The sequence below is a fragment of the Coregonus clupeaformis genome, chromosome 25 (assembly GCF_020615455.1).
Source record: "Coregonus clupeaformis isolate EN_2021a chromosome 25, ASM2061545v1, whole genome shotgun sequence".
NCBI classification, from domain to species: Eukaryota; Metazoa; Chordata; class Actinopteri; order Salmoniformes; family Salmonidae; genus Coregonus; species Coregonus clupeaformis.
Genome location: NC_059216.1, coordinates 9,323,508 through 9,395,596, shown reverse-complemented (window position 1 = coordinate 9,395,596; position 72,089 = coordinate 9,323,508). Strand labels below are relative to the sequence as shown.

Sequence of the window (72,089 nt, the reverse complement as noted above, 5' to 3'; positions counted from 1 at the left end):
CGGATGTGATCTGCAAATTTTGGCCATACCTGACCAAAGTTGCCCTTCATTGTCCAGAGCTCGCCACTCTTCTAGACATGAAGCCACTTCTTTCCGTCATGCATGCAAAGGCACATTGTTTGAAATGTGAGGTAAGTTTTTCTTTATTAAACTGTTGAAAGAGAATTTCCAGCGTCAGTCCTTTACAAGGCTTCCCATTTAGATGTTTTTATGCAGATAATTGCAATATTAAGTCAATATTATTTTTGATGTAAATTAAGATTAAGTGGGGAGGACGGAATCAGGAAGGAGCTGGCACAACTCTGGGGGAGGAAGTGGAACAAGGAAACAGCTTCTTGTCAAGGGCTGCAATCTGTTCTAAGCAAATGTCCAAAGGAGATAAAGAATTTGTTTCAGGTTGTTCTATTCAGCTATGTTAGCACTTATCTTTTTGTCATTATTCTCAGATAACAGGAAAAATCTGTGGGACATACAGTGGGGAGAACAAGTATTTGATACACTGCCGATTTTGCAGGTTTTCCTACTTACAAAGCATGTAGAGGTCTGTAATTGTTATCATAGGTACACTTCAACTGTGAGAGACGTAATCTAAAACAAAAATCCAGAAAATCACATTGTATGATTTTTAAGTAATACATTTGCATTTTATTGCATGACATAAGTATTTGATCACCTACCAACCACTAAGAATTCCGTCTCTCACAGACCTGTTAGTTTTTCTTTAAGAAGCCCTCCTGTTCTGCACTTATTACCTGTATTAACTGCACCTGTTTGAACTCATTACCTGTATAAAAGACACCTGTCCACACACTCAATCAAACAGACTCCAACCTCTCCACAATGGCCAAGACCAGAGAGCTGTGTAAGGACATCAGGGATAAAATTGTAGACCTGCACAAGGCTGGGATGGGCTACAGGACAATAGGCAAGCAGCTTGGTGAGAAGGCAACAACTGTTGGCGCAATTATTAGAAAATGGAAGAAGTTCAAGATGACGGTCAATCACCCTCGGTCTGGGGCTCCATGCAAGATCTCACCTCGTGGGGCATCAATGATCATGAGGAAGGTGAGGGATCAGCCCAGAACTACACGGCAGGACCTGGTCAATGACCTGAAGAGAGCTGGGACCACAGTCTCAAAGATAACCATTAGTAACACACTACGCCGTCATGGATTAAAATCCTGCAGCGCACGCAAGGTCCCCCTGCTCAAGCCAGCGCATGTCCAGGCCCGTCTGAAGTTTGCCAATGACTATCTGGATGATCCAGAGAAGGAATGGGAGAAGGTCATGTGGTCTGACGAGACAAAAATTGAGCTTTCGTGTCTAAACTCCACTCGCCGTGTTTGGAGGAAGAAGAAGGATGAGTACAACCCCAAGAACACCATCCCAACCGTGAAGCATGGAGGTGGAAACATCATTCTTTGGGGATGCTTTTCTGCAAAGGGGGCAGGACGACTGCACCGTATTGAGGGGAGGATGGATGGGGCCATGTATCGCGAGATCTTGGCCAACAACCTCCTTCCCTCAGTAAGAGCATTGAAGATGGGTCGTGGCTGGGTCTTCCAGCATGACAACGACCCGAAACACACAGCCAGGGCAACTAAGGAGTGGCTCCGTAAGAAGCATCTCAAGGCCATGGAGTGGCCTTGCCAGTCTCCAGACCTAAACCCAATAGAAAATCTTTGGAGGGAGCTGAAAGTCCGTATTGCCCCGAAACCTGAAGGATCTGGAGAATGTCTGTATGGAGGAGTGGGCCAAAATCCCTGCTGCAGTGTGTGCAAACCTGGTCAAGACCTACAGGAAACGTATGATCTCTGTAATTGCAAACAAAGGTTTCTGTACCAAATATTAAGTTCTGCTTTTCTGATGTATCAAATACTTATGTCATGCAATAAAATGCAAATTAATTACTTAAAAATCATACAATGTGATTTTCTGGATTTTTGTTTTAGATTCCGTCTCTCACAGTTGAAGTGTACCTATGATAAAAATTACAGACCTCTACATGCTTTGTAAGTAGGAAAACCTGCAAAATCGGCAGTGTATCAAATACTTGTTCTCCCCACTGTATATTGTTAAATGTATAGATTTATTGTATTTCAGAGGAAACAGCTGAGAACATGGATGGTCCCCAGGTACTATAGAGAACAATTGAAGTCCTGTTTCTCAGCATCAAACAAAGGAAATAGAACCTCTACCGCCAGACAGGGTTGTTAAATTTCATGAATATTGAATTGCACACACTTAATTTCTCTTTCATTTCAAAGCCATGCAATTTAACAAATAATTCAATTCTCCTTTTGTTTTGATGACAGATGGATGCAAGAGACGACACCCTCTGCGCAGAAAGATATTGGAAGAAAAGCTCAAATTGACAGCTGCCATAGAGTACAACACCCTTGTACCAGATTCAGCAATACCCTCTGCAGATGAGATCCTTTCCACAGACCTTCATGCATGGCCTTGGGAGCTGCATGGACAAAGTAAGTAGTATGTTTGTGTATCACAATAACTATGTTTCTGTTTTGCTATATGTGTTTGTTCAGTTGTGCAAACACAGACAGCACTACCATTAAAGTTACAAATCAACATTGCATTCTTATAAATTTACAGCTGACCTACTCACAAAGACAATAGTCTTTGACCGGGTGATGCTCCTGAGACGGCTGAAGGAGGAAAAGTTAATTGTCCTAAAGGAAGTCAAGCAGCACTGGGAAAGCCTAAGGAGGGAATTGGAGAATGACCTTGCTTCACATGTGGCACTTGACCTAAGCAGGCAAAGTAGGGGAACTTTCATTAATATGTACAATTGATGTTGGCACCCTGTAATTGCTCTTGTATTTAAGGAATACTTAACTGTATTTACCCTACACATTACGATTGTTTGTGTTAGGCTGGCAATTGAATCAGTCGGAAGCTGCGAGCAGAGGTCTCTTCTCCATGCTTCAGAGGAGAGTCAGCAGCCTCAGAAGACACCAGGACTCTGTCAAACTGATATACAACAAAGCTATGAGCCAAGACACCTCCCTCCTAGAAGATAACTTCATAGATGACCTCCTGGAAGAGGACCTAGATGACATCTATGACAGCATTCACTACAGCTCTGATGAGGAGGAATCTATCACAGACTGAAGGTGTTCGTTTGGGTGGGTGCAGTTTGCACTGGGCATGTGAACGTTCTGTAATGTTGTCCCACCCTGAACAGGCCAGTTGCAGACAAGTGACATACAGAGCATGTTCGCGTTTGTTTGTATTATTAAAATCTGATGAAAAAAATGGCACTTATGCAGACAGGTCTGACATAATGGGAGAATTGTGAACAGACACGTATATCTGTATTGTCACAGCGTTTGGCCACGTCTTCGGTTTGGCTGTTCGGTCAGCATTTGTATTGGTTATGTGCGTCGCACTGCCCGTGACGTACTAGACTATGTTTCTGAATTTTCTGATTACATTTTTAAACTATTCATAAATTATTCTTGCTCAATGTTACTTTCATTAGAATTTCGTATACATTGTCGGATTCTATTAAATAATTGATGTAACAGATCAATTCTTATGTTACAGAAACCGGAAAAGTTGTGAACTACAAATGTGGTGACGTTTTGCAGTTTTTTCCTAACCCTAACCGGTTTGTTCTTTATCAATATCTTCGCCAATATCATTCTAATTGATGTGTAGAATATGTACATTCATTCATCTGAAGTGGTGCACTTTTTTTACATTTGTTTTTCCGTCATAACTATTTAAGATTGAAATGTGTGATTCTTAAGATTTAATAAGGTCCCCTTACTAAACCTTCATGTTAAATAACGTTTGGATATGTTCATCTATTCTTGATAAAAAAATCATCAAAGTTTTGGAAAAAGTTGACTGTGGGTGGCGCTACTGAGCACCCAATGGCCACCAGAGGTATGGGATTGCATAATTGTGTCTGATTCATGCAAAATATTATTTGTGCCAAGTCATAAACCTGAGCTACAGAAAACAACAAACATATCTTTTTGGGGATTCCATGACCAGACCTGACCTCTTACAAAGGTTTCCTGGTGGTGTATAAAGGTTCATGGCAGAAAACAAGTGTATGTATAGAAATGCTTATATAGACGTTGTTACATCGATATTGAAGCTTCTAAAAGCTCAAAAATAGACAATTTAAACATTCAACAGCCTATACAGTGGCTTGCGAAAGTATTCACCCCTTGGCATTTTTCCTATTTTGTTGCCTTATAACCTGGAATTAAAATTGATTTTTTGGGGGTTTGTTTCATTTGATTTACACAACATGCCTACCACTTTGAAGATGCTAAATATATTTTTTTGTGAAACAAACAAGAAATAAGACAAAAAAACAGAAACCTTGAGCGTGAATAACTATTCACCCACTCGGAATTTTGCCCATTCTTCAAGGCAAAACTGCTCCAGCTCCTTCAAGTTGGATGGGTTCCATTGGTGTACAGCAATCTTTAAGTCATACCACAGATTCTCAATTGGATTGAGGTCTGGGCTTTGACTAGACCATTCCAAGACATTTAAATGTTTCCCCTTAAACCACTTGAGTGTTGCTTTATCAGTATGCTTAGGGTCATTGTCCTGTTGGAAGGTGAACCTCTGTCCCAGTCTCAAATCTCTGGAAGACTGAAACAGGTTTCCCTCAAGAATTTCCCTGTATTTAGCGCCATCCATCATTCCTTCAATTCTGACCAGTTTCCCAGTCCCTGCCGATGAGAGGTGTTGGGTTTCAGACAGACATAGCGTTTTCCTTGATGGCCAAAAAGCTTAATTTTAGTCTCATCTGACCAGAGTACCTTCTTCCATATGTTTGGGGAGTCTCCCACATGCCTTTTGGCAAACACCAAATGTGTTTGCTTATTTTTTTCTTTAAGCAATGGCTTTTTCTGGCCACTCTTCTGTAAAGCCCAGCTCTGTGGAGTGTACGGCTTAAAGTGGTCCTACGGATAGATACTCCAATCGCTGCTGTGGAGCTTTGCAGCTCCTTCAGGGTTTTCTTTGGTCTCTTTGTTGCCTCTCTGATTAATGCCCTCCTTGCCTGGTCTGTGAGTTTTGGTGGGCGGCCCTCTCTTGGCAGGTTTGCTGTGGTGCCATATTCTTTCCATTTTTTAATAATGGATTTAATGGTGCTCCGTGGGATGTTCAAAGTTTCTGATTTTTGTATAACCCAACCCTGATCTGTGCTTCTCTTTGTCCCTGACCTGTTTGGTGAGCTCCTTGGTCTTCATGGTGTCGCTTGCTTAGTGGAGTTGCAGACTCTGGGGCCTTTCAGAACAGGTGTATATATACTGAGATCATGTGACAGATCGTGTGACACTTAGATTGCACACAGGTGGACTTTATTTAACTAATTATGTGACTTCTGAAGGTAATTGGTTGCACCAGATCTTATTTAGGGGCTTCATAGCAAAGTGGGTGAAAACATATGCACGACCACTTTTCCATTATTTATTTTTTAGAATATTTTGAAACAAGTAATTTTTTTCACTTCACCAATTTGGCTATTTTGTGTATGTCCATTACATGAAATCCAAATAAAAATCCATTTAAATTACAGGTTGTAATGCAACAAAATAGGAAGAACGCCAAGGGGGATGAATACTTTTGCAAGGCACTGTATGTGGCCTTTCAACCCCTATACTGTCACGGTTTCGGCCGAGGCTGCTCCTCCTCCTGGTTCAGGCAGGCTTCGGCGTTCGCCGTCCCCGGAATATTAGCTGCCACCGCTCTATGTTTCTGTGTTTGATTGCTTTTGTCTGTCTGTCACACCTGTGTCTGTTTGAGTGTTGATTACGTGTCTTATAAGTTCCTTGTTTTGCTCTATGGTAATTGTGTGTTGTTATTTTCTGTTGCCTATTTTGTATATGATACGTGTTTGTTTTCCGTATCATTTTTCTATGTTTAGTGTTTTACGCGTGTGCGTAATTTTCCCTCGCCTCTTCGTGTTATCGAGGTCGGGGTTTATACCATTGCATTTGAGACTATTAAAAGTCTTGTTGGACTAAACCTCTGCTTCCTGCGCTTGACTCCTCCACCACATCCACAATGGTTTATCACAGAACAACACACCATCATGGAGTCAGCAGGATCAGCGGCGGCACCCGAATCCCTGCTGGACCGGATCGATTTCCAGGACGCCATGATCCAGCGACTCGGGACCGCCATGGACGAGGTGTCCAACGCCCTGCGCCGATTGGTGAACTCTGAGGTGGCCAAGGACCCTTACAACATCACCTCACCAACGGCCAGTCCTCCTCTCTCAGTACCGGAACCCAGTGGCATTCGGCTCTCACTCCCGAGGGCATATGGCGGTTCTGCAGCCGGGTGTCAGGGATTCCTCCTGCAGGTAGAACTGTACCTTGCCACTATACACCCGGCGCCCTCGGGATACGAGAGCGTCTCCGCCCTCATCTCCTGTCTCTCCGGCAAGGCGTTGGAATGGGCCAACGCCGAATGGAGGGGAATAGACGCCGCTACCATCACCTACGCGGAGTTCTCCCGCCGCTTCAGGGCTGTCTTCGATCATCCCCCTGAGGAGAGCGGCGGGAGAGCGTCTATTCCACCTCCGACAGGGGGAAGAGGAGCGCACAGGAGTTCGCACTGGAGTTCCGGACACTAGCGGCGGATGCGGGGTGGAATGAGAGGGCCCTCATCGACCAGTACCGATGTAGTCTACGAGAGGACGTTCGTAGGGAGCTGGCCTGCAGGGACACCAACCTGTCGTTTGACCAGTTGGTGGACATTTCCATCCGTCTGGATACACTGCTGGCTACCCACGGACGTCCCGAGTGGGGGTCGTCCAGTCCACCCTCCAGCACCCCCGAGCCGATTCCCATGGAGCTGGGGGGTGCTGGCGCTAGAGAGAGGAGGAGAGGGAACCCGAGGGGGGCCATCCCCTGCACCACCTGCGGTCATGGAGGACACACTGCGGCCAGGTGCTGGGGAGGGTCCCCTGGGGGAGGTGACAGCAGGCCACGCACTGGGGAGTCATTTCAGGTGAGTAGGCGCCCACTCACCCAGAGCTCTCTGTTGGTCACATGAGTATTCCTGTAAGGTTTCCACAGGTGGCACCTCATTCCCAGCATAAGGCGCTAGTAGATTCAGGCGCAGCTGGGAACTTTATTGATCGGGCATTTTGTAGTAGGTTAAGGATTCCCCTTCGGCCGGTAGACAATCCATTTCCTGTCCACGCATTAGACAGCCGGCCGTTGGGGTCGGGCCTTATCAGGGAGGTCACAGCGCCACTGACTATGACGACGCAGGGGGGTCATGAGGAAATCATTCAGTTCTATCTGATTGACTCTCCTGCGTACCCAGTGGTGTTGGGTCTTCCTGGTTAAGCACCCATGATCCTACCATAGCGTGGCAACAGAGGGCTCTTATGGAGTGGTCTGCCCAGTGTGTAGGGAGATGTCTAGGTGTTTCCATAGGGGCGACCTCGGTAGAGAGTCCGAACCAAGTGCCCGCACTGCGCATTCCCCCCGAATATGAGGATTTAGCACTCGTGTTTAGCAAATCGAGGGCAGCACGGCTACCTCCTCATAGACAGGGGGACTGTGCGATAAATCTCCAGACCGGAGCGGCTTTTCCCCGGAGTCATGTGTATCCCCTGTCTCAAGAGGAAACTGTGGCTATGGAGACATACATAGCCGAGTCCTTGGCACAGGGATACATACGGTTCTCTACTTCCCCAGTCTCCTCGAGTTTCTTCTTTGTGAAGAAGAAGGACGGGGGATTGCGCCCGTGTATTGATTATCGTAGTCTCAATCAGATCACAGTTAAATACAGCTACCCACTTCCACTGATTGCGACGATGACGGAGTCATTACGCGGAGCGCGGTTCTTCACAAAGTTGGATCTCAGGAGCGCGTACAATCTGGTACGCATTAGGGAGGGGGATGAATGGAAGACAGCATTTAGCACCACCTCGGGTCATTACGAGTATCTCGTCATGCCATACGGTTTAATGAATGCTCCTTCAGTCTTCCAATCCTTTGTTGACGAGATTTTCCGGGACATGCATGGGCAGGGAGTAGTAGTTTACATTGACGACATCCTAGTGTACTCTGCTACTCGAGCTGAGCATGTAGCCCTGGTACGCCGAGTGTTGAGACGACTGTTGGAGCATGACTTGTATGTCAAGGCAGAGAAATGCCTGTTTTTCCAGGAGTCCGTCTCCTTTTTGGGTTATCGGTTGTCCGCGTCTGGTGTGGAGATAGAGGTAGACCGGGTATCGGCCGTGCGTAATTGGCAAACTCCAACCACTGTAAAAGAGGTGCAGCAGTTCTTGGGTTTTGCTAATTACTACCGGAGGTTTATTCGGGGTTTTGGACAGGTTGCAGCTCCCATTACGTCCCCTGCTAAAGGGGGGTCCGGTTCGCTTGCAGTGGTCGGCTGAGGCGGACAGGGCATTTGTCAAACTTAAGAACCTGTTCACCTCGGCTCCTGTGCTGGCGCATCCGGATCCCTCTTTACCATTCCAGGTTGAGGTAGACGCGTCCGAGACTGGTATTGGGGCAGTTCTATCACAACGGTCCAGCACGCCACCTAAACTCCGCCCCTGTGCGTTCTACTCTAAGAAGCTCAGCTCGGCGGAGAGTAACTATGATGTCGGGGACAGGGAGCTGTTAGCCGTAGTCCAGGCCCTAAAGGTGTGGAGGCATTGGCTTGAGGGGGCTCAACACCCTTTCCTCATTCTGACGGATCACCGTAACCTGGAGTACATCCGGGCAGCTAGGAGATTGAACCCTCGTCAGGCTAGGTGGAACATGTTCCTAACCCGGTTCGTTTTTAAGATCACATACATCCCTGGGTCCCAGAATGGTAAGGCAGACGCCCTGTCCCGGCGGTATGACACAGAGGAGAGGTCCAACGAGCCTACTTCCATACTGCCGGAGTCCTGTTTGGTGGCTCCGGTGGTGTGGGAGGTCGATTCAGAAATCGAGCGGGCACTGCGTACCGACCTTACTCCCCCCGAGTGTCCTGTGGGGCGGACGTACGTTCCGCTCGAGATTCGGGATCGACTTATTTATTGGGCTCATACATCACCCTCCTCTGGACATCCAGGTATTGGCCGGACATTGCACTGTCTTAGCATGAAATACTGGTGGCCAACGTTAGCCAGGGATGTGAGGGTTTATGTCTCCTCCTGCTCGGTATGTGCCCAGTGTAAGGCGCCTAGACATTTGCCCAGGGGTAAGCTACATCCCCTGCCCGTTCCACAACGACCATGGTCCCACCTATCGGTGGATTTCGTAACAGACCTTCCCCCTCCCAGGGGAATACCACCATTTTGGTCGTTGTGGATCGGTTTTCTAAGGCCTGTCGTCTCCTTCCCATGCCGGGTCTCCCTACTGCCCTACAAACCGCTGAGGCCCTATTCACCCATGTTTTCCGGCACTATGGGGGTCCCCGAGGATATTGTGTCTGACCGAGGTCCCAAGTTCACTTCCAGAGTTTGGGGAGCGTTCATGGAACGGTTGGGGGTCTCGGTAAGCCTTACCTCGGGGTACCACCCAGAGAGTAATGGGCAGGTGGAACGTGTCAACCAGGATGTGGGTAGGTTTTGAGGTCCTATTGCCGGGACCGGCCGGAGGAGTGGTCGAGGTTCATCCCCTGGGCAGAGATGGCCCAGAACTCTCTCCGCCACTCCTCCACCAACTTAACACCTTTCCAGTGTGTTTTAGGTTATCAGCCGGTCCTGGCACCGTGGCACGAGAGCCAGATCGAGGCCCTGCGGTGGACGAGTGGATTCGGCGCTCGGAGGAGACGTGGGACGCTGCCCATGTCCATCTGCAGCGTGCCATCCGTCAACAAAAAGGCGAGCGCCGATCGCCACCGCAGTGAGGGACCGGTGTACGCACCGGGAGATCGAGTCTGGCTCTCGACTCGAAACCTGCCCCTCCGCCTGCCCTGCCGGAAGCTGGGTCGGCGGTTTGTGGGGCCCTTCAAAGTCCTGAGAAGATTGAACGAGGTGTGTTACAGGTTACAACTGCCAATTGAGTATAAAAATATTAACCCCTCGTTCCATGTGTCTCTTCTCAGGCCGGTGGTAGCTGGCACACTCCAAGAAGATGAGATAGGAGAGACCCCTCCGCCCCCTTTGGACATCGAGGGGGTCCCGGCGTACAGGGTCCGGACCATCCTGGACTCGAGGCGCCGGAGGAGTGGTCTCCAGTATCTCGTGGAGTGGGAGGGGTACGGTCCGGAGGAACGGTGCTGGGTGCCCAGGGGGACATACTCGATCCATCCCTCCTGACTGAGTTTCACCATGGGCATCCCACGCGCCCGGGTCCGCGTCCTCCTGGCCGTCCCCGAGCCGGGTCGGGCGGCGAGGTCAAGGGGGGTACTGTCACGGTTTCGGCCGAGGCTGCTCCTCCTCCTGGTTCGGGCAGGCTTCGGTGTTCGCCGTCCCCGGAATATTAGCTGCCACCGCTCTATGTTTCTGTGTTTGATTGCTTTTGTCTGTCTGTCACACCTGTGTCTGTTTGAGTGTTGATTACGTGTCTTATAAGTTCCTTGTTTTGCTCTATGGTAATTGTGTGTTGTTATTTTCCGTTGCCTATTTTGTATATGATACGTGTTTGTTTTCCGTATCATTTTTCTATGTTTAGTGTTTTACGCGTGTGCGTAATTTTCCCTCGCCTCTTCGTGTTATCGAGGTCGGGGTTTATACCATTGCATTTGAGACTATTAAAAGTCTTGTTGGACTAAACCTCTGCTTCCTGCGCTTGACTCCTCCACCACATCCACAACGGTTTATCACATATACCATTACCTGCATGGCCTTATAACCGCACCTCTATTACCATGGTCCTCGGCACATCATATTCCTGATAAGCAACAATGATGAAAATGTATTCTCACTGCCTATTAAAAAAAAAAGCAGTTGTGGCATGATTTGACTTTCCGCGGACAACTAGCCTAGTGCCCAAGCAGATAGACTGTCTGTCTCATTGCGCTAAACATGCTGCATGTCAATATGACTCAGGGATAGGCCTATATCCAACAGTAAAAATGCAGGTAAAGTAATATACGTAATAGCATTATATATATATATATATATACTGTATATATAATCCATATATAATTTATATAAGCTATGTTGATATACACGTAGGCCTATATATTTTAATATATACAGTTGAAGTCGGAGGTTTACATACACTTAGGTTGGAGTCATTAAAACTCATTTTTCAACCACTCCACAAATTTCCTGTTAGCAAACTATAGTTTTGGCAAGTCGGTTAGGACATCTACTTTGTGCATGACACAAGTCGTTTTTTCAACAATTGTTTACAGACAGATTATTTCACTTATAATTCACTGTATCACAATTCCAGTGGGTCAGAAGTTTACATGCACTAAGTTGACTGTGCCTTTAAACAGCTTGGAAAATTCCAGAAAATGATGTCATGCCTTTAGAAGCTTCTGATAGGCTAATTTACATCATTTGAGTCAATTGGAGGTCTACCGCTCGATGTATTTCAAGGCCTACCTTCAAACTCAGTGCCTCTTTGCTTGACATCATGGGAAAATCAAAAGAAATCAGCCAAGACCTCAGAAGAAATATTGTAGACCTCCACAAGTCTGGTTCATCCTTGGGAGCAATTTCCAAACACCTGAAGGTACCACGTTTATCTGCACAAACAATAGTACGCAAGTATAAACACCATGGGACCACGCAGCCGTCATACCGCTCAGGAAGGAGACGTGTTCTGTCTCCTAGAGATTATGGTAGAATGAAACACCTATATACCTTAAATGTTTATGGATTGAGAACCAGATGAAGGGTTAATACAGAGCAGAGACATTTGTGTTTTTCATAAACTCCCTGCAGCTGGTTTGGGTATGTCAATGACGTGATGAAGATACAACTCCTCGTGGTGGCTGTGTGGAGATTGGAGTAACAATGGAACTAGTGTTATCATTTGTTTGTGCTTATGACCTGACACATAGCCACATGCACATAATATCAAGGGCCAGGGAGGATGGTAAATGATAAATGCTTAAATGTATGTGGTTGAGAATGGGTTATGGATGACATATTTAAACCATGTTTTATAATGTGTTATGAAATGATAAAGGTAAAACAGAATGAGCATGATTGATACTTTGTACTTCAGATATATGTCTGGATAGTGAATATAGTCAATACAGAGTGTGATTGTTCTTTAATGTACGTATGTACATAATTTTTTGAGTCACGCCACTAATAAGATACAGAGGCCCCATTTAGAGAAGTGCAAGTAGCCCCCGTGAGTAGCCAGCATGTGATAATGAAAATATGTTATTCATTCACATAGAGAGGAGTAACTATGTATGTTGACTATGCATTTGTGTCTGTATAAAAGGAGAGCTCCGGTTCAGGGCAAGTAGTTGCTCCATGGAGCAAGCTCGGCTTTGTTATGCAAATAATAAAAGTCTAATTTTTGGATTCACAAGCTCCAGTCTCTTGAGAAATATATTTAAGTTGACTACTTTTGAGTCAAATATTTATACGACAAGATGAACGTACTTGGGTGCGAAAAGTGTGAATCAATCCCAGAACAACAGCAAAGGACCTTGTGAAGATGCTGGAGGAAAAAGTTACAAAAGTATCTATATCCACAGTCAAATGAATCCTATATCAACATAACCTGAAAGGCCGCTCAGCAAGGAAGAAGCCACTGCTCCAAAACCTCCATATAAAAGCCAGACTATGGTTTGCAACTGCACATGGGGACAAAGATTGTACTTTTTGGAGAAATGTCCTCTGTTCTGATGAAACAAAAATAGAACTGTTTGGCCATAATGACCCTTGTTATGTTTGGAGGAAAAAGGGGGTCTCTTGCAAGCCGAAGAACACCATCCCAACCGTGAAGCACAGGGGTGGCAGCATCATGCTGTGGGTGTGCTTTGCTGCAGGAGGGACTGATGCACTTCACAAAATAGATGGCATCATGAGGAAAGAAAATTATGTGGATATATTGAAGCAACATCTCAAGACATCAGTCAGCAAGTTAAAGCATGGTCGCAAATAGGCCTTCCAAATGGACAATGACCCCAAGCATACTTCCAAAGTTGTGGCAAAATGGCTTAAGGACAACAAAGTCAAGGTGTTGGAGTGGCCATCACAAAGCCCTGACCTCAATGCTATAGAAAATGTGTGGGCAGAACTGAAAAAGCGTGTGCGAGCAAGGAGGCCTACAAACCTGACTCAGTTACACCAGCTCTGTCAGGAGGAATGGGCCAAATTTCACCCTACTTATTGTGGGAAGCTTGTGGAAGGCTACCCGAAACGTTTGACCCAAGTTAAACAATGTAAAGGCAATGCTACCAAATACTAATTGAGTGTATGTAAACTTCTGACCCACTGGGAATGTGATGAAATAAATAAAAGCTGAAATAAATAATTCTCTCTACTATTATTCTGACATTTCACATTCTTAAAATAAAGTGGTGATCCTAACTGACCTAAGACAGGGAATTTTTACTAGGATTGAATGTCAGGAATTGTGAAAAACTGAGTTTAAATGTATTTGGCTAAGGTGTATGTCAACTTCTGACTTCAACTGTAGTCTAGGTACGCCTAGCCTATAGGCCTATAATGAACTCGGATATGAATTGCGAAGATCAGTCGGCCAAAATGCTTTCCAAAATGCAACATTCTCATCACTTTTTATGATTATTTTCTCATTACTCATAAGACATTCACTAAAGTTGATCAGCCCATTCCACTGCTCATAACTAATATCAATATTGTACTATGTGCCTAGATCTCTGGTCAAAAGTAGTGCACTTTCAAGGGAATAGGGTGGCATTTGGAAATAAATGATCCAGTACCTTTATCCATTGAACTAACATTGTTCCAGTAGAAAGACAAAGGTCACTCTTGTTTCCTGCTATGTCTCAGATTTGCATTAATTTGTTCTAAACAGAATGTTGAAACTTAACTATATTGGAAAAGGCACAGGTCAAATGAAGAACTGTGTATGTTAACCTGTGCGCCTTTTCTAATAGTGCGCAGACGTTTTATTTCAAGACCACGGACAGCTACTTCTAGCTAGTGCGGGAGAAATGCAAGACATGCCGTGGCGAGTTCAGAACCACGGCAGTGGAGACTGGAGAAGGTCACTAACAACAAATAGGAAGACCACAAGATGATTTTTACCTACTGTAAACATTGCAATTTCAAATCACGATATGAACCTGTGATTTTCAACCATCTGACCTACTACTGTCTGATTCATATAGCCTGATTTTTTTTATATGTGTTCTTTATTATATCAACTGATTGCTTCTATATGGGGTGCTTTGGCTGAAAGACCAACACGTTTGATCTGGAGCCCATAGACTATGTAACTTGCAAATTAACAGTCTATACAGTAAATATTATTGTATCTACTCCATAAGATAATTAGCTATGTTCATCGTGTTATAGGCATAGGCTAAAGGTCAAGAATGGACAGAGTGAAATTAAACATACATATTTAATAACATAGTAAATTGAATCAATTCAAACATAAAAGACAAAAATACTCAACTTCTGACTACTTTAATACACAAGTGAATTTATCAAAATACCTTTGGTCCCCTTAAATGGGGGGACTATGCACAAAAAGTGCTGTAATTTCTAAACGGTTCACCAGATATGGATGAAAATACCCTCAAATTAAAGATGACAGGCTGCACTTTAACCTCATAGTCATTGTATCATTTCAAATCCAAAGTGCTGGAGTAGAGCCAAAACAACAAAATGCCAAAACAGCAATACTTTTGTAGCTCACTGTATATCAAGAAGATCTAAATGCATATTCTCATGAAACTGATTGAGATCAAATGGTTGGCATGCTGATGCTCCATGAACGTTTCAATGGTAAATCATGCAGAATTTGGCCAACCATTTATGATTGACAGTGATAAATGTGAAGGGAGAGTGAGGAATACATTTGTGCATAAAGTAGAGGTTAAACTGGAGAAACCCGGACCTCGGCCTTGATCAGTTATCGGCCCATTTCTTGCCACTGTAAGACAAGAAAGAAAACATAAAAAGGAATGTCATGTTTTTAAGCAGAAATAGAAAATAAATAATTAAATATTTAAATCGTGAGCAAGGGTTGCACCTATTCCTTTCAAAGGGTTTTATGATTTTTGGTTGCACCTTGTCTCATGTTGGTCGAGCGCCTTCTCCTCTCAAATATATTATTTCAACTACATAAAGTGCCTTGCAAAAGTATTCATACCCCTTGGATTTCTTCACATTTTATTGTGTTAAAGTTTAATTGAAATGGCTTTAATTTAGATATTTTGTCAACAATCAACTCAAAATGGTGTACTCTAATGTCAAAGTGGAAGAACATTTTGATTTTTTATAAAGATTAATAAAACATTAGAGAACTAAAATGTAGTCGTTGCATAAGTATTCAGCCCCTTTGTTTAGGCATGCCTAAATTAGTTCACAAGTTAAATTTGGCTTAACAAATCACAATTTTATATGGACTCAATAGGGGTTGACATGATTTTTGAATGACTATCCATACCTCTGTCCCCCATACATCCAACATCTGTAAGGTCCCTCAGTCAAGTATTGAATTTCAAGCACAGATTCAACTACAAAGACCAGGGAGCTTTTCAAAAGCCTCATAAAGAAGGGCAGTGATTGGTAGATGGTTAACAATAACAAATCAGGCATTGCATATCTCTTTAAGCATGATCAAATTAATAATTATGCTGTGGATTATGTATTAAACCACCCAGACACATCAAAGATACAGTTGTCCTTCTGAACTGAGCTGCAGGACATGAATGAAACTGCTCAGGGGTGTTACCATGAGGCCATTGGTGATTTTAAAACAGTTGCAGGCTGTCATGGAAGAAAAACTGAGGATGGATCAACATCATGGTATGGGTATGCTTGACATCGTTAAAAACTTTTTTCAGAATGAAAAGAAACGGGATGGACCTAAGCACAGGCATAACCCTAGAGGAAAACCTGCTTCAGTCTGCTTTACACCAGACACTGGGAGAGGAACTCACCAATCAGCAGGACAATAACCTACAACACAATGACAAATCTACACTGGAGTTGCTTACTAAGAAGACATTGAATGTTCCTGAGTTGCCAAGTTAAAGTTTGGACTTAAATCTGATTGGAAATCTATTGCAAGACTTTAAAATTGCTGTCTAGCCATGATCCCCAACATATTGACAGAGCTTGAAGAACTATGAAAAGAATAATGGGATAATATTGCACAATCCTGGTGTGTAAAGCTCTAAAAGACTTACCCAAGAAGACTCACAGCTGTAATCGCTGTCAAAGGCGTTTCCAAGGGGTATGACTACTTTTGCAAGGCACTGTAAAGTTACATCCAATACCAAGGTACAGCCAAAACCATATGTATTTGGACAGTGAAGCTAAAATGTGACATTTGGATCTATACTCCAGAATTCCGTATTTTAAATAAGTTGTTTCATGTACTATAACTGTAATACACTTTAGGTGAATTTGTCCAAATACTTATGGCTTCTTCAAATTGGGGGGACTATATACATAAAGTGCTTTCATTTCTAAATTGTAAAAAGGTGACCTTCTGTACTATTGCCTCATCTGAAACATTTGATCTCAAATCCTAAATGCTGGAGTTTAGAGTCAAACTGTACATTTTAGCTTCACTGTCCAAATACATATGGTGTTGAGTGAACAGTATATCCTCAATTCATTCTAGGAGATTACTTCAAGTAAACATACCATCCAAAGCATGGCTTCTACCTCACTTTCTGCTCCTGACCCTTTATTATGCAAGAAATATAAATTTATTTTTTATTTTAAAGCTGCACTATGCAGAAATCGCTAGGTCATGTCAAAGTTGCTCATGTCAGCTGTTTGAAGCTGGTATACAAAACCAAAGTAAAAGACTCAAAAACAAAACTTAAGAACGGGAAGCATAGAAATAATGCATACTGTAGAACACATCTACTGCTTCTTAGACCTGCTTTCAAGTAGAATGAAAGATCTGTAACTCACATTTCTATGTGAATTTGGTCGGGCCACCCAAAAAGTTACATATTGCCACTTTAACTACAAGGTCTATGCACTGCAAGTTACAATTGGTGTTGCACTAGGATTAGCCTGTAAATACAGTCAATTTCAATGTACTGCAGATTATTTACCTCCTTTGAAGTTCTATTGGCAAGAATTTCGAGAATAGGGAAAATCGTTTGTCCAGGATGCACTGGACACTGAAACAATAAATACATGTATTTACTTAATCACCTCCCATCAGAACATTAATAAAGTTAGTGTGCCAGTCATTTACATTATTCATTTTACATCTATGCCTAGCCTTACACTACACTCTTAGAAATGGTTATTTGACTGTCCCCATAGGAGAATCCTTTTGGTTCCATGTAGAACCCTTAAGACAAAGGGTTCTACATGGAACCAAAAAGGGTTCTACCTAGAACCAAAAAGGGTTCTCCTATGGGGAAAGCTGAAGAACCCTTTTGGAACCCTTTTTTCTAAGAGTGTACAGTATGCCTCTAGTAGGGGGACCATCAATCACTGGAATTAGTTTATTGAAAACATCATTGAAGATTTATGAATAAACAATATAAGTTAGATACTGATTTTTTTGCATGTAGTCATATTTCCTCTTCCTTGGTCGGGGTTGAACTGGGTTGACTGTCATGCTCAGCGGGTTGGAGGGTTTTTTGAGGGTGACAGGGCTACAGGACTTTCTCCCTGTCTTCTTTGGTTCGGTTTGGGTGTAGCTGGTCTCCTGGGCGGTGGGGGTTATTGGGGGTTCAACCTGGTTGAGGATAGTGTAGCTGGTCTCCTGGGCAGTGGGGGTTATCGGGGGTTCAACCTGGTTGGGGATCCGGGTGTAGCTGGTCTCCTGGGTGGTGGGGGATATCGGGGGTTCAACCTGGGTGAGGATGGGGGTGTAGCTGGTCTGCCGGGTGGTGGGGGATATCGGGGGTTAAACCTGGGTGAGGATGAGGGTGTAGCTGGTCTCCTGGGCAGCAACAGGAGGAGGGTTGTAGTGTGGGGGCATGGGTGTTGATTGCCACTGCGAAATTTGAACATATTAAGGAAATGGGACAGACAAGTGGACAACAGTTTCCAATTGGCAGAGGTGAGCATGTACAGTGGGGAAAAAAAGTATTTAGTCAGCCACCAATTGTGCAAGTTCTCCCACTTAAAAAGATGAGAGAGGCCTGAAATTTTCATCATAGGTACACGTCAACTATGACAGACAAATTGAGAAAAAAAATTCCAGAAAATCACATTGTAGGATTTTTAATGAATTTATTTGCTAATTATGGTGGAAAATAAGTATTTGGTCACCTACAAACAAGCAAGATTTCTGGCTCTCACAGACCTGATCCAGAAGAGGATTGGGAGAATGTCATATGGTCAGATGAAACCAAAATATAACTTTGGTAAAAACTCAACTCGTCGTGTTTGGAGGACAAAGAATGCTGAGTTGCATCCAAAGAACACCATACCTACTGTGAAGCATGGGGGTGAAAACATCATGCTTTGGGGCTGTTTTTCTGCAAAGGGACCAGGACGACTGATCCGTGTAAAGGAAAGAATGAATGGGGCCATGTATCGTGAGATTTTCAGTGAAAACCTCCTTCCATCAGCAAGGGCATTGAAGATGAAACGTGGCTGGGTCTTTCAGCATGACAATGATCCCAAACACACCGCCCGGGCAATGAAGGAGTGGCTTCGTAAGAAGCATTTCAAGGTCCTGGAGTGGCCTAGCCAGTCTCCAGATCTCAACCCCATAGAAAATCTTTGGAGGGAGTTGAAAGTCCGTGTTGCCCAGCGACAGCCCCAAAACATCACTGCTCTAGAGGAGATCTGCATGGAGGATGGGCCAAAATACCAGCAACAGTGTGTGAAAACCTTGTGAAGACTTACAGAAAACGTTTGACCTGTGTCATTGCCAACAAAGGGTATATAACAAAGTATTGAGAAACTTTTGTTATTGACCAAATACTTATTTTCCACCATAATTTGCAAATAAATTCATAAAAAATCCTACAATGTGATTTTCAGGAATTTTTTTTCTCATTTTGTCTGTCATAGTTGACGTGTACCTATGATGAAAATTACAGGCCTCTCTCATCTTTTTAAGTGGGAGAACTTGCACAATTGGTGGCTGACTAAATACTTTTTTCCCCCACTGTATATTTAAGAAATAAGGCCCGAGGAGGTGTGGTATATGGCCAATATACTAGTGTACATGGCCAATATAACACGGCTAAGGGCTGTTCTTATGCATGATGATGCCGAGGTGCCTTATTGCTATTATAAACTGGTTATCAACATAATTAGAGCAGTAAAAATAGCAGTACAAATAAATGTCTGATATACCAAGGCTTTCAGACAATCAGCATTCAGGGCTGGAACAACCCAGTTTATAAATAAACTTCTACACAGGATATGTGAAAATAATGTGTTGAAATGTTGCTCGCCTGAACTAAGTCCTCTACTTTATTAATAAGAATACATGAAACATACAGTCGTGGTCAAAAGTTTTGAGAATGCCACAAGTATTGGTCTTCACAAAGTTCGCTGCTTCATTGTTATGAGATATTTTTGTCAGATGTTACTATGGTATACTGAAGTATAATTACAAGCATTCCATAAGTGTCAAAGGCTTTAATTGACAATTACATTAAGTTTATGCAAAGAGTCAATATTTGCAGTGTTGACCCTTCTTTTTCAAGACCTCTGCAATCCGCCCTGGCATGCTGTCAATTAACTTCTGGGCCACATCCTGACTGATGGCAGCCCATTCTTGCATAATCAATGCTTGGAGTTTGTCAGAATTTATGGATTTTTGTTTGTCCACCCGCCTCTTGAGGATCAACCACAAGTTCTCAATGGGATTAAGGTCACTTAGTTATCACTTTTGCCTTATGGCAAGTTGCTCCATCGTGCTGGAAAAGGCATTGGTCGTCACCAAACTGTTCTTGGATGGTTGGGAGAAGTTGCTCTCGGAGGATGTGTTGGTACCATTCTTTAATCATGGCTGTGTTCTTAGTCAAAATTGTGAGTGAGCCCACTCCCTTGGCTGAGAAGCAACCCCACACATGAATGGTCTCAGGATGCTTTACTGTTGACATGACACAGGACTGATGGTAGCGCTCACCATGTCTTCTCCGGACAAGGTGTTTTCCGGATGCCCCAAACAATCGGAAAGGGGATTCATCAGAGAAAATGACTTTACCCCAGTCCTCAGCAGCAGGGGCGGTGTGTTCATTAGGGCGATATGGGCGACGCACTGCCAAACGGGAAAAGGAAGGGATTTTTTTTCTAATCAATTATATCACGGCAACAGTAGTTATCAGTGTTCTAATCTAGACGTCTGATCTGCCACTAAATGTCCAATCAGGCTAAAGTCGTGCTTCAAATGGCCCCGCCCCTTTTGGGGCGATTTCAGTCAGGTTGAAAATCGCCCCAGAAGTCTCTCATAGACTCTCATGTAAAATCTTTTTTTTTCAAATATCAGAGCTTTCAATACAATCTCTATGGGTTCCGGGGAGGGCTTGCACTTACGCGCTTTCGTCATACGAACATAACCATGAACGAACTCAAGAAAAGAGCGGGTAGCAGCGTCAATCAATTCACGTACTACTGTCAAGATGGCTAGCGTTCAGTGCAACTCGATTGTCTCTTTGAAAGAAGTTCCTTTTTGTCGGCGAACAAATCAAGATAAATTGGCAACGAAACAATTAGGACCTCCCAGACCAAATGTAATAATTCAACAGGTTTCTACTAAAGGGGGAAAGTCCTACACCCGAGGATTTTCCAAAAATTGGTACGAACGAAAAACCTGGCTAGCAGGCTGCGATGTACAGTGGGGAAAAAAAGTATTTAGTCAGCCACCAATTGTGCAAGTTCTCCCACTTAAAAAGATGAGAGAGGCCTGTAATTTTCATCATAGGTACACGTCAACTATGACAGACAAAATTAGAAAAAAAATTCCAGAAAATCACATTGTAGGATTTTTAATGAATTTATTGGCATATGATGGTGGAAAATAAGTATTTGGTCAATAACAAAAGTTTCTCAATACTTTGTTATATACCCTTTGTTGGCAATGACACAGGTCAAACGTTTTCTGTAAGTCTTCACAAGGTTTTTCACACACTGTTGCTGGTATTTTGGCCCATTCCTCCATGCAGATCTCCTCTAGAGCAGTGATGTTTTGGGGCTGTCGCTGGGCAACACAGACTTTCAACTCCTCCAAAGATTTTCTATGGGGTTGAGATCTGGAGACTGGCTAGGCCACTCCAGGACCTTGAAATGCTTCTTACGGAAGCCACTCCTTCGTTGCCGGGCGGTGTGTTTGGGATCATTGTCATGCTGAAAGACCCAGCCACGTTTCATCTTCAATGCCCTTGCTGATGGAAGGAGGGTTTCACTCAAAATCTCACGATACATGGCCCCATTCATTCTTTCCTTTACACGGATCAGTCAGTCCTGGTCCCTTTGCAGAAAAAACAGCCCCAAAGCATGATGTTTCCAACCCCATGCTTCACAGTAGGTATGGTGTTCTTTGGATGCAACTCAGCATTCTTTGTCCTCCAAACATGACGAGTTGAGTTTTTACCAAAAAGTTATATTTTGGTTTCATCTGACCATATGACATTCTCCCAATCCTCTTCTGGATCATCCAAATGCACTTCAGACGGGCCTGGACATGTACTGGCTTAAGCAGGGGGACACGTCTCGCTACTGCAGGATTTGAGTCCTGGCGGCGTAGTGTGTTACTGATGGTTGGCTTTGTTACTTTGGTCCCAGCTCTCAGCAGGTCATTCACTAGGTCCCCCCCGTGTGGTTCTGGGATTTTTGCTCACCGTTCTTGTGATCATTTTGACCCCACGGGGTGAGATCTTGCATGGAGCCCCAGATCGAGGGAGATTATCAGTGGTCTTGTATGTCTTCCATTTCCTAATAATTGCTCCCACAGTTGATTTCTTCAAACCAAGCTGCTTACCTGTTGCAGATTCAGTCTTCCCAGCCTGGTGCAGGTCTACAATTTTGTTTCTGGTGTCCTTTGACAGCTCTTTGGTCTTGGCCATTGTGAAGTTTGGAGTGTGACTGTTTGAGGTTGTGGACAGGTGTCTTTTATACTGATAACAAGTTCAAACAGGTGCCATTAATACAGGTAACGAGTGGAGGACAGAGGAGCCTCTTAAAGAAGAAGTTACAGGTCTGTGAGAGCCAGAAATCTTGCTTGTTTGTAGGTGACCAAATACTTATTTTCCACATAATTGCAAATAAATTCATTAAAAATCCTACAATGGGATTTTCTGGAATTTTTTTTCTCAATTTGTCTGTCATAGTTGACGTGTACCTATGATGAAAATTACAGGCCTCTCTCATCTTTTTAAGTGGGAGAACTTGCACAATTGGTGGCTGACTAAATACTTTTTTGCCCCACTGTAGCTAGTGCAGTCTTCTGCTACCCCTGCTTACTCTTTTACCCTGAAGGCGGCACGGCAGACAGCACCGCTTGGACAGCGACTGGTGTAACGGACATGCACCATCTTTCAGAAAAGATTAAGAAACATGAGCCGTCAAAGACCCACATGGATAGCTGTTTGAGATTGTCTGCTTTGGGGAGAGTGAACATTGCCACTCAACTGGATGAGGGATACAGGCTAGCTGTCCGCCGCCACAACGATGAGGTTAGCAAGAACCGCCACATCCTCAGCCGGCTAATCCAGTGTGTGAAGTTTTATGGAGTGTTTGAGTTAGCTTTGCGAGGCAAAGATGAAAACTGAGGGCTCCACCAACCCTGGTATTTTTCTTGGACTTGTCAACTTTGTGGCACAATTAGATGAGGTGTTTTATGGAAATGCATATTGTTTATGCAGTGTTGAGGAATGTGAAAGAACACCCTTGATTATTTTTACTGTGATAACTTATTTTGCTTTTGTAAGCCAACACTTTTGAGATCAGTCAATAAATGCTTCTGGTATTGACTTATATGCTGCCCCTGTCTTCATGTTGTTGCTGGACATATCTTTTTTTAAATGTGTGTAGGTCACCTAAATCATCAGAAAAATTGACCCCCCTGAGAATTTTTTCAGGAGCCGCCACTGCTCAGCAGTACAATCCCTGTACCTTTTGCAGAATATCAGTCTGTCCCTGATGTTTTTCCTGGAGAGAAGTGGCTTCTTTGCTGCCCTTCTTGACACCAGGCCATCCTCCAAAAGCCTTCGCCTCACTGTGCATGCAGATGCACCCACACCTGCCTGCTGCCATTCCTGAGCAAGCTCTGCACTGGTGGTGCCCCGATCCCACAGCTGAATCAACTTTAGGAGACGGTCCTGGCGCTTGCTGGACTTTCTTGGGCGCCCTGACGCATTCTTCACAACAATTGAACCTCTCTCCTTGAAGTTCTTGATGATCTGAAAAATTATTGATTTAGGTGCAATCTTACTAGCAGCAATATCTTTGCCTGTGAAGCCGTTTTTGTCCAAAGCAATGATGACGGCATGTGTTTCCTTGCAGGTAACCAATATTAACAGAGGAAGAACAATAATTTCAAGCACCACCCTCCTTTTAAAGCTTCCAGTCTGTTATTCTAACTCAATCAGCATGACAGAGTGATCTCCAGCCTTGTCCTCGTCAACACTCTCACCTGTGTTAACGAGAGAATCACTGACATGATGGCAGCTGGTCCTTTTGTGGCAGGGCTGAAATGCAGTGGAAATGTTTTTGGGGGATTAAGTTCATTTCCATGGCAAAGAGGGACTTTGCAATTAATTGCAATTCATCTGACCACTCTTCATGACATTCTGGAGTATATGCAAATTGCCATCATCAAAACTGAGGTAGCAGACTTTGTGAAAATTAGTATTTCTGTCATTCTCCTGTAGCTCAGTTGGTAGAGCATGGTGCTTGCAACGTCAGGGTTGTGGGTTCGATTCCCATGGGGGGCCAGTATGAAAAATGTATGCACTCACTAACTGCAAGTCGCTCTGGATAAGAGCGTCTGCTAAATGATTGAAATGTAATTCTCAAAACCTTTGACCACGACTGTACATAGCTTTACAATTGTAGAAACAAACAATCAACAATCTAACTAAACACCAGACTAAACAAAAGGAAGAAAAACATTAAACGAAATACTTGTTTATACGTGGCACTAACATGCATCCTTTGTCCTGATCTTGTCCACATTCTGATTGTGCCCACATTTTTTTTAAATGCGTCTACACATGGTCTTATCCGTCCACTGTGTCCGCATTGTGAACAGATTTCCTGGTCCCGCCTTGTATGCTAATTATTTGACAGATATTCTTTCAAAATAATACTTATTTATTTTAAGACACATATATATTCCATAAGTCAATGGTGCCACCTTTCAATGATTTTAGAAGGAAGGATGATTTCAATGGTTTCACTGTCACCTCCAGACGTGGTCAGGAAGATCTGATTAAAATCTGATCACAATGTTTCTTTTAATCGTCTACACCTGTCTGAAAATGTGGGCACAATCAGACTGTGGACAAGATCAGGACATATAATGCATGTTAGAACTAGATATAAATGGGGCTAAATAGAGGTAAGAAGGGCTCAAGGAAAGGATGTGATGTGTGAGTGAGCGAGCAGGTGTTGCGCGTATGTGTGAGTGCGAAACAGAAGAGGTGTGTGTGAGAATGGTGGAGGGGAAGGTAAGGGTAGGCCATGGTGAAGAGGTGGGTTTTTAGACGGGACTGAAAGATGATGGACTCTGAGTCATGGATGGCTAGAGGGAAGGAGTTCCAAAGCATAGGAGCAACCCTGGAGAAGGCCCTGTCACTGAAACTCTGGAGCTTGGACCTGGGGATGACAAGGTGGCCAACTGTGGTTGAGCGGAGAGAGCATGAGGCTTGGTAGGAGAGAAGAAGGTCAAAGAGGTAAGGGGTAGCAAGGTGGGGGAGAGCTTTTTAGGTCAGGAGGATCTTGTAATTAATGCGGTGGGAGACAGGGAGCAAGTGGAGTTCACAGAGAATGGGGGTGATATGCTGCCAGGATTTAGTGTTGGTTAGAAGATGAGCTGCTGAGTTTTGAACCATTTGGAGTTCATCGAGGGAGCTTGTGTTGATGCCGGGGAGTAGTGAGTTGCAATAGTCTATTCGGGAGAAGATGAAAGCATGGATGAGAGTTTTGACCAGCAGGACAGGAGAGGGAGGGGCTGACTTTGGCGAATTTGCGTAAGTGGAATAATTTATTTTTTACAGTCTGACGGATGTGGTGGTTGAAGGATAGGGTCTTAAGGTAGACAAACATACGTATTTCTGTCCAAATACCTTTCACAATTGCCTCATACAACCTTTGGATTGCTGCCATTGAGGTCTGATTCATCATACCACTGTGAGTCCTCAGTGCAGTTGACGACAAAATGTTGTCCTTCTTCCTCTTGCTGAGGAGTAGCAGGGGGTACACTCCTACCTTGTGGAACCTATGTACCTGGAATCATTAATGACAAAATAACTTCCAGAAACAACAAATATCAGTCAAATAATGACATTTAGATTTACAGTCTTAAATGACACAATGAGACAACAACAAATAAGTGCATAGGGCCTATCATTTCCCTCCGCTAGAAATGCAAAACTATTTTTAGAGGAGAACATAAAGCTTACGAGCTTGTTTGCTGCATTAACCAAGGTTGCATATCTTCCATGTTTCATTGTTTTATTTTCCCATTCATCTGTTGCCTTCATTTTCTGGGCCTCTAACTTTACCTTTAGCTGTATTTTTGCACCACAGAACTTGCACTTCTTTGATGCTACACCTATTGATGTTTTATAACTAGGACACAGCTTACGGCTGGAGCCAGGAGCCATTCTGCATGAAAGGTGGATACAAAAGTGTCAGAAAGAATAGCCCTATACACATAACTTTGACTGATGGAATGCACCAGGGAGGTCCACTCTGGCATGGGGCTTGAATTGACAAGGAGAACTAGAGATTGTGAGATAAAAACTACTCTAACAATAGCAATTAATAGAGTTTGGCCAACTAAGGAGCTGACGTTGAGTTCACATTAAAGGTCAAGCCCTGACCCTTCTCAAACCCATTAAATAACTGCTATGTGTGTGTTTGAAGGTGACATGGGTTTCAATGACTCAAACATATGGGTCAGATCTGATAATGGACCTTGCCTGGTACTAAAACTAAGCCTAAGTCTTTAACATTATCCCACATGCCACACTGTAACATAAAAATGTGTCATACTAACTGTTGGCTACTTTTGTAGCCTAGATATAGGCTACCTGCTACAACCTCAGGTGCATAGTGCAATGAGCGTCGTTAGTTGACAGATGAAACAGTACCTGGGCCAGTGGAATTTGGTTACTTATTTTAAGCTACACTTTTTGGATAATCTCCTCCAGTTGGTTTGCATTTTAAAACTACAACCTGGTTTGGTTTGTGAAAACACAACAAATGGGAAGAAATCTGAATTAAATTGAAAAAGTCTCCACTTACTTTTTAAATGCAGCCAGAGGATGGATCAAGAGATCTGTATCAAGAGGATGGATAGAAATAAAGAGAGAGAGATAAAGAGAGTGACTAAAGGTGTCGGCCGTTGGTTTGAGTGGTCTGAATAGAAGGGTGGTAGGTGTGAAGGGTCTTTATTTGGAGCTGCAAAGTAAACAGAACAAGTTTAGAATTGTATTTCACTGCTGTATAGGTAGGATACTTATTTTAATAAACATTTTTAACTGAGCGTTAAGATGTACTTCATTTGTAAGTGGATTACATCACAAAAACTACAAGTGGTGTACCAAAATGTAAAGAATGTGGATGATGGATAACAAGATGACCATTGGATGGATACACATTTACTGTTGCTGTCTTGTTGTCCCTATTCATCCATTGTTTGCAATTGTTTGCTCCACAAGATCTAAAACTGTCTTTAGAAAGGCTTTGCAAAGACATGTTGAACTAGCTCTATTAGACCTACCAATAATAGGGGGAGTACAGAAAATGTCAGTTTGAGATAAATATATTTCAATGTAAGTTATTTTGTGCAAAAATATAATTCAAATACAGTAGTTGCAGGATTTTGTTCTAAACAAGCAGTAACAGTAGGCTAACAGTAACAGACTAAATTTAGCAGGGTTGTCAAACTCATTCCACAGAGGGCCAAGTGTCGGCAGGTTTTTGGTTTTTCCTGTCAATTAACACCTAGACAACCTAACCAGGTGAGGGGAGTTCCTTAGTAATTCGTGACCTTAATTGATCAATCAAGGGTGGAGCAAAAACCTGCAGTCACTCGGACCTCCCGTGTTAGGAGTTTGACACATGTGGATTAAAGTAATTAACCACTCAAATTAGTTGAATCAGGTGTGTAGATGTTGGCCAGAACAAAACCCTGCGCCCACCGTCAACCTCCATAGACTGTAGCCTAGCTAGCTAGCTGAAAATGTTGAGTAGGCCTATAGCTAAGATTTTCATTGAAAACCTTGACAGGTCAATGAAAAATGTCAAAGTTGCGTCAATTCAAATCTGGCATTAGGAACAAAAGAGGTCAACACGACTTCTAAGATATACTAGTTATTTTAATTAATGCAAAAACCTTCAATGGTAAATATGATGTTTCGCATATACGGGCTCTTTGAAATACCTCGCAGGGCACTTCAGAGAACTAAATCCATTGTTTCAGATTGTTCCTCAAATACTCTGACAGAGAGAGAGAGTTTCCCACCTCTCTGCTGGCCAATCAGAGTAGAGACTTGAGCGTGGTTTAGACTTACTTAGCCAATCCGTTGACGCACAGGCTAGTCCCCCGCCTCTTAGCGCATCCCTGTTTCCAGGCATACGTTTATCATAACAACCTGTCATAGTGAGAAGAGCCAGCTCCCCTAGACACCATTCCTACGTCCAAGGATGGTTCACAGATCACAAAGAACCAGTATTGTCTAGTATTTGGAGACAGAAATTCTTATCTCATTTTACCCCCTAAAACAGCTCTTCACATCAATCACAGCTTGCCAGGTGACACAACCTACATTAGCCCAGTCAAGAATGCATTCTTTCTAAGTTAGTCATGCCATTAATTATAAAAATAATAAATCTCTCACAATCCCCCTTTTCACACCCACTAGGGTGTGATTCAAAAAATAAGAAAACACAGGGTGTCATTCATTATAATACAATACAAACAAAAAGAATCCCAATTTTATTAATAGGCCATAATGATACTAAAAAATAAAAACCCTCAGTCCATCTACACCCAACTTGCAAATTGTTACCAGTCACCAAGGAACTTCAAACCATAAAACACAGGATTAATAAAACACAAAACATAAGACTATTAAAACATAAAACACAAACAGAGAAGTATATTTTGGCCCCCTTTAGACACCCTCTAGTGTCACTCCACCAAGCCTGGTAGGTCATATCCTTCATTCCTTAGGTCGGAGTCAGGATTGGGCCATATCTTTTGGGAAACCACCTTCATTTTTCACCAAATCAGACAAGGAAAAAGACAACACACAAAGAACAAGTATACCCATAGAAGTATAATTCACCCAGAATAGTTACAACAAAGTATTTACAAATATGTTATCAAACCAACCGTTTATGGAGCTATCAAACCAGAGTTCTCAGCCAGTTCGTCAGCGAGATCTGAAGCTCTTTTGCTGACCGTGGTGGAGGATGAAAGTACAGCACATATATCCAAACAGAACACAAACTCTGCCCCGCTCAGCCAAAAGCATATCTAAAGCTATTCTATCCTGCCATGTCATTAAGCTAGTTGCCGCTGTCTGCTCAGCTAATCCCTTTATTGCATCACGAGTGTGGTTTATAAATCTTTGCTGGTTATAGTAAATATAATTTATCCAATCTACGTTTTTATTAATTGTTGACCGCCAAAAAAGACTTGATTCAAACTCAGCTACGATCTGATTCCTAGCTTTGAATTCTTCTGGTACCCCTCGAGGTACTCCTATCCCATCAAAGGATCCTTTCATCAAAGGATCCCGGGAGGAGGTCCTACTTTCTACGTGACAACTCACCAGTCTCTGACACGTTTGATTATTTGCGTATGTAGGTGAGTTCACAATCAGTTATCACCACACAACCATCAGATGTCAGCACGGGCCTGGTTTTGGTTCCTAAAATCCTCTGGCTGCAACAAAGAGGAGAGATTAGTCATGGTCTCTTTTAGTTGTGATATTCTCTGTGTGGGAGCAGGAGCTAAGATGCTCTACTCTGTATCCTATCTTACTAGTCCTAGAAAAACAATTAGAATCCCCTGAGACTTCAAACGTAGGCAACCTAGGTCGGAATGACTTTGTTTTCGGGGGATACAGATAGTTCAAGTTACTACAAGACTCTTTCACCACATTCCCAGGTGGCTTGCATGGAGGATAAACCTGTTTTTGCGTACTTCAGACTTTCAGACAGTACCTACCCTTCTATGGGTCGCACTGCCATTTCTGGTAATTCCCTACTTTCACAATACTACACCTGTCCCTAAACTGTGTATGGAGATTGACATATCCCCCCCCGCTTGGTATGAGCAACTACATAGTCCCGGGATGTACATGGTGACATACATATGGTGATGTCCTTCCCTAAAGTCCCTAGTACTTCCCCTTTCCCTACATCTAGCTGTCTCCTATGCCTTTGTAGACTGTGCTCAGGTATTATTTTATCAACTTGTGTTAGGTTAACTACTACTTCTGGCTGATCAGGAGGGTTTGAGTGTGTTAGGAATATGGCCCCCACAATCAGACAGCTACCTACCGTCAGGAGACCTGTGAATCCCCACCCTCGCCCTGAGAACATGTCAGACGCCAACCCATTGCTTCACCTTCTACCGAACTCACACAGGGATGATCAGACAGGGTAAGGGAATCTTCGTTAAGGAGCCAACCCCCGAGCCCTAGTGGTGATCGGTTCTTTCTCCTAACTCTGTGTTTGTTCGTCAGGTGTAACTGGGTTTACCTTTTTGCAGTGTGTGACATGCACCCAGGTGGATCTAATAGGACTTGATAGGGCCCTTCCCAACAGGCCTGCTTCCAGTTTTTCTTCTTTTAGGGACTGGATCCACACCCAGTCTCCTGGTGAGATAGAGTGGGTCACCTTCTCCTTTAGTTCACCTGTGGGGCACAAAACCTCTGACATACGGGTGTGGTTAATAAACTATCTTCACACATACATGTTGAGCTCTCAATTTCTATTTTTTTTTTTTTTTTAGTATTTTGTCCTCTCCTTCGTATATATTTATTATTTAATCCTATCACTTTCCTAAACCATCCCTTAGGTAATTTCTCATCCAATTGCCATGCCTTTCATTTTCGAGATTGTCTTTTGCTTCTTTATTGCTCCTCCCACTTCCTTTGTCTTTTATGGCAGCTAAATTCGACTTTCATCCAGTTCAGAATCAATTAGTAATCCAATCATCAATCTCTTATCTTGTAAAAACACTCATGTTTAGTTCAAACTCTGTTCTACCCAGGCTCTCCCGGGCTTGACCTGAAGACTGATTGTTGGACATGACAAGTCTATATTTAGGTCACCTAAGTCTTCTGTCTAGCAACAAAGAATAAAAACGTATATGTTCATGATTAACCCAGTTATATCTAATAGCCCACCAAAAAAACTCATCATCATTAAATCACGACCAATGTCATATCCCTCTTTACTCTCTACCATTTGGATAACATCCCTGATGTATGTATGCCTCCTTAGAGTTCCAAATGATTTGACCATGGGCTGCCATTGCCTTCCCATAGATAAGATCACTTAATTTATCCGTATGCAGTACATAATGGAGTACCCAAGCTTTACAGCAGTTTATCATGACCAAAAAGCTCATCATTTGTTTTTTGTTTAACGGTTTTGGCGCTTCAAGTATAGCAGTTTTCCTGGATGAGTTTAACATTCGCCCCTCCTGAGTTATAGTGTGTCCTAGGTAAATGACCTCGCTCTGCCAAAGTTGAAGTTTATTTTTGCTCACTTTGTGTCCCTGTTCTGCCAGGAAGGTTAACAATTGGATTGTATCCCTCTTACATCCCTCCTGAGTGGGATTAGCCAATAGAATATCATCTACATAAACTAACATTTGGCTTCCTTCCCTAGGTTCAAACTTTCCCAAATTCCTAGTTATAGCCTGGGCAAAGATTGTAAGACTTTCCGAGTAGCCTTGAGGCATCCTAGCGTAAGTCCATTTCCTTCCCTGAAAAGTAAAGCCAAACCACCCCTGACTATCCAGATGAACTGGGATACTAAAGAAAGCATTAGCTAAATCTATCACTGTAAAATAGGAGTTATCTGGTTTCAATTGGTTCAGCAATGTATGTGGATCTGGTACTCATGGAGCTCTGGGAATTATATTTCTATTAACCCCCTGCAAGTCCATGACCATCCTCCAGTCGGCGCTAGGTGCCGCCTTTTTAACAGGAAATACTGGAGAGTTGCATTGTGCCTCATCTCCAGGAATTATCACCCCTCCCTTAAGTAAATGCTCAAATGTAGGTGTTATCCCTTTTTATTGCTTCTGGTTTCATATGATATTGCTTTTGGTATGGTCTATGATCGGATCGAGGAATCACTTGTACTGGAGCTACCCCCTTAATTAGTCCTACATCGGCTGGTCCTTGTGACCATAATTTGAACGGAATTGCTGCTAACTCAGCCTCCTGTTCCTGAGTTAAGAAAATCTCTTCCTGTCATCCGTTAAAACTTATCTCCAGGTGGACCCCGGGCAGGGTTTTTGCTCTCCAATTTAACTTTCTACTATATCTCCCAGTGGAGTGGCCATACTGATCCCCATTTGGTGTATTCTGCCAGTCAGTAATGTTTTTCCCCTGTTTTATCCATTTACCTAGTGATAACCATTCCTCTGAATGTTCTTTCACTAGGGCAACATGGGGGCTTCACCTTTCTCTGTACAGCCTCTGGCTCTGTGAACCCATTTTAACCCAATTTGAAAAACAACAACCACAAATAGCCAGGCCTCACTTAATTTGGTAGCTCACTTTTATGACCTAAATACTGCCTAACTGAGATGAGCTAAACTCTTTCTCCTGGTTATAATCTAAAGATGGTAGTACACACAAAACATGATACAGATATCCCCAGTCTTAACCCATCAATAATTGTTTGTATCAATCTAATTCCTCATAACTAATCCATTAAACCACTCAAAATTCCTCGAGTATACAATGATTATTTAATTGATTACCCTAACTCTGCTACATGTGATCTCATCTCAAATGATCCATTATCAATTATTTGTTCAACCCCCTAGGAAAATCTGTCTCCTATTCTATTGTTCCTGTCCCCCCTGTTTTACCAATCCAGAACCCACCACAGGCTGGCGCTATTTTCCCCAGCACAACAGCCAATGCATACTTTCATCCTAACCAAAATAAATTATCATTCTAAAATTGTCCAACTATTTTGTATTTTCCCGCTAACCCATTTCAGTTCGCTATTCAATTTCTTTAACTGTTCTCTCTGATTAGGCCCTAATTAATAAAACAAATACTTGCTATCGTTGATCAGCATACACTTAATGACATTCCTACCATCTGAACTATGTCCTGTCTCTTACATCTCCTCCCCCTCTCCTGCTCCTTCCTACATTATGGGGGAGGCGCGGGAAACTTCCCTACAATCTTCCTTCTTAGGAAATAATGTCATTCGTACTTGTAACATATTTTCATAGACCTATCTAAAATAATACTAAAGCTATCTTATGCAACTTTTAATACACGTAAAAACTCTCTCTCTCTCCACCCATTCCCTATTGAATAAGTGAGTTTTTTCTATTTAACCCCAAAACACGCTACAAATAATCCATTCAACATTACCAAACCAAATACTCCATCGTACCCATTCAATCAACACATCAGCAGTGGAATTTACACTCATAAATGCAGATTGCTACTCCATGCCTTGATATGATAAATAGATCTCCACCAATAGCACCATTAATGATTTCTCATCTTACCCTCTGACACAAAATGAAGTTCCCTCACTGTACTACGTTAGCTCTACCATGATAATTAGTTGAATGTAACCCTCTATTTGCTTTGTACTATATTATACATTACGTCTAAAACAACATTAGTTATGGTCAGTTTATTCCACCATCACATGATCCAACAACGCCACAACCTTAAACTCATATGGGGCGGCAGGCATCTTAGTGACCAATAGCGCCGCGCCAACAACCGAGAGGTCGCCGGTTCCAATCCCCGAGCCGACCAGGCGAAAAATCTGCCGATGTGCCCTCGAGCAAGTCACTCAACCCCAATTGCTCCCATAAATCGCTCTGGACAAGAGCGTCCGCCAAATTACCAAAAATGCAAATGTAAATGTTCTCTACTCTCTCACCCATGACGTACGTCTACGTTCGGGTGAGCAAGTTTAGAACATCTCTCGTCAGAAACCCACATGCACCTCTCAAATAATCACCCCGTGTGGCGTTCCCAGCCAACTCCCAGTCTTTCCTGGCTCCAAAAGCCACACTTTCGCTCTCTCCAGCCCCTCCCCTCGCAACTCTACCTTCCGTGTCCTCTAAGGAGCTGTGTTTCTTGTTTTCAATATTCTGCCGTTAATTAAGGTACTTTAGTCTATTTATTTGAATCAAATAATTCCCACCTAATTAGTTAAAGTTGGTGCACGTTTATATTTAAACGATAAACCGAATTATTTCAGTCTAACTGTTTGAAAGCAGTATTCTTACAGTGCCACACATCAAATGGTAAATCAAAACAAATAAACCAAAGTGTTTCAATTATTTAACCAATGGTTGATACGTCAAATTAAACGCCACACATCAAATGGTAAATCGAACGAATAAACCCAAGTGTTTCAATTATTTAACCAATGGTTGTTATATCAAATCAAGCGCCACACATCAAATGGTAAATCGAACAAATAAACCCAAGTGTTTCAATTATTTAACCAATGGTTGTTATATCAAATCAAGCGCTAAACCATATTACTTCAATTTACTTATTTAAAACCAGTGTTATGCTATGTCAAACATTAAACATTACAATTCAATTATATCAGTTCAAACGTTTCAGTTTAGTCATACTAGTTATTCATTATTTTACCTTCATATTCCCAATTGTTATTAACGGGTTATACGGTTTAAGCAACCACAAACCCAACAGTTATTCACAAATTATACAGTTTGGACAGCCACAGACGTCTTAATATACAGGTTTATTACTTTTAATAACCCCTATTCACTATTTTATTTCGTCTGTGATCATTCGCGCACTCATGCATACAACAACACCCAGTGTCCCCCTGATCCTAACCGTATCTAGCCCTCTGATACGTGTCAGTAGCGTAACACTATCTAAAATTTAAGTGCCCGTTATGATCCTAGCCGTATCTCAGTGGATATGTGCCACAACGTTACACTTTGATCAATTAATCCCTGTATCTCACAGAGACTTCAGTATGTCCCTTGATCCTAGCCATATCTCTCTGAATATGTGTCAAAGGAACCATACTCAACTAAAATTTTGGCGCTCCTCTGATCCTAGCCATATCTCGATGGATATGTGTCAGTAGCCAACGCCCTTAGCCAATAATTCCCTGTGTCCACAGTTCTCACCCCTGGTGATCCTAGCCTGGGGACTTCAGTATTTTTTTCTGCAGAAGTTTAGTTATTTAACAATAGGTATCTGCTTACCTTTTTTTAGTAGTCCGGACTTTTTGTGAAACATACAGCCCAATGAAAGAGGTGACCAAATGGGCCGGACAATACCCAGCGAAGTCCCTTCTACCAGATCACGTCGGAAGTCACCAATTGTCAAAGTTGCGTCAATTCAAATCTGGCATTAGGAACAAAAGAGGTCAACACGACTTCTAAGATATACTAGTTATTTTAATTAATGCAAAAACCTTCAATGGTAAATATGATGTTTCGTATATACGGGCTCTTTGAAATACCTTGCAGGGCACTTCAGAGAACTAAATCCATTGTTTCAGATTGTTCCTCAAATACTCTGACAGAGAGAGAGAGTTTCCCACCTCTCTGCTGGCCAATCAGAGTAGAGACTTGAGCGTGGTTTAGACTTACTCAGCCAATCCGTTGACGCACAGGCTAGTCCCCCGCCTCTTAGCGCATCCCTGTTTCCAGGCATACGTTTATCATAACAACCTGTCATAGTGAGAAGAGCCAGCTCCCCTAGACACCATTCCTACGTCCAAGGATGGTTCACAGATCACAAAGAACCAGTATTGTCTAGTATTTGGAGACAGAAATTCTTATCTCATGTTACACCCTAAAACAGCTCTTCACATCAATCACAGCTTGCCAGGTGACACAACCTACATTAGCCCAGTCAAGAATGCATTCTTTCTAAGTTAGTCATCCCATCAATTATAAAAATAATAAATCTCTCACAAAAAGCATAGTGAGAAATGTTGTAAAAAGCTATAAATCAATCTCCATAACATTACATACTAGCGATTACAACCACATTGTTTTATTACATACTTCACTTAGAGGGAAAGAGGATGATCGCGTTGGAGGATCGGGTACGTTCCAAGTCGCCTTCTTTGTTGAAGTTATGATGCGCAATTGTGTTGTAGGTCAACATACATAGATTCTGCACAGAAGAAGAATATACATTCAAACTGCCTGGAAAAGCGTTTCTTAGATTCATTTAATTTGATATTCTTATATGCGTCGAACAACGCAGAAAGTAACCTCCCCTGCAGCCGATTGTGTTGACGAGCTGGAACGCGCTCCGCATTACATTGGGTTGAAGTTGCCTATGTACAGTACTGATCTTGGGTCAGTTTTCCGTTATTTTCACGTACGACTTGCGGAGAGAAAGCAACATCACCCGCAAGGGTTTTGGTCGGCCAACATATGTTTTCTGACTGCAATGAACGCTACAATACCCAAAAATATTTATGTAATGCAATAAATGCAAATTAATTACTTAAAAATCATACAATGTGATTTTTTGGATTTTTGTTTTAGATTCCATCTCTCACAGTTGAAGTGTACCTATGATAAAAATTACAGACCTCTACATGCTTTGTAAGTAGGAAAACCTGCAAAATCGGCAGTGTATCAAATACTTGTTCTCCCCACTGTATATGCACGAATTCAATGTGAGATTGTGATGCAGCATCAGACCAGAGAATTTTGTTTCTCATGGTCTGAGAGTCTTTAGGTGCCTTTTGGCAAACTCCAAGCGGGCTGTCATGTGCCTTTTACTGAGGAGTGGCTTCCATCTGGCCACTCTCATTAAGGCTTGATTGGTGGAGTGCTGTAGAAATGGTTGTCCTTCTGGAAGGTTCTCCCATCACCACAGAGGAACTCTTGAGCTCTGTCAGAGTGACCATCGGGTTCTTGGTCACCTTCCTGACCAACGCCCTTCTCCCCCTATTGCTCAGTTTGGCCAGGTGGCCAGCTGTAGGAAGAGTCTTGGTGGTTCCAAACTTCTTCCATTTAAGAATGAAGGAGGCCAAAGTGTTCTTGGGGACCTTCAATGCTGCAGAAATGTTTTGGTACCCTTCCCCAGATCTGTGCCTCGACCAAATTTCTAAAAACCTGCTCGTCCTAATATTTACATATTTCTTAATTCCATTCTTTTACTTTTAGATTTGTGTATTGTTGTGAATTGTTAGATACACTTTTGGTGCTAGGAACACAACCATTTCACTATGCCTGCAATAACATCTGTTAAATATGTGTATGTGACCAATAACATTTCATTTGATTTGATTGGTAATAATCTGAGAAAGATTTAGGGAGTCCTATTGCTTTAGGACTTGGTCAGGTGGTTTAAGCATGTCCCAGTTTAGGTCACCTAGCAGGACTAATTCAGACTTAGTGTAAGGGGCCAGGAGAGAGCTTAGGGCAGGTAGGGTACAGGCTGATGGTGGACGATAACACCCAGCAACAGTCAACAAAGAGCTTATTTGAAAGTGTAATGCTTAAAACAAGCAAATCAAATTGTTTGGGGACAGACTTGGTGGAGACAACCGAGCACTGAAGGTGTTCCTTTGGAAGATCTGTCTTGCCGAAAAAGGTTATGACCAGAAAGGTTAACATCAGTGTTCAAAGCACTCTTTCTTAACCACGTCTCAGTAATGACCAACACATCTGGATTGGAGCTGTGAACCCACACTTTCAATTGATACATTTTAGGTAATATGCTTCTAGTGTTAACGTGCAGAAAACCCAGGCTTTTACGTGAGCAGAAATCAGTGAAACAGATATCAGAGCACAAGTCAGAATTGGGGCTAGCAACAGTAGATGGGCCAGGGTGTACATGCACATTTCCAGATATCATCAGCAGTAATACAATCAGGGCACGGCAGAGGACAGGGAGAGCTCTGCAGTGTTGATTTTTTATGACATTTGAATGTGCATCAGATGGCAACAAGATCATATTGTACAGCAATTTCATCAGGGAACATGAATACAAAGCCGGCGAGAGGTGGTTAGAATAGGATGGGAGGCCAAGAGTCTGTGTAACCAATAGAGAGTCAGAGTCCCGAGTATGAGAACAAACATAGTCTGTCCCACAGTTGGGTAAACAAGCAAGTTCATAGTCAACAAAGCACGCAGGAGTCATGAGACAAATAGCATAAAGCACCAAAAATATATATAACGACTTGGGGCTAGCCATTGTAAGTTCAAAGAGTCACTTGCCCCAACAAGATAACTTGAGAGAGTAGCTCTCTATGAGTCCAGTAGGCTATAAAAGTATGAGATAAAATAAATAAATAGTAGGCCTATACTAGTTAATTAAAGGGTTTCTGAGTAAGCTCACATAATAAGCTTCACATGTTAATTAGTCTACCTAAAATTCCGATCAGTCCAAAGTCTGCGGTGTGTGTAAGTGCGTGTGTGCTGTGCTGGAGGCGAGCGAAAGCTCGGGGGGAGTGTGGCGAGGGTACCTGTACCAGACAGGGGGAGACAGGGCAGAAGGTGAACAGATTGCCAAGCAGCAGGCAATGGGAGTAGGTGTCACACCCGCTTGGGAGAAGCTTATTCGGGAGGCAGATTCCTTGTAGAAAATCCCAGCTAGCTAACGTTGCTAGCAAGTCTCTGTCCACCGTTTTTATTTTATTTTATTTTCGTGCAAAAGGTCGTTAGTTAGCTATATCTATTCAGTTTCGGCTAATGGTCCTTTACGACGTCCAAACAAAGTTGTCCTGTGGATGTTGTATTTTGGAGATTGCGAGGAGGATACCTCTCACTTCACACCTCAGTGCTAATTGAAGTTGCAGCCGGATCTGTTCTGTCCTAGCAAGCTTGGTAGCCTTAACTTAGCATTCAGACCATATAAAGTCAAATATATCATTGTAATTTTTTTTTCTTCTCGGCTTTAAAAGTAGACTAAACATTACTCACTCAGTTCCAGGTTGGATGGTGTTTTCAAGTTGCCTTGATTGGGTAACTGATTAATAAAACTTTTTTTATTTTTTATTAACTGCATAATAAATACATGTGACTGGTCAATTGTGTGAGTCAGGGTCTGGGCCCAAGCCCATAGAGGCCCAAGAGGCAAAGAAAAAATATATAATAAAAAAATATATAAAACAGCCCACTCTCAATGTTCAAAATACACCAGAGGGCATAATTTGGCCACAGAGGATCAATAGTTTCTAAAAAAAATAACAGTTAACTGCCAAAATAAAGGAAACACCCACATAAAGTGTCTTAAAAGGGTGTTGGGCCACCACGAGCTGCCAGAACAGCTTCAATGTGCCTTGGCATAGATTCTACAAGTGGACCTAAACCATGCCAGGAAAATGCACCCCACATACCATAACATAAACTTTGTAGCTCCCGAGTGGCGCAGTGGTCTAAGGCACTGCATCGCAGTGCTAGCTGTGCCACTAGAGATCCTGGTTCGAATCCAGGCTCTGTTGTAGCCGGCCGCGACCGGGAGACCCATGGGGCGGCGCACAATTGGCCCAGTGTCGTCCAGGGTAGGGGAGGGAATGGCCGGCAGGGATGTAGCTCAGTTGGTAGAGCATGGCATTTGCAACGCCAGGGTTGTGGGTTCGATTCCAGTATAACAAATAAAAATGTATGCACTCACTAACTGTAAGTCGCTCTGGATAAGAGCGTCTGCTAAATGACAAAAATGTAAATGTATCCCTCATTTACTCAAGTGTTTCCTTTATTTTTCCTTTATTGATCTCAGTTTGTCAGTGTCAGAGTATCCACTCATTTTGGTCATTTGTGTGGTATTAAGAAAGATTCAGCCAATGTCTTCTGTCATGTAAATGACGTAGAATTGCATGAAATGTGTTTTTAAAAGGCCAATTTTTTGGGGGGACCCTGCTAATAAATGTTCCCCATGTGTGGAAATCCTAAAAACGCCTCTGCTCAACTAGCCTATGCCACATCGCAAATGTTATTATGGGTTTATTATAAAGGGGCTTTTTCTTCAACAGTAAATTTACAACAGATCGAATTGCATCTTGGTGCACGGATTTGTTTACAGAAACGTATGGTACGCGGGGGAGGGGGCTATAAAAAAAATTACAACGCCCCGGGGCCTATGATTTCTTAATCCGGCCCTGCACAGGACAAACATAGGTACACTGTAAGGGTTTAAGATTTTACAGCGACTCGATGTAGTTGTGCTCAACTTCCTTGTACTTGTACTTGGAGAGTTGAGATTTCCCAGCAACTCGGACCCTGAAGTCAGGGGCGCAACTTTGGTTATAGAAGTAGGTGGGACATAACGTGGTGGGGGGTCTGAGGGTCCTCCAATTTTGGGGGGCATCTAAAGCTCATTTTCTGCATTTCTACACAATCTAATATGACCCATGGCCCTTCTAGCCGTCTCTATTTAGAACAACATAAAGTAAGCAAAATTTCCCAGTCATCAAGCTAGGTAAGAGATCATTGTTAAATATGTTTAAGTGATTGATAAGACTGAACTAGATCAATGATAATTCAATAATCAATATTGTGTTGCACCTTTAACAAATAGCCTAACAAATTAACAACTCTTACAAATAAAGTACAAAGACTTTTGATTGTCTTTATCAAGACATCCTCTATATCAAATTTCAGCCAGACCGCCCAGCCAGCCCGAGCCGCCTGCACGCCCGACCCCCACCAGTCTAGTCAATATCTCAACTCTCTCCCCAACACAACTTCCTTCCCATCTTTTTTTTTTTATGTCTCAAGGAAAGGTTTGGAAAAAAAAGTTTTATAAAAACACACATACACCCACACATTAACACACAGAAACAGTACACCCTCCATATAATTCATATCATAGGCCTAATAGTTCTGTAGAGCTCTTTTTACTTGCACACAGCTGGGTCACCCCGTCCTGTCCCTAGGGATCAATGGACCTGCAGCGCCCCAACCCAATACACCCCACTCAAATGTAGGATCTTAGTTTATTGGTTTCAGGTGTGTTAGGCCAACGCCAGAGTGTCAACCAACAGTATGGCAAACCCCTAGGGCCAGGACTGAGCAGCCCAGCAGCTAGGGATTGCCAAAATAGGTATCTCCCCTGACGTGGGCATGTTTTCAATACAGACTCCTTTTGTTATACTGTATTCCATATAAAGCATCCAGACCTTATGAAAGATGCACAGTATACCCTTAATCTTGTAATAAATCAAATCTAGTGATACATAACTTGACATTTCTTCCATCCATTGTGGAAAGATAACCAACCTTCCAATTAATGGCAATGCATTTCTTAGCCGCTATAAATGCTAGGTTACACAGTTTCTTCTGATAAGTCTCCAGTATCAACATTTCCAAGCAAACAAAAACAGGGAGAAGAGAGAATCTGTAGACATGCTGAGATAAAAGAACATACTCTTTGCCAGAATTCAGCCAGCCTTCACAAGACCATGTGTTTTACACCTCCAGCAGAATAATTACATTTATGTGTGCTTGATATTCAGTTTCACTGGCATATAGTAACTTCTATGGATGGTCTTAAACTGCAGTAATTTATGTCTGAGATTATATGAACATGACTGGGCATTCTAACATATCTGTATCCATTCATCATCATCAATAGCATCTCCCAGGTCTTCCTCACATTTTTGTTTTACATGTTTTGTGTCATCGGGAAAAGCCTCTATCAACCCTTGATACAGTTTGGAAATCAACTTTAGAGGTTTGTCAGACTGCCTTAAAATAGTTTCAATATTTGAAGCTTCTTGCTTGTCCAGTGTTTGCTGCACAGAGAAAATAAAGTGTATCTGCAAAAATTCACCTCAACTCCGTCACAGACTGGTCTTCCCTGGCTGCCTGACCCTGATGAGACCACTGTCACCATCTGATCCTGCTCAGATGAGGCATGACAAAGAATTACATTGGTGTACATTGAAACATTATATTATCCATTAATAGAATCAATGGTTCAAATTTGAAATGGCCATTATTCCCAGATCCCAGACTGTAGCCTACCAATCAACTCAAGATGGAACTTTGTATCCATTCACTGATTGCAATAATATACTGCAAAACTCACCTGAGCCCTGTAGACTGGTCTTCCCTGGCTGTCTGACCATGCAGGGACACCTGTCACCATCTGATCCTGCTAAGACATGATGAGCATAGTGTTGTGTACTGACTGTGCACCATGACAGTGAAGTTTGTAGAGCTGTTTATACCGTGTCAGAGAAAAGTAGGGAATTAGCTAGGGAAACTGACAGATCAATAACGTTACATTGCTATACTGACTAATAGAAACTCACATTACACTGAAAAAAACATCAGGATATCGGTCTTCAATCGTTTGGCCGCTGGTTTAATCATTTGATTCAGGTCTAGTGTGATTGAGGCAAAAATAATAACTAAAGTTAGTGAGATAGCTAGCTAGCTAGCTAGCTAGCTAGCTAATGTTAGCCAACTTTTGGCTAGCTCTGCTAGCTAATGGTACATCATCAAATTTACTTCAGTTGAAACGGGACAAAACAAAGGCTACAAAACATTTCCATACACACAACAGGTGCTACAGATACTGTAGCTAGCAGTGGAGGCTCCTCAGAGAAGGAAGGGGAGGACCATCCTCCTCAGTGAATGTAATTAAAATTAAAATGTTAAAACATTACAAATGTTATCCTTTTTAGCTAAAAATATACTAAATATAATCACGTCACCAAATAATGGATTAAAACACACTATTTTGCAATGAAGGTCTATAGTAGCCTCAACAGCACTCTGTAGGGTAGCACCATAGTGTAGCTGGAGGACAGCTAGCTTCCGTCATCCTCTGGGTACATTGACTTCAATACAAAACCTAGGAGGCTCATGGTTCTCACCCCCTTCCATAGATTTACTCAGTAATTATGACAACTTCCGGAGGACGTCCTCCAACCTATCAGAGCTCTTGCAGCATGAACTGACATGTTGTCCACCCAATCAAAGGATCAGAGAATGAATCTAGTACTGAAAGCATAAGCTACAGCTAGCTAGCACTGCAGTGCATAAAATGAGGTGAGTAGTTGACTCAAAGAGAGAGAAAGACAATGGTTGAACAGTTTAAAAAAAAAAAAAATCTTCCAAAATGAAGTAGAAGTGTGAGAGAGAGAGAGTCCTTTTTTTTCAGTTTCACTAACTTAGCTAGCAAACGCAGCTAGCAAATTTAGCCTACTCAAACAACCTGCTCAAACAGAGGGATGCTATGTTAGCTAGCTGGCTATGACTATCCAACACAAGACTGGAACTCTTCCAAGTCAAGGTAAGCTTTTGGTTTTACTAATTTATTGCCACCGGGGCCCGCCGGTGTAAGTGCTGAACTGCTTACTGACTGTACACTGTAACGTTACTGCATGATTGTAGCGGGTTTACTAACGTGTTAGTTCTATTAGTTATGTTGACTATGATGTTACTTTAGCTAATATGGTGACAACAATTCGGTTTGGCTTGGAAAGTTGTTTTTGCCTGGTCACATACAGCTGATATGTTGTGCATTGAAGTCAACAAGCGAAGGGAAAAGGTGAGAGGAGGAGAGCGCATAGATGCGAGAAGGAATACAACGTGGCTGCTATGAAAGTGAACTGTGTTTACAAGTGATCAGGGGTATATTCATTCTGCCGATTCTGTTGAAACGTTTCTTCAATGGAAACAAACAGAACAAAACGGCGATAAACATACCTGAATTTGACCAATACAAACTCTCGTTTGCAACTGTTGGACTAATGATTACACCCTATATCAGCTAGATGCAGGCTAGAGTGTGCAAGGCGTTATTGAATGTGTCACTGTCTGTCCATGTGTCACTGTCTGTCACCTCAAATTTTTCTCTGGACCTGTGTGCACCTACGTTGTAAACTTTCATTCATAGGCTAGGTTATAACAACCTCATGATGGGTACAGGGAAAGTTTGAGTATCATGTAGTAGCCTAAACCTGTAGTCGCTGTTACATTGACCTGGGTGAATGGAATATGAATGGCAGTCATCCAATACAGTGCCTTGCAAAAGTATTCATCCCCCTTGGCGTTTATCCTATTTTGTTGCATTACAACCTGTAATTTAAATGGATTTTTATTTGGATTTCATGTAATGAACATACACAAAATAGTCCAAATTGGTGAAGTGAAATGGAACTTATTTCAAAGAATTCAAAAAAATAAATAACAGAAAAGTGGTGCGTGCATATGTATTCACCCCCTTTCCTATTAAGCCCCTAAATAAGATCTGGTGCAACCAATTAACTTCAGAAGTCACATAATTAGTTAAATAATGTCCACCTGTGTGCAATCTAAGTGTCACATGATCTCAGTATATAGACACCTGTTCTGAAAGGCCCCAGAGTCTGCAACACCACTAATCAAGGGGCACCACCAAGCATGCGGCACCATGAAGACCAAGGAGCTCTCCAAACAGGTCAGGGACAAAGTTGTGGAGAAGTACAGATCAGGGTTGGGTTATAAAAAAATATCAGAAACTTTGAACATCCCACGGAGCACCATTAAATCCATTATTAAAAAATGGAAAGAATATGGCACCACAACAAACCTGCCAAGAGAGGGCCACCCACCAAAACTCACGGACCAGGCAAGGAGGGCATTAATCAGAGAGGCAACGAAGAGACCAAAGATAACCCTGTAGGAGCTGCAAAGCTCTACAGCGGCGATTGGAGTACCACTTTAAGCCGTACACTCCACAGAGCTGGGCTTTACGGAAGAGTGGCCAGAAAAAAGCCATTGCTTAAAGAAAAAAATAAGCAAACACGTTTGGTGTTCGCCAAAAGGCATGTGGGAGACTCCCCAAACATATGGAAGAAGGTACTCTGGTCAGATGAGACTAAAATTGAGCTTTTTGGCCATCAAGGAAAACGCTATGTCTGTCTGAAACCCAACAACTCTCATCACCCCGAGAACACCATCCCCACAATCCAATTGAGGATCTGTGGTATGACTTAAAGATTGCTGTACCCCAGCGGAACCCATCCAACTTGAAGGAGCTGAAGCAGTTTTGCCTTGAAGAATGGGCAAAAATCCCAGTGGCTAGATGTGCCAAGCTTATAGAGACATACCCCAAGAGACTTGCAGCTGTAAAATCAATTTTAATTCCAGGTTTTAAGGCAGCAAAATAGGAAAAATGCCAAGGGGGGTGAATACTTTCGCAAGCCACTCTATGCTGTAATAGAAATAAGGCAATGCTCATGAAGAAAAGTCCTCCCTCATCTTAAACGGCACTGACCGCCACTGGTAGCTAGAGGCGATCTAGAGCTGAACTGGCTGTGGTGGCTACTAACTAGATAGTTATCTGCTAGTAGTTCATTCATTCAGTCAAGAGGGGATGAAACATTAGCTAACGTAACATGTCAGTTACACTACTAGCTCAGCACTGAGAATAAAACAAATTTTTTTCTGTCAAACATGCCTTGCCAGCTAGATCAGTCAACTAAAGAGTAACCAGTTTCTGCTCTGCTTGTTTTTACAACTCTGAGAAAAAGCGCAACACAGACAGCAGCTGCCTCTGTTCATCTCTCCCGTGCTAGTCCTATACGCCAGCCTTTCAGAAGCTTTGCCATCACACAGCCTGTACGCACGCTCTGTGATGTCTGTGCGGTCCTAAATCTAGCTGGCTGAAACTGGAAAACAGCCTACCCGACCACTCTGAGGCATCCGCATGGTCCTAAAGCACACCGCTGCCATGTTTTGTATCACAGTGCAATGATAAAACTGGGGGGGATAAACATGCAATTTCAGAATGTGGGGGGGGTTGTTATGTGAACAGTTAAAGCCAAAGATGGTGGCTCTGTTATACACTGTACACATGTCCCTGCCTAATTACGGTCCTGGGGTCCCCTGTGAAACGTTGACCAAAAACAATGGTCCCTACCCTGACACAATAACATTCCAAAATTATATTTTCTTGACCCTTTTACTTCATGAAGAGCATACTGTAGTTCATCTTGTTCTCCACCGTGCAAAGTGTGCATGCAGATTGAAAGGCTGGTCATGGCTCACATCAACACCATTATCCCAGAAACCCTAGACGCACTTAAATTTGCATACCTCCCCAACAGCTCCACAGATGATGCAATCTCTATTGCACTCCGCACTGCCCTTTCCCACCTGGACAAAAGGAACACCTACGTGAGAATGATATTAATTGACTACAGCTCAGCGTTCAACACCATAGTGCCCTCAAAGCTCATCACTAAGCTAAGGACCCTGGGACTAAACACCTCCCACTGCAACTGGATCCTCGACTTCCTGACGGGCCTCCTCCAGGTGGTAAGGGTAGGTAACAACACATCTGCCACGCTGATCCTCAACACGGGGGCGTGCTCAGTCCCCTCCTGTACTCGCTGTTCACCCATGACTGCATGCCCCCCCCCCCCCACCCCCTTCCTCTTGTAATATCCATCGATGCCTTGACCTTGACGCTCTGGTAACGTAACCCAAGATTAGAATACCGTTAGATAATTTTTGCAAGAAATTGTAGGTAAATAAATCACATGTTCTATTGTATTTTTCATTAAATTATACATATAAAGTCTACATGATAGCTGATGAGGCAGGCGTGGTAATGTTTTTGTTTTGGAGTGGTATCTAAGGACGCAAAATACCCGGATGTTGTAACTATACAAACGTTGAATACTAGCTAGCTATCTTTATTGGTTAATTTTCTTTTCACAATAACAAACTCCGATAGAGGCGAAATCGAGGCAGCTCAGCAAATATAAAAAATTTATTATTTATATGGCAAAGCCTAGCATCAAAGCCGTTGCCAAGCTAGCCTAGCGGGGGACGATTTGCAGTCTCCCCTGGCCGCGCATAGTTGATGTATCTAGCTAGTGTAGTAGCGAGGGACAGTTGCCGTTTTACAGAAACTGATTAGCCAGATGTATCGACTACAGTGAGCGAGTAGTAAGAAGAGGGTGGAGGAGGATCTGACTGTCCGTGTTGTGTGGGTAAGCGAAGAGACAGGCTAGCTAAATTAGCTAGCTAGGTACGGCTAGGTATAGCTGACGTTGCTAACTACAAGTAGAGGGAACGATTTTATTGTTGTTAGCTTAGCTAGCTATCGCAAATTGATTCACAGTTAGCTAGTGTTATTATGCTGATAGTGTACTGATAAAGAACGTTAGCTACAGTAGCTATATTTCTAACGTTAACCAGCTGGTGTTCTCTACCTAGCATTAATCTGCCGCTGTTAGCCAGGTATTATTGTGGTGTGTAGGTAACTATATATACAAAAGTATGTGGACACCCCTTCAAATTAGTGGATTCGGCTATTTCAGCCACACCCGTTGCTGACAAGTGTATAAAATTGAGCACACGGCAATGCAATCTCCAGAGACAAACAGTCATTGGCAGTAGAATGGCCTTACTGAAGAGCTCAGTGACTTTCAACGTGGCACCATCATAGGATGCCATCTTTCCAACAAGTCAGTTCGTCAAATTTCTGCCCTGGTCAACTGGGTTTCCATGGCCAACCAGCCGCACACAAGCCTAAGATCACCATGCGCAATGCCAAGCATCAGCTGGAGTGGTATAAAGCTCACGCCATTGGACTCTGTGGAAACGTGTTCTCTGGAGTGATGAATCACACTTCACCATCAGGCAGTCCGACGGACGAATCGGTGTTTGGCGAATGCCAAGAGAACGCTACCTTCCCGGATGCATAATGCCAACTGTAAAGGTTGGTGGAGGAGGAATAATGTTCTGGGGCTGTTTTTCATGGTTCAGACTAGGCCCCTTAGTTCCAGGGACAGGAAATATGCTACAGCATACAATGACATTCTAGATGATTCTGTTCTTCCAACTTTGTGGCAACAGTTTGGGGAAGGCCCTTTCTTGTTTCAGCATGACAATACCCCCGTGCACAAAGCGAGGTCCATACAGAAGTGGTTTGTTGAGATCAGTGTGGAAGAACTTGACTGGCCTGCAAAGAGCCCTGACCTCAACCCCATCGAACACCTTTGGAATGGAATTGGAACACTGACTGCAAGCCAGGCCTAATCGCCCAACATCAGTGCCCGACCTCACTAATGCTCTTGTGGCTGAATGGAAGCAAGTCCCTGCAGCAATGTTACAACATCTAGTGGAAAGCCTTCCCAGAAGAGTGGAGGCTGTTATAGCAGCAAAGGGGGGACCAACTCCATAATAATGCTCATGATTTTGGAATGAGACGTTCGACGAGCAGGTGTCCACATACTTTTGGTCATGTAGTGTAGTTAATAGCAGAGAGGAAGACTATCTGGCTAGTTTTAAAGGTGCAATATGTAGAAATCGCTCTGCCATTTCCTGGTTGCTAAAATTCTAATAATTCGCCTAAATGTGACACTGAGTGTAGAGAATTATTGTACCATCTTTACAATAACCAAAAAAAATGTATTTTCAGTTGTTTGAAGCTGGTGTACATAACTGAAAGTAAAGATGCAAAAATGAAACTTAAGAAAGGGGAAGCATAGAAATAGCCCACATAAAACAGATCTACCGCTTCTTAGACTTGCTTTCAATGAGAATGACAGATCTATAACTCACATTTCTATGAATTTGGTAAGGTTGCCCAAAAAGTTACATATTGCAGCCTGTAAACAAAAATGGAACTGGCTTGGGAGGACCTACCCAAACTGTAGTTACATTAACTAGCTAGCTAGTTAGTTATCAAATAGGATGCTAGTATGAGTGTCTTTGGCCGTAACTTAACTACAGTCAGATCTTGGCCGTACTTAGTTCTCATTGGACCCAAACAAAGGGTCAGTTCTATCTGGGATACTTGGAACATCCCTACCCTAAACCACAAGCCTAACCTTAACCATTTTAAATGTCAACTTCAATGGGGGTAGGGACGTCCCAAGGGTCCGTGATTGCACGGTCCCCAAACAAAGCATCTGCTCTTTCTTGATTGATCTTGGGATATATGCACTAGACTCAGTCTAATGTGGCTTTGCAGTTGCCAGTAAATAATAACTAGAACTTGGACAAGATTGATTATTTGGGGGGGGGGGGGACTCAGTTCATTTGTCACACAATTCATTCTGGTCTTCTATCCCTAGGTTGAGCTGACTCCCTCTGCAGTGGAAGTAAAAGATGTGCAATGGAATGTTCGAGTCAATGTCAAAAGCCCTTGAGCTGCTCACCTCCGCTGACAAGTGGTCACTTTCACTGTTTCTCTTTCTAACTGTGCTATCCACTGGACAAGGGTCAGGTAAGAGATCTCTCGTCGTCAGCAAAAGCCCCCCTCACACATCTCCATTCCTCCATTCCATCCACTACTGCAACTGTTATGCTGCTACAATTCCTCTTCTCTCTTTCAGTCTAATAATGCAGGATGTACAATGCTCTATGTGGTAAATTATAACATTGGAATTGGGTTTATTTGAGCAAACAGCTGGCCCACATCCACCACATATGAGCTACACTCAATATTAAGGTGTCAAGTCCCCACATCCTCTCCCTCTCATAGCTGATGAGTAAAATATGCTGGATGGGGGGCGTGAAGCTGTTGCTAGAAATCCTCCTCTTGCTCACCTCCCACTCACCTCCCACTGCATTCGTGACTCATTGATATTATATAAACTTCATAAAACCCACTCATATAGAATTGCCTTTAACAACAGTGTTTTAAAACCATCAAATATAGCATAAACACAACAGAATGCGCTAGCATCAATCATATTACCTTTCGTCCATCCTCAGGATGTGTGAGGCCATTCATGTTGCAGAACAGCTGGGTCAACCTGACTGAGACCAACAGGGGTTCCTTCCCTGTGGGCACAGTGCTCCAGTACAGCTGTGACCCAGGCTACCTGGCTGATGGGCCCAGCATCATCACATGCAACCTCCTGGGCCTCTGGACCTCAGACCCACCCCGCTGCATACGGAGTGACGGTAGGTGGCTCTCTCTACAATGTGGCCACCAGTATGACTCATTGTGAACAGGATAATTTCTCTCCAGTTGAACAACATAAAGTTGATACCAAAATGTGGATAATGTAGGATTATAACTTTATAACATGATGATTGTGTTGTTTCTGACCAGCAGTGTGCCGGCCTCCGTCTGTGCCTGAGAATGGAGGGTACACCTGCCACCCCTCTTCCTGCCACCGGCTAGGCCAGGGTACTGTGATCGAGTACTTCTGTGATGAAGGCTACATCCTGAAGGGAGACTACAAGTACAGATATCTTACCTGTCAGGATGGGGAGTGGGACGCCCCCATGCAGATTAGCTGTGTCAACCAAGGATGTGCGAGGCCGTTCATGGTCCAACATGGGTCAGCCAACCTGACAGAGACTAACAGGGGTTCCTTTCCTGTAGGCACGGTGCTCCAATACAGCTGTGACCCAGGCTTCTTGGAGGACGGGCCCAACATCATCACCTGCACCCCCCTGGGCCACTGGTCCTCAGACCCACCCCGCTGCATACACAGTGAGGGTACTAATAGCTTTACTAAATACTCTGAATTCATTCCACACACACTAACATATTTGGGAGTCTAAAATGAGGTTTGTGAGCTCAATGATGATGGTTCTCTTGTTTCTTGTCAACAGTGTGTCTTCCTCCATTTGAGCCAGAGAATGGGGGCTACACCTGCCACCCGTCCCCCTGCCATAGACTAAACCATCGCACTGTGATCGAGTACTTCTGTGATGAAGGCTACATCCTGAAGGGAGACTACAAATACCTGACCTGTCAGGACGGGGAGTGGGACGGCCCCATGCAGATTAGCTGTCTCCTGGACCAAGGTTGGTGACCATAATGTGAGATTACACTGATTTACTCTCCACAGAGTTCAGTGTTAGGTGGCTTAACTATTCGTTTTGTGTTGTATCAACCTGCAAAATGAAATTATACTGTAACGTTACTACTTTTTCAAGCCTCAAGCGGGACTGTCTGTCCTTTTATGGAGAGCAGACCTGCCAACCTGCACACATTTTGCGTACCATGCATGCAATTTGAGGTCAAAGTACGCTGGTATGAAAAACTACCCTAAAATATGCAAAAATAGACTTCTATTTGGCACATTGCGGTAGTAGGCACGAGTGCATTGACGAGCAAGGAAACGTGCGTTGTTGCGGTAGTTCAGTGCATGTCGCTTCTTGAATGGAAACAGACAAGGCAGAGAGAGCTGTTCCGCCAATACGTCCTTCACAGAAAGTTATGTTACATTTGACATTTTAGTCATTTAGCAGACGCTCTTATCCAGAGCGACTTACAGTTTTTTTAGTGAGTGCATACATTTTTCATACTGGCCCCCCATGGGAATCAAACCCACAACCCTGGCGTTGCAATCGCCATGCTCTACCAACTGAGCTACAGGAGGCCCTGTTAGACAGTTAAAGATTAGTAGACCTATGTTAATTCATCAGTTCTTGATCTGTCCTCATGATATAGTTGTATGTCAACAGTAGGCTTCAAATTATGTGATAATAGTTGGTTCACCAATGACAAGGCATGTTGAATGAATGGTAGCCTAGTAGTCAGACCTAACTTGATGGATTAGGTCAGTGATGGAAATTTGATGGAAAAACAAGCTCATTTAGGCCTAGTTCAGTTGTTTCATATTCCAAATAGCCTACAGTAAACTAGACTACTACATTGCATCCAGTAGTTGGAATTGTTCAGAATTCAGTTTACATTTTCTCTAGACTGTCAATATAAAGACACCTGTTAATTAGAATAATAATTTCCCCTAAATTTAACCTAGAAAGATTTAATTGAGACCACATCAATTTCATTTAGGATCAAACACAAGACTTCTGTGTTGGCTACATGCTCCAACTTCCTGAGGGGGAAGTTGACTGACCCCCTCCGGACCTCCCCCCTATCCAACCGTAGGCCTACATCAGCACCACCTTGTCAGAAAATCATAGGAAGAGCCCTGATTGTACATTTTAAACATATCTCTTCTAGTTAGCTAGTGAAGAGCAACCAATTACTAAGTACCATAACAGTCTAAAGCAGGGGTGTCAAACTCATTTTAGCTCAGGGGCCACATGGAGGAAAATCTATTCCCAAGTGGGCCGGACCGGTAAAATCATGGTGTATATATATAACTTAAAAACAACAACTTCAGATTGTTTTCTTTGTTTTAATACTATCAACATAAAACATAAAGCTGGAGCCTGAGGACAATGTGTCCAAAATAGTACAAGCACAACATCACTATTAATCATAAAACACCTCAAGTTTATTTGAAAATTCTAAAGAAGAAACACACAAACACACAATGCCTCAGTGATTCACATAACTGTTTCACAGATCACAGAACTATATCAGGGTGTCATTTCTCAGGCAGAAATTTAGATACAAATAATGAAATCCTGTTCCCCAAACAAGTGCAAGAACCACAGAGTCAAGAATAGGTTAAATATACAAATAAAATAAAATCAATTAAAAACAATAGCACATCAACATAAAAACATATAAACATAAAGCTGGAGCCTGAGGACAGTGTGTCCAAAAGCACAACATCACTATTAATCATAAAACACCAAGTTATTTGAAATTCTGAGGACAAACAACACACAAACACACAATGCCTCAGTGATTCACAGAAGTATATCACAGATCACAGAACTATATAAGGGTGTCTCATGCAGCACTTTAAATGGGGTTGCATAGTTTATTTGACTCCTGATACCTGGCATCTTTTAGCTTTCACCAGCGCATCAATATCAGGCGTCACATCCTGAGTGGCAGCCAACTTCAGGATGTGATTCAAGTGCTTGTGCGTGAGCCTTGAGCGCAGCTTTGTTTTATTTATGCTCATTACAGAGAACTTGCTCACAAAGATATGTGGTTCCAAACATGCACAACCGTTTTGCAGCGAGGGCTGTCAAGTTGGGGTAACCTGGCAAGAGATTCTGATAAAATGTGTCCAAGCCAGCTGCGGCAAATTTTCCCTTCAAATCCGAGTCACACTGCAAGTCTATTATTTCAAGTTGGATGCTGACGGGCAGATCAGAGGGATTCACGGTGAATGGCGAACAAAAAACTTTGAAGTCTTTCTCCAGTTCACCAAAAATCTGAAAGCGTTGCTCAAACTCCCTTAACAGTCCCGTTATTTTATCTTTGAACCGCTTCATGTCTGCCACATGTTGGGTCGCGCACACATTTTTCAGACAGGGGAAGTGAGCTGCATCACCACCGGCGAGTTGCGTCTCCCACAATGACAGTTTCAACTTGAAAGAACGTATTTTACATTTACATTTTAGTCATTTAGCAGACGCTCTTATCCAGAGCGACTTACAGTTAGTGAATACATATTTTTTTATACTGGCCCCCCGTGGGAATCAAACCCACAACCCTGGCGTTGCAAACGCCATGCTCTACCAACTGAGCTACATCCCTGCCGGCCATTCCCTCCCCTACCCTGGACAACGCTGGACCAATTGTGCGCCGCCAGTTGTGCAACATCTGTAATGTCCGTGTTTTCATCAATTGCAACCGAAAACGCAATAAATGACTTTACTTTTTGCTTCAACTTGCTGTCCAAATCCACTGAAAGGTCGGAAATCCTGTCTGCAACTGTGTTTCTTGTCAGGCTGATATTTGCAAAAGCCTGGTGCTTTTCAGGGCACACAATCTCTGCTGCCTTCATCATGCATGTTTTTACAAATTCACCCTCACTAAATGGTTTTGAAGCCACTGCGATTTCATTAGCAATGAGGTAGCTAGCTTTCACTGCAGCGTCACTGATGTCTCGGCTGTGAGTAAACACAGACTGCTGTTTCTTCAGACCCACCAACAGTTCATTCACCTTCTCTCTTCTCCGCTGTCCTTGAAAGTTGTCATATTTGTCAGCATGAAGACTCACATAGTGGCGACGAAGGTTATATTCTTTCAGCACTGCAACATGCTGTGAACACACCAAACATACAGCTTTCCCATTCAATTCCGTGAATAAATAGAAGGATGACCATTTTTCTTGGAACACTCTGCACTCTGCGTCCACTTTTCTCTTTTTTGACAGAGACATATTGGGGCAATGAGGGTGCCAAAGCACATAATGTTAAAAGTAGAAGCCGTAATAAATATCGCGGGCAAAACAAAGTAGCTCATCCGGACTGGCTGCACTTGCTTGACCTATTTGCTCTGCCCCGGTATAAACAGTTTGCTTGCTTAACACAATTGCTATTGCGCCATCCAGTGGACACAATTGGAACAGCAGTTTCTTTTATTGAAGAATTGCAGCTCATTTTTATACTTTACAAAATCATCTCGCAGGCCGGATTAAACCCGATTGCCTAGGATTTGAGCAGTGAGGTGTCGCACGTTCGCCGTGGTGGGGGCCAGGGGTGGCACCGCCACGCTAAAGTGGTACTCATAAAAATTATTCAAGGTTGGCAGGTCTGGGACAGTGTTTGAGTGTGGGCTGATAGCCTGCTTCCCCTCTTCCAGACAGAGACCCTGCCCTGCCGTTGGGCATACCCACCCTGTCCATCGTGGCCTCCACTGCCAGCTCTGTAGCCCTCATCCTGCTGCTGGTGGTCCTGTTTGTCCTGCTGCAGCCCAAACTCAAGTCCTTCAACCACAGCCGGTGAGTGGCCTGAAACTACAGACAGGCTTATTTAGCATCAGCTATGGTAGACTTATCCCAGCTATTTGTGTACTCCAGGGGTGTGCATGTCTCATAAAACTAGCTCTTACGAGTCTAAAGTAATGAGATATTAACTGACTGTTCCACTCCTCTCTGGTTCCCCTCAGCCGTGAGCAGGGGGTGTCAGGCCAGCCCGTGTCCATCATGGTGGAGGGGGTGCAGGTGGCCCTGCCCTCCTATGAGGAGGCGGTGTGTGGCGGAGGGGCTCTGAGTCTCAGCTCTGAGTCCCGGGTCCAAATAGTGCTGTCAGAGGGCCAGCAGGCTGCAGGGACGACAGAGCCTCTCATTGCCCAGGCCAGGCCCTCCACCCTCTCCCAGCTCTCAGAGATGGCATTGGTTCACCCAGTACCACCATCCTTCGCCTCTTCATCCTCCTCCTGCTGGGGCCCAGAGCAGGCTGCTACTGCAGTGCCTTCACCCTCACAGCGGAGGGACTCCACGGGCAGCGAGCAGCACAGCCTGCCCCTCCTCGACTCTGAGATGGACTACTCTGATGGTAGGCCCTCTATCAACATGTCTCTCCAAACAGGCCTCTTCACACATGTATTGGTTGATAATGCCCATATATGCATACAGTGTATTGATTATGTCTCTTTGTTCCTGCAGATATGCCTTTGTTAAAGGAGGCCTGAATCATGCTGCAGCCGCTTGGGCGTACGTTACGGAGACCCCTAGGGTTGCTGTTGATCGGCTGTGTTGAGTCAGAGGCCTGTATGAAGCTCCCCACTGCAGCAGCTGCCAACACAACAGACTACCCACCCACCTCCTCCAGGGGCACTAAGTGAGGCCGTGTCATGCTCAGCAGAATGTTACCTCTCCCCAATCCAGAGGAGGGCACAGAGGGGTTTCACATGTACATAATGCTTAGCCATTTTATAAGTGTCTGACACTTGTTCTTTTAACCATTGGCTTAGCGCAGGTACATAAAACTGTAAAAGAATGAGCACCCTGTATGTTGGAAGGTTTTTTGGAATGGCTCGATATGACATGTTTTTTTTCAGTGGTTAATGCTATAAACACATTTTATGAGATAATCATTGCACTCATCACCAATTTGTACCATGTCAACCTGTTTTGACATGATCACTGCAGAACATGCACAGCAGCACATTAGGAATGATGCATGAAGACCACTGCAATTTAGATTGAACCAGTCATTCTCACACATACACGGATTTGACCATTTATACTCAAACATTTTAACGATAGGGAAGTATGACTTTAACTTACGATAATATTCTGGTTGGGGTTCTTTATGGCACAACTAATTGATGTCACGTATCCACTCTGATCATGGTTTTGAGCTCAATGTTTTTTTTTCATGCATTTATTAGATGATTTTGCTAAAGGCAAGTGTTCCCTAGGTTGAGGCACACGTCTCAGCTCATTGACATTGGGCTTAGCGTTCATATCCTCTTATTCATGTCAGTACACCTTTTCTCCGATGGCCTTAGAGCTCCACTTCTATGCACAAAACACATCCGTATTGAGTTTCATTCCTAAAAAAGGATTTAAAAATGAATGTCAATTTTCGGTCTTCACAGCTCAGTGATGTAACAAATTGGAGCATAGTTGGTGGTGTTTCTTGGACACCTGACAACTTTTACTTTCTATTTATTTGTGGTTTGTTTAAAATTATGCTTTAAGTTAAGCTAGGAAAACTAAATTGAGTATTTAATATATTCATGTCCAGAATGCTGTTGATCAGCCATGGTTGCTTGGATGCTTCCACAATTCTTGGAAAAGGATATTAAGACGGGTCTTGTAACATTGCCACCTTGGTGGACTCATAAGGACATATGTGTAAGACTGTAAAGTTAATTGGGTTAACCATAAATCATTAAAAACAGGTAGTTATTGTTATGTACAGAAGCTTAGTGTCATGTCTATTCAAATGGGTTCAGTTGCTTTGGGACTAAACAATGCAATTGGTGTAAAGATAGTATTTTAATATTTGAAAAAAGTTTGTTAATTTTACTCTGTATATACCCTGTGATAATTTTGAATAAACATAATTTGAGTTGTGCAAGTTTTTGTCCTTGTCAACCAATGCCATTCTTCAACAGTTCAACCTCTCTTTCACTGAACCGTTTGATATCTACGTTTTGTGGACTTTCTTTCAGCACTAGGTGGCATTGTAATGCACTTTATTCATAGTCTTGACTTCTAGAACCCACTTCTTGAACATTTATTTTCTGAAAAGTTAGAGGCTTGTTTAATTACAAACATCACCATTTTTCCCCATAAAACTGCCACAAAAACAAAGCTGGAGACCGTGTACAGCTTTATGGTGCTTTTATGTCCTCTACAGAAATCACTCCATTGTCGTTGTATTTGGTTAAAACCTTAATCTACATTATAACTTTTTTATATTTACACACTAAGTATAAAATACCTGGGCATAACCTATTGTGTCAAAATGCAAAATATGGGCAGCAGATAAACTATTTAAATTCATATTCATTATTAACATCTCTAGAAATAAAATCTGGCCTATATAAATAGTTACTATTTTTCCCCCCTCCAGTTAGTATCTAGTGGCTTAGACACTGCATTCCACCTACAGTATACAGTTGCATTGGTAAAATTGTGCTGCACATCCCCAGCCAGTTATGTTGCCCTAAAAAGCCATACAATTGATGTCACTGAAGTGACTGAGCGATGGCCATATTAGACTACCATCTTCTGTCCTCAGATTGTCTGAGGTGTCCCTCTCCCTTCCGTTGCCTTTCCAATGCTGGGGTCTTGGCTCCTGTCCTGGGCCTGTTCAGTTTGGTCTGCTGTCCTCCTGTGACCTCTCCATCTCTATGGGCCTCTCCCATATGGGACCTATAGAACCTTTACTTCCTCAATTTTACCGGCAACTGCCAGGTATAAAGGCTTTGCTATGGGAGAGAAAAATAGATTTCTTTAGAGGAAAGACTGCCTATATTTTCTCCCTTTGTCGAACAGTCTGGCACACTGTAACAACAACCGGGGTAAGCGGACAGTACGTTCTCTGAGCCACGCTACCCTAGTGTTACCCAGACAGCTGTGACACTTACCCTCAGCTGGTGGCTTGAACCTTTGGTAACATCTGAAGAGGATGATGAAAAGCAACGCCTCACCTCCCTGGAATATGATGTAGATCAGCGGGAACAGATACAGGGGCCCAATGACCTCCGGGGGAAAGGCCACCTTCAAGATGGTGGAACACAGCTGGATGTTCTGACAGCCTGTCTCTATAGAAATAGTCCTCCTGCATCTGAGAAAATATTTGTTACATGGTTTGCTCAACTGTATATAATTATTGATAACTATGAATGGATACCCCTTGGCCCAGTCCCATCCTTGAACCAATGAATACAGCAGTGCACTTACTGATGATTGACTTTGAAGATGGTGGACATGATGTATCCCAGCAGGTAGCCTGTCAGGGGCATCAGTGAAGCTGCAGCCAGGAGTTGGGGTGAGAGAACCACCCACACTGTTCCCCCAATAGTGATGCCTGACATGACGCCAATGGCCACAGAGGCAATCAGTAAGATGCTTAGACCAACCTGTGGAGTAAAAGCTCTATCAAATCAGACATGCTTTTAGAGGATGTTTATTAATGTCCTTTAGTAATTAGACCATGCTATATAAATTGATTAGAAACACAATTTGATATACAGTGGGGGGAAAAAAGTATTTAGTCAGCCACCAATTGTGCAAGTTCTCCCACTTAAAAAGATGAGAGAGGCCTGTAATTTTCATCATAGGTACACGTCAACTATGACAGACAAATTGAGGAAAAAAAATCCAGAAAATCACATTGTAGGATTTTTTATGAATTTATTTGCAAATTATGGTGGAAAATAAGTATTTGGTCACCTACAAACAAGCAAGATTTCTGGCTCTCACAGACCTCTAACTTCTTCTTTAAGAGGCTCCTCTGTCCTCCACTCGTTACCTGTATTAATGGCACCTGTTTGAACTTGTTATCAGTATAAAAGACACCTGTCCACAACCTCAAACAGTCACACTCCAAACTCCACTATGGCCAAGACCAAAGAGCTGTCAAAGGACACCAGAAACAAAATTGTAGAACTGCACCAGGCTGGGAAGACTGAATCTGCAATAGGTAAGCAGCTTGGTTTGAGGAAATCAACTGTGGGAGCAATTATTAGGAAATGGAAGACATACAAGACCACTGATAATCTCCCTCGATCTGGGGCTCCACGCAAGATCTCACCCCGTGGGGTCAAAATGATCACAAGAACGGTGAGAAAAAATCCAGAACCACACGGGGGGACCTAGTGAATGACCTGCAGAGAGCTGGGACCAAAGTAACAAAGCCTACCATCAGTAACACACTACGCCGCCAGGGACTCAAATCCTGCAGTGCCAGACGTGTCCCCCTGCTTAAGCCAGTACATGTCCAGGCCCGTCTGAAGTTTGCTAGAGTGCATTTGGATGATCCAGAAGAGGATTTGGAGAATGTCATATGGTCAGATGAAACCAAAATAGAACCATACCTACTGTGAAGCATGGGGGTGGAAACATCATGCTTTGGGGCTGTTTTTCTGCAAAGGGACCAGGACGACTGATCCGTGTAAAGGAAAGAATGAATGGGGCCATGTATCGTGAGATTTTGAGTGAAAACCTCCTTCCATCAGCAAGGGCATTGAAGATGAAACGTGGCTGGGTCTTTCAGCATGACAATGATCCCAAACACACCGCCCGGGCAACGAAGGAGTGGCTTCGTAAGAAGCATTTCAAGGTCCTGGAGTGGCCTAGCCAATCTCCAGATCTCAACCCCATAGAAAATCTTTGGAGGGAGTTGAAAGTCTGTGTTGCCCAGCGACAGCCCCAAAACATCACTGCTCTAGAGGAGATCTGCATGGAGGAATGGGCCAAAATACCAGCAACAGTGTGTGAAAACCTTGTGAAGACTTACAGAAAACGTTTGACCTGTGTCATTGCCAACAAAAGGTATATAACAAAGTATTGAGAAACTTTTGTTATTGACCAAATACTTATTTTCCACCATAATTTGCAAATAAATTCATAAAAAATCCTACAATGTGATTTTCTGGATTTTTTTTCCTCAATTTGTCTGTCATAGTTGACGTGTACCTATGATGAAAATTACAGGCCTCTCTCATCTTTTTAAGTGGGAGAACTTGCAGAATTGGTGGCTGACTAAATACTTTTTTTCCCCACTGTATCCTAATATATGTAACTTTGTTGGCCAAAAATACAGGACCTGGAGTCAAGCCCACCTTGATGATGATCTGAGAGTACTGTGGTACCCGGTGGTTGATGGCTATGCCAATGGCACAGGGCGCTAGGGTCATGATGAGAGCTATGGTGATGCCAGTGTAAGGCACAGCGTTTTCCAAGTTATTGAAGCCGTGGCAATATAGGAAGAGCAGCAGAGGCATCATACCCAGGGCCAAAACAGTAGAACATGTGGTCATTACAATGCTGTAGGATATAAAGAGAAGGGGGGGTTGAAACCTTTTATAATTTCCATTGAGTTTTCAATTGTAATTGAGTTTCGGTGATATCCTTGCCCAATCTTAACAATAGAACATGTTATGTTTAGTTTAGCAGTCATGCATTTTTCTGTATTGTGAAACAATTGTATTACTTTTTTGGTCCAACATTTTAGCGGACTCTGTGTCCTGACCTAAATATGCTGAAAACCTTAGCAGCCTAATAATGTTTAAAAAAAAATAAAAAACAGACAGATCAAAATGTCAATGAGTTCCACCTGAGGTTCATGTCACCCTTCAGGGCCAGGGCGAAGATGTTGGAGAGGTTTCCCCCCGGACAGCAGCCACAGATCAGCACGGTCACAGCCTCGATGGGGCCCAGCTGGAAGATTTTGGCCAGGCTGAAGGCAGTGAGAGGCATGATACCAAACTGGGCCACCACTGCGATGGCAACACCTTTGGGCTTCAGAATATGGGCCTTGATCTTGGAGATCTCCATGGTGCAGCCCAGGGACACCATGGTGATGAAGAGGATGATGATGGTGATGCCACTGATGGCCATGTCCATAACCGGGGAGAAGAGGGACTGGAAGCCAGTGGTGACATTACGAGGTGTGATGTTGTAGGTGTTGCTGCCATTCCAAGCTGTCTCATAGCCATCTCTGTACTGTCCCTCTGTCTGGTTCATGGTACCATTCATCCCAAAGCTGTTGGTTTACTTTATATTTAATATACCCTGAGACACCGAACATAAAAAAGTTAAATTAAATAAAAAATATATCTACAGTATGTCAATGGAGAGCAAGTGGTTCTTTGTTATCTCTTGGACTTGATCAACTGGAGAGTTACAACCCATCCTGTCTACTCTATTACACTTCAGCCTTGTGATCTAAACTTTGAATCGTGTCTACTCTAGACTTACATGATGAGTATTACTATTTTTACAATAAGACAGTTTGGTACTAGCTATGTCACTCAATGACACCACACAATTCATTTGATGAGACATGAACAATGTAATCTATGAATGCATTTTGCTACCAGGCAACATTTCACCTCAGAAGATGATTCAAATCTATCCTGCAGTGTTGAATGACTCCGTAGCTATGCTGATGATGACTCACCAGTCCAGAGAGTTAATACACTACTCTATAAATGTAAACCATCGTCACTCAGTTCTGACCGTACAGTGATTAGTATTAGCCTTTGGTGTTTCTCAGAGAGCTCTAAGATATTCTCCTTGTGACTTTCAGCTGCTACAAAAGCTGAAAGGATAAGTTACAAATGATTGTTCAAAGAATATGCCCCTTTCCTAGAATATGTGACTAAGGAGCAAACATATACAGTGAGGGAAAAAAGTATTTGATCCCCTGCTGATTTTGTACGTTTGCCCACTGACAAAGACATGATCAGTCTATAATTTTAATGGTAGGTTTATTTGAACAGTGAGAGACAGAATAAAAACAAAAAAATCCAGAAAAACGCATGTCAAAAATGTTATAAATTGATTTGCATTTTAATGAGGGAAATAAGTATTTGACCCCTCTGCAAAACATGACTTAGTACTTGGTGGCAAAACCCTTGTTGGTAATCACAGAGGTCAGAGGTTTCTTGTAGTTGGCCACCAGGTTTGCACACATCTCAGGAGGGATTTTGTCCCACTCCTCTTTGCAGATCTTCTCCAAGTCATTAAGGTTTCGAGGCTGACGTTTGGCAACTCGAACCTTCAGCTCCCTCCACAGATTTTCTATGGGATTAAGGTCTGGAGACTGGCTAGACCACTCCAGGACCTTAATGTGCTTCTTCTTGAGTCACTCCTTTGTTGCCTTGGCCGTGTGTTTTGGGTCATTGTCATGCTGGAATACCCATCCACGACCCATTTTCAATGCCCTGGCTGAGGGAAGGAGGTTCACACCCAAGATTTGACGGTACATGGTCCCGTCCATCGTCCCTTTGATGCGGTGAAGTTGTCCTGTCCCCTTAGCAGAAAAACACCCCCAAAGCATAATGTTTCCACCTCCATGTTTGACGGTGGGGATGGTGTTCTTGGGGTCATAGGCAGCATTCCTCCTCCTCCAAATACGGCGAGTTGAGTTGATGCCAAAGAGCTCGATTTTGGTCTCATCTGACCACAACACTTTCACCCAGTTCTCCTCTGAATCATTCAGATGTTCATTGGCAAACTTCAGACGGGCCTGTATATGTCCTTTCTTGAGCAGGGGGACCTTGCGGGCGATTTCAGTCCTTCACGGCGTAGTGTGTTACCAATTGTTTTCTTGGTGACTATGGTCCCAGCTGCCTTGAGATCATTGACAAGATCCTCCCGTGTAGTTCTGGGCTGATTCCTCACAGTTCTCATGATCATTGCAACTCCACGAGGTGAGATCTTGCATGGAGCCCCAGGCCGAGGGAGATTGACAGTTTCTTCCATTTGCGAATAATCGCACCAACTGTTGTCACCTTCTCACCAAGCTGCTTGGCGATGGTCTTGTAGCCCATTCCAGCCTTGTGTAGGTCTACAATCTTGTCCCTGACATCCTTGGAGAGCTCTTTGGTCTTGGCCATGGTGGAGAGTTTGGAATCTGATTGATTGATTGCTTCTGTGGACAGGTGTCTTTTATACAGTTAACAAGCTGAGATTAGGAGCACTCCCTTTAAGAGTGTGCTCCTAATCTCAGCTCGTTACCTGTATAAAAGACACCTGGGAGCCAGAAATATTTCTGATTGAGAGGTGGTCAAATACTTATTTCCCTCATTAAAATGCAAATCAATTTATAACATTTTTGACATGCGTTTTTCTGGATTTTTTTGTTGTTATTCTGTCTCTCACTGTTCAAATAAACCTACCATTAAAATTATAGACTGATCATTTCTTTGTCAGTGGGCAAACGTACAAAATCAGCAGGGGATCAAATTCTATAGAGTGCAGTCGGGTGCCCGATCACACATGCATTCGAAGAGGCCTTCAGTAGGGGGAAGTGTCTCTTAGAAGTGTCTCAGAACACGGTCACTAATGAAAACATCAGGACCCGGCAGAATATTTTTACAACACAGAGTGCAGAAATACACCTCTACAAAGTTTGAAAGCATTCCACAGGGATGCTGGCCCATGTTGTCTCCAATGCTTCCCACATTTGTGTCAAGTTGTCTGGATATCCTTTGGGTGGTGGACCATTCTTGATACACATGGGAAACTGTTGAGCGTGAAAAACCCAGCAGCGTTGCAGTTCTTGACACAAACCAGCACTTAAATATGTTTTCTTGCCCATTAACCCTCTGAATGGCATACATACACAATCCATGTCTCAATTGTCTCAAGGCTTAATTAGGTTTAATTATTGGTCTTTTTTTATGAGATAAACTAAATCTAGATCTGCTTTATTGGTAAATTAGATTACTTTCATGCAGGTCCTGTCTGTGTTTTAAACTTATGAGTCCTGAAGTGGCCCTGTAGTTCAACTAGTTATTACATTGTTATTGTAGTCCATTTGATAAAAAGATAAAGTAGATAAAAATCCCAGATTATAATGCAAGTAGTAATTAATTATCATGACACCTCAAGGCACTGTGATTATTTAAAAAGTATTTTCTTACCTTCATAGTGTGCAGTCTTGTGATGTTCAAGTCTCTGGTCCGCTGAGTGCTTTCTCTCTCTTCTTTCTCTCTCTTACTCCCCCTCTCCCTCCCCTCTCTCTCTCTCACACACACTTTCCCCATCCCTCCTCACGTTCTTCTATCTAACCCCTTGGCTCTCTATCTAGAACACCCTGTCACATGGCATTATGGTCACATGGTAGGGGTGCTAACTCCTGCGCAACAGGCTACATCTCCAAATTCATAACAATCATCACATTTCTGTACTCCATGCCCTCTTACATCCTAGACATATCCACCTGAATATGTTTGTATATGATAGGGGGATGTAAATGAGACAAAGGAATGTGTATGCATGTATTTCTTCCCAATTCAACTTTCTTAGCAGAATTGACATAATTGGTTATTACCCAATCATCAGCTAAAAACAGCTTGTTAGATATCCATGGTTAATGATGATGTCAACACTCTTATAAAATGTTTCAGGGCTCTAGAGTTAACATTCAGTACAGCTGAAGATAAGTTGATCACAATACTGTACCAATAAGTTACAGTAAATGCTCATCCACACCTGCTAATATGAGATGCCAGCTCTGTCCCTTGTTTGGCTGTTTTTTCTATTGGACTTGAGTACCGTGGGAAAGCCTTGTTTAGCATCAATGGGTCAGATTGTGTGGACAGAGTGTAATTGTTGCCAAAGCACTTCAGAAGGCTTTTTTCTACTTGGCGTTCATGCACATGTAAGTATCAATTCATATTACACAACCAGGCTGAAGATTCAATGCCTTCGCCTGGCAAAGTTGCCAGTCCTTTCAGTGGCGCCCCTCCTCTCTTTATGCCATGCTTGGCAACTTGGGACCTTCCAGTCACTACTCACACAACTGGGCCAGAGATGTCAAATAAGGCTGAGTTGTTGATTTTGTAAACAGTGTGTTACGGATTAGTCACTTTATTCCTAGTTATATGTACAGTTGAAGTCAGAAGTTTACATACACTTAGGTTGGAGTCATTAAAACTCGTTTTTCAACCACTCCACACATTTCTTGTTAACAAACTATAGTTTTGGCAAGTCGGTTAGGACATCTACTTTGTGCATGACACAAGTAATTTTTCCAACAATTGTTTACAGACAGATTATTTCACTTATCACTGTATCACAATTCCAGTGGGTCAGAAGTTTACATACACTAAGTTGACTGTGCCTTTAAACAGCTTGGAAAATTCCAGAAAATGATGTCATGGCTTTAGAAGCTTCTGATAGGCTAATTGACATCATTCGAGTCAATTGGAGGTGTACCTGTGGATGTATTTCAAGGCGTACCTTCAAACTCAGTGCCTCTTTGCTTGACATCATGGGAAAATCAAAAGAAATCAGCCAAGGCATCAGAAAGAAAATTGTAGACCTCCACAAGTTTGGTTCATCCTTGGGAGAAGGTACCACGTTTATCTGTACAAACAATAGTACACAAGTATAAACACCATGGGACCACGTAGCCGTCATACCGCTCAGGAAGGAGACGCGTTCTGTCTCCTAGAGATGAACGTACTTTGGTTGAGAAAAGTGCAAATCAATCGCAGAACAACAGCAAAGGACCTGGTGAAGATGCTGGAGGAAACAGGTACAAAAGTATCTACAGTGGGGGAAAAAAGTATTTAGTCAGCCACCAATTGTGCAAGTTCTCCCACTTAAAAAGATGAGAGAGGCCTGTAATTTTCATCATAGGTACACGACAACTATGACAGACAAAACGAGAAAAAATCCAGAAAATCACATTGTAGGATTTTTAATGAATTTATTTGCAAATTATGGTGGAAAATAAGTATTTGGTCAATAACAAAAGTTTCACAATACTTTGTTATATACCCTTTGTTGGCAATGACACAGGTCAAACGTTTTCTGTAAGTCTTCACAAGGTTTTCACACACTGTTGCTGGTATTTTGGCCCATTCCTCCATGCAGATCTCCTCTAGAGCAGTGATGTTTTGGGGCTGTCGCTGGGCAACACAGACTTTCAACTCCCTTCAAAGATTTTCTATGGGGTTGAGATCTGGAGACTGGCTAGGCCACTCCAGGACCTTGAAATGCTTCTTACGAAGCCACTCCTTCGTTGCCCGGGCGTTGTGTTTGGGATCATTGTCATGCTGAAAGACCCAGCCACGTTTCATCTTCAATGCCCTTGCTGATGGAAGGAGGTTTTCACTCAAAATCTCACGATACATGGCCCCATTCATTCTTTCCTTTACACGGATCAGTTGTCCTGGTCCCTTTGCAGAAAAACAGCCCCAAAGCATGATGTTTCAAACCCCATGCTTCACAGTAGGTATGGTGTTCTTTGGATGCAACTCAGCATTCTTTGTCCGCCAAACACGACAAGTTGAGTTTTTACCAAAAAGTTCTATTTTGGTTTCATCTGACCATATTACATTCTCCCAATCCTCTTCTGGATCATCCAAATGCACTCTAGCAAACTTCAGACGGGCCTGGACATGTACTGACTTAAGCAGGGGGACACGTCTGGCACTGCAGGATTTGAGTCCCTGGCGGCGTAGTGTGTTACTGATGGTAGGCTTTGTTACTTTGGTCCCAAATCTCTGCAGGTCATTCACTAGGTCCCCCCGTGTGGTTCTGGGATTTTTGCTCACCGTTCTTGTGATCATTTTGACCCCACGGGGTGAGATCTTGCGTGGAGCCCCAGATCGAGGGAGATTATCAGTGGTCTTGTATGTCTTCCATTTCCTAATAATTGCTCCCACAGTTGATTTCTTCAAACCAAGCTGCTTACCTATTGCAGATTCAGTCTTCCCAGCCTGGTGTAGGTCTACAATTTTGTTTCTGGTGTCCTTTAACAGCTCTTTGGTCTTGGCCATAGTGGAGTTTGGAGTGTGACTGTTTGAGGTTGTGGACAGGTGTCTTTTATACTGATAACAAGTTCAAACAGGTGCCATTAATACAGGTAACGAGTGGAGGACAGAGGAGCCTCTTAAAGAAGTTGTTACAGGTCTGTGAGAGCCAGAAATCTTGCTTGTTTGTAGGTGACCAAATACTTATTTTCCACCATAATTTGCAAATAAATTCATAGAAAATCCTATAATGTGATTTTCTGGATTTTTTTTTTCAATTTGTCTGTCATAGTTGACGTGTACCTATGATGAAAATTACAGGCCTCTCTCATCTTTTTAAGTGGGAGAACTTGCACAATTGGTGGCTGACTAAATACTTTTTTTCCCCACTGTATATCCACAGTAAAACAAGTCCTATATCGACATATCCTGAAAGGCAGCTCAGCAAGGAAGAAGCCACTGCTCCAAAACCGCCATAAAAAAGCCAGACTATGGTTTGCAACTGCACATGGGGACAAAGATCATACTTTTTTGAGAAATGTTTGGCCATAATGACCATCGTTATGTTTGGAGGAAAAAGGGGGTTGCTTGCAAGCCGAAGAACACCATCCCAACCGTGAAGCACGGGGGTGGCAGCATCATGCTGTAGAAGGGACTGGTGCACTTCACAAAATAGATGGCATCATGAGCAAGGAAAATTATGTGGATATATTGAAGCAACATCTCAAGACATCAGTCAGGAAGTTAAAGCTTGGTCGCAAATGGGTCTTCCAAATCGACAATGACCCCAAGCATACTTCTAAAGTTGTGGCAAAATGGCTTAAGGACAACAAAGTCAAGGTATTGGAGTGTCCATCACAAAGCCCTGACCTCAATCCTATAGAAAATTAGTGGGCAGAACTGAAAAAGCGTATACGAGCAAGGAGGCCTACAAACCTGATTCAGTTACACCAGCTCTGTCAGGAGAAAATAAAATTCACCCAACTTATTGTGGGAAGCTTGTGGAAGGCTACCTGAAACGTTTGACACAAGTTAAACAATTTAAAGGCAATGCTACCAAATACTAATTGAGTGTATGTAAACTTCTGATCCACTAGGAATGTGATGAAAGAAATAAAAGCTGAAATAAATAATTCTCTCTACTATTATTCTGACATTTCACGTTCTTAAAATAAAGTGGTGATCCTAACTGACCTAAAACAGGGAATTTTTACTAGGATTAAATGTCAGGAATTGTGAAAAACTGAGTTTAAATGTATTTGGCTAAGGTGTATGTAAACTTCCGACTTCAACTGTATATACTGTATCTACCTTAATTACCTCGTACCCCTGCACATCAACTCGGTATTGGTACCCCTTGTATATAACCAAGCTATCGTTCCTCATTGTGTATCTATTATTACTTTTATTATTACGTGTTTTACTTTTCTATTATTTCTCTATTTTCTTTCTCTCTGCATTGTTAGGAAGGGCATTTCACTGCATTTCACTGTATGGATCTAAAATCTAAAATGTCCCTCCTAGGCACCCAGCACCGTTCCTCCGGACCGTACCCCTCCCACTCCACGAGATATTGTAGACCCCCCATCCGACGTCTCGAATCCACGATGGACCGGACTGAGTACGCCGGAGCCCCCTCGATGTCCAGTGGGGGCGGAGGGGTCTCTCTTATATCACTCTCCTGGAGTGGACCAGCTACCACCGGTCTGAGGAGAGACACATGGAACGAGGGGTTAATGTGATAGTCATTAGGCAGTTGCAACTTGTAACACACCTCGTTCAATCTCCTCAGGACTTTAAATGGCCCCACAAACTGCTGGCCCAGCTTCCGGCAGGGCAGGCGAAGGGGCAGGTTTCGAGTCGAGAGCCAGACTCGATCTCCAGGGGCGTATACTGGACCCTCACTGCGGTGGAGATCGGCGCTCGCCTTCTGCCTGCGGATGGCCCGCTGCAGATGTACGTGTGCAGCGTTCCACGTCTCCTCCGAGCGCCGAAACCACTCATCCACCGCAGGAGCCTCGATCTGGCTCTGATGCCATGGTGCCAGAACCTGCTGATAACCTAACACACACTGAAAAGGGGTCAGGTTAGTAGAGGAGTGGCGGAGAGAGTTCTGAGCCATCTCTGCCCAGGGGATATACCCCGACCACTCCTCCGGCCGGCCCTGGCAATAGGATCTCAGAAACCTACCCACATCCTGGTTCACTCTCTCCACCTGCCCATTACTCTCAGGGTGGTAACCCGAGGTAAGGCTAACCGAGACCCCCAAGCGTTCCATGAACGCCCTCCAGACTCTAGAGGTGAATTGGGACCCCGATCAGACACTATATCCTCGGGAACCCCCGTAGTGCCGGAAGACGTGGGTGAACAAAGCCTCAGCGGTCTGTAGGGCAGTAGGGAGACCCGGCATTGGAATGAGACGACAGGCCTTAGAGAACCGATCCACAACGACCAGAATAGTGGTATTCCCCTGAGAGGGGGAAGGTCCGTGACAAAGTCCACCGAGAGGTGAGACCACGGCCGTTGTGGAACGGGCAGGGGTTGTAACTTCCCCCTGGGCAGGTGTCTAGGCGCCTTACACTGAGCGCACACCGAGCAGGAGGAGACATAAACCCTCACGTCCCTAGCCAATGTTGGCCACCAGTACTTAACACTAAGGCAGTGCACTGTCCGGCCAATACCTGGATGTCCAGAGGAGGGTGACGTATGAGCCCAATAAATGAGACGATCACGGACCTCGAGCAGCACGTACGTCCGACCCACTGGACACTCTGGGGGAGTAGGGTCGGTGCATACCGCCCGCTCAATTTCCGCATCGACCTCCCATACCACCGGTGCCACCAGACAAGACTCCGGCAGTATGGGAGTGGGCTCAATGGACCTCTCCTCTGTGTCATACCGCCGGGACAGGGTGTCTGCCTTACCGTTCTGGGACCCTGGGATGTAAGTGATCTTAAAAACGAACCGGGTCAGGAACATATTCCACCTAGCCTGACGAGGGTTCAATCTCCTAGCTGCCCGGATGTACTCCAGGTTACGATGGTCAGTCAGAATGAGAAAAGGGTGTTGAACCCCCTCAAGCCAATGCCTCCACACCTTTAGGGCTTGAACCACAGCTAACAGCTCCCTGTCCCCTACGTCATAATTACGCTCCGCCGGGCTGAGCTTCTTAGAATAAAAAGCGCAGGGACGGAGCTTAGGAGGCGTGCCGGAGCGTTGCGACAGTACTGCCCCAATACCGGCCTCTGACGCGTCCACCTCTACCTGGAACGCTAAAGCGGGGTCCGGGTGCGCAAGCACCGGAGCCGAAGTGAACAGGTCCTTCAGTTCACAAAACGCCCTGTCCGCTTCAGCCGACCACTGCAAACGCACCGGGCCCCCCTTCAGCAGGGAAGTAATGGGAGCTGCTACCTGTCCAAAACCCCGGATAAACCTCCGGTAGTAATTGGCAAAACCCTAAAACTGCTGCACCTCTTTAACAGTGGTTGGGGTTTGCCAGTTACGCACGGCTGACACACGGTCAATCTCCATCTTCACCCCTGACGCTGACAACCGATGACCCAAGAAGGAGATGGACTCCTGGAAAAACAGACATTTCTCTGCCTTGACATACAAGTCATGCTCCAACAGCCTCCCCAACACTTGGCGCACCAGGGCTACATGCTCGGCTCGTGTAGCAGAGTACACTAGGATGTCGTCAATGTACACTACCACTCCCTGCCCATGCAGGTCCCGGAAGATCTCGTCCACAAATGATTGGAAGACTGAAGGAGCATTCATTAACCCGTATCGCATGACAAGATACTCATAATGACCTGAGGTGGTACTAAATGCCGTCTTCCATTCATCTCCCTCCCTAATGCGCACCAAGTTATAAGCGCTCCTGAGATCCAGTTTTGTGAAGAAACGCGCTCCGCGTAATGATTCAGTCATACTCGCAATCAGAGGAAGAGGGTAACTGTATTTCACAGTGATCTGATTGAGACTATGGTAATCAATACACGGGCGCAACCCTCCATCCTTCTTCTTCACAAAAATTAACTTGAGGACGCAGGGGAAGTGGAGGGCCGTATGTATCCCTGTCTCAGGGACTCAGCTATGTATGTCTCCATAGCCGCCGTCTCCTCTTAAGACAGAGGATACACATGGCTCCGCGGGAGTGCCGCACCTGTCTGGAGGATTATCGCACAATCTCCCTGTCTATGAGGTGGCAATCGCGTCGCCCTTGTCTTGCTGAACACGAGTGCCAAATCCTCATACTCAGGGGGAATGTGCATTGCGGGCACTTGGTTCGGACTCTCCACCGTGGTCGCCCCAACGGAAACACCTAAACATTGCCCAACACACTGGCCAGACCATTCCTTGAGAGCCCTCTGTTGCCACGAAATGGTGGGGTCATGGGTGATTAACCAAGGAAGCCCCAGCACCACGGGATACGCAGGGGAGTCAATTAGGTACAACTGAATAATCTCCTCATGACCCCCTGCGTCTTCATCTTTAGTGGCGCTGTGACCTCCCCTAATCAACCCAGATCCCAACGGGCGGCTATCTAGGGCATGGACAGGAAAGGGTGCATCAACGGGCAGGAGGGGAATCCCTAACTTAGAACAAAATTTCCGATCAATAAAATTCCCAGCTGCGCCTGAATCGACTAGCGCCTTATGCTGGGAATGAGATGCAACCTGAGGAAATACCACAGGTATACACAAGTGAACAACAGAGAGCTCTGGGTGAGTGGGGTGCCTACTCACCTGAAATGACTCCCCAGTGCGCGACCTGTTGCCCCGATTCCCTGGAGACCCTCCCCAGCACCTAGTGGCAGTGTGTCCTCCACGGCCACAGCTGGTGCAGGGGACGGCCCCCCTCGGGTTCTCTCTCTTTCTCTCTCTAGCGCCAGCACCCCCGAGCTCCATAGGGCTCGGCTCGGAGGTGCTGGGGGATGGAATGGACGGCCCCAACTCGGGACGTCCGCGGGTGGCCAGCAGGGTATCCAGACGAATGGACATGTCCACTAGCTGGTCGAAGGACAGGTTGGTGTCCCTGCAGGCCAGCTCTCGACGAACGTCCTCACGCAGGCTACACCGATAGTGGTCGACGAGGGCCCTCTCATTCCACCCCGTATCCGCCGCTAGAGTCCGGAAATCCAGGGCGAACTCCTGTGCGCTCCTCTTCCCCTGTCGGAGGTGGAACAGACGCTCCCCCGCCGCTTTACCCTCAGGAGGGTGATCGAAAACAGCCCTGAAGCGGCGGGAGAACTCCGCGTAGCTGATGGTGGCGGCGTCTATTCCCCTCCATTGTGGCCAGGTAGAGTTCCACCTGAAGGAGGAACCCCTGACACCCGGCTGCGGTGCCATCATACGCCCTCGGGAGCGAGAGCTGAATCCCACTGGATTCCGGAGCTGGTCTGGTGGGGCTGGCCGATGGTGGTGGTAATGTAGGAGGAGGTGTGGGCACGCCTCCCCTTTCCCATCGGCGCAGGGTGTTCATAACCTCCTGCATGGCGGAGCCGAGTTGCTGGATCCTGGCGTCCTGGCAGCTGACCCGATCCTCCAGCGACTCGGTCGCCGCCGCTGCTCCTGCTGACTCCATATTCTGGTGTGTTGTTCTGTCAAGGGCTGATGTGGATGCGGTGTTGGAGTCAGGTGCAGGACACAGAAGCTTAGTCGAACTGACTTTAATTGTCACAAAGACAAATACAAAATAACGGGCCTCAACACACAGGAGGCGAGCGATTACGCAAACGGTGCGTAAAACACTAAACACTAGAAAACAATAAACATACACCAACGGACAGGCGTTCAACAACACACAACTGCAAACAAAACCAAAGGAAACTTATAGGTGACCTAATCAATACATAATACGAAACAGGTGCACCAACAAGACAAAACCAAACAAACATAGAGAACATCAAGCGGTAGCAGCTAGTACTCCGGGGACGACGAACGCCGAAGCCTGCCCAAACAAGGAGGAGGAGCAGTCTCGGCGGAACTCGTGACAGTCCACACCTGTTGTTTACGAAGCATGTGACTAATAACATGTGATTTGATTTGATGCAGACGTTGCATACCATGTAACTAAGCAATGCATACCATAGACTCAGAGCAATCCAAGTCATGACATTTCATTGTGATGTTTACTGGGATGTAGCTCAGTTGATAGAGCAT

General features: G+C 43.7%; 2 protein-coding genes and 1 long non-coding RNA gene across 9 annotated transcripts; 1 reads left to right on the top strand and 2 right to left on the bottom strand.

The window, feature by feature from the left end:
- Positions 1 to 17,551: 17,551 nt before the first annotated feature.
- On the bottom strand, positions 17,552 to 25,464 carry LOC121538798. The gene is made up of 2 exons (XR_005995251.2): positions 25,318 to 25,464; positions 17,552 to 18,062 (listed from the first exon to the last, which is right to left on the bottom strand). It is a non-coding gene; the product is annotated as an uncharacterized LOC121538798 (long non-coding RNA).
- A 20,222-nt stretch (positions 25,465 to 45,686) lies between these two features.
- LOC121539256 (sushi domain-containing protein 6) lies at positions 45,687 to 56,057 on the top strand. 6 transcript variants are annotated; one of them, XM_041847610.2, is made up of 8 exons: positions 45,687 to 45,716; positions 48,482 to 48,633; positions 49,125 to 49,316; positions 49,468 to 49,860; positions 49,977 to 50,171; positions 53,830 to 53,968; positions 54,136 to 54,524; positions 54,635 to 56,057. In XM_041847610.2, the coding sequence occupies exons 2-8, from the start codon at positions 48,516 to 48,518 to the stop codon at positions 54,658 to 54,660; spliced, it is 1,452 nt and encodes a 483-aa protein (XP_041703544.1). In that variant the 5' UTR covers positions 45,687 to 45,716; positions 48,482 to 48,515; the 3' UTR covers positions 54,661 to 56,057. The 6 variants fall into 6 exon arrangements, with proteins under 6 accessions (XP_041703544.1, XP_041703542.1, XP_041703543.1 ...); XM_041847608.2 differs by lacking the exon at positions 45,687 to 45,716 and adding an exon at positions 45,812 to 45,867; XM_041847609.2 differs by lacking the exon at positions 45,687 to 45,716 and adding an exon at positions 45,837 to 45,921.
- A 249-nt stretch (positions 56,058 to 56,306) lies between these two features.
- LOC121539257 (sodium/bile acid cotransporter-like) lies at positions 56,307 to 63,164 on the bottom strand. Of its 2 annotated transcripts, XM_041847614.1 has the most exons (6): positions 63,082 to 63,164; positions 59,766 to 60,223; positions 59,272 to 59,476; positions 57,389 to 57,567; positions 57,073 to 57,272; positions 56,307 to 56,913 (listed from the first exon to the last, which is right to left on the bottom strand). In XM_041847614.1, the coding sequence occupies exons 2-6, from the start codon at positions 60,185 to 60,187 to the stop codon at positions 56,858 to 56,860; spliced, it is 1,062 nt and encodes a 353-aa protein (XP_041703548.1). In that variant the 5' UTR covers positions 60,188 to 60,223; positions 63,082 to 63,164; the 3' UTR covers positions 56,307 to 56,857. The 2 variants fall into 2 exon arrangements, with proteins under 2 accessions (XP_041703548.1, XP_041703547.1); XM_041847613.1 differs by having other exon boundaries at positions 56,307 to 57,272.
- Between the last annotated feature and the right edge of the window lie 8,925 nt (positions 63,165 to 72,089).

Excerpts from the sequence above, each read along its gene's own strand:
- LOC121539256 (XM_041847610.2), top strand. The coding sequence starts at position 48,516 with ATGTGCAATGGAATGTTCGAGTCAATGTCAAAAGCCCTTGAGCTGCTC. Across the intron at positions 49,317-49,467 it reads CCGCTGCATACGGAGTGACG|CAGTGTGCCGGCCTCCGTCT; the intron begins GTAGGTGGCTCT and ends GTTTCTGACCAG. Across the intron at positions 50,172-53,829 it reads TAGCTGTCTCCTGGACCAAG|ACAGAGACCCTGCCCTGCCG; the intron begins GTTGGTGACCAT and ends CCCCTCTTCCAG.
- LOC121539257 (XM_041847613.1), bottom strand. The coding sequence starts at position 60,187 with ATGAATGGTACCATGAACCAGACAGAGGGACAGTACAGAGATGGCTAT. Across the intron at positions 59,477-59,765 it reads AAGGGTGACATGAACCTCAG|CATTGTAATGACCACATGTT; the intron begins GTGGAACTCATT and ends TATATCCTACAG. Across the intron at positions 57,568-59,271 it reads ACTCTCAGATCATCATCAAG|GTTGGTCTAAGCATCTTACT; the intron begins GTGGGCTTGACT and ends TTTACTCCACAG.